Source organism: Enoplosus armatus, chromosome 3 (genome assembly GCF_043641665.1).
Source record: "Enoplosus armatus isolate fEnoArm2 chromosome 3, fEnoArm2.hap1, whole genome shotgun sequence".
Taxonomy (NCBI): domain Eukaryota; kingdom Metazoa; phylum Chordata; class Actinopteri; order Centrarchiformes; family Enoplosidae; genus Enoplosus; species Enoplosus armatus.
Genome location: NC_092182.1, coordinates 17,414,854 through 17,467,703, shown reverse-complemented (window position 1 = coordinate 17,467,703; position 52,850 = coordinate 17,414,854). Strand labels below are relative to the sequence as shown.

Below are 52,850 nucleotides of genomic sequence, written 5' to 3'. Positions count from 1 at the left end.
AATGCTGCAGGTCTTACCAGAGGTGTGGTTCATGTATGATGAATACTGTTTGAAACATTCTGAGTGAGAGGGAGAACTAGAGAAAACAATCAGACACACAAACCCAGAGATTTCAGTACATTGGCATTAACCCTGTGTTAGCTTTAGCATTAGCACCGTAGTGTGTGTAATGGCATCAGCATGCGCGGCTGTGCCTGCTGGGGTGGCACAGCCTGTGAATATAGAGTGGGCTCCCACAGCTCGGAAGATTAGCACCCGAGTGCATTCAAGTCCATGTGCGAGGGCCGATTTCCAGGAAGAATAGCCCTTTATTGGGCCCCAAGTTGAATCCCGCTGCTTCCCTTTGGCCCAATAGAAGGCTGCAGTAACTGACAGTCCTTTACAATCAGCCAACACTGGTGGAGGTTTCGAGGCTCTCATTCTTTTTTTTCACTCTTTCTCCAAAAGGATTGATTTTGAAATTACTCTTTCTCTGCCCAGTGTGTGTATGGGTTGGTATATTTGTGTGCATTTGTCCGTATATGTGGGTTTTGTGTGTGTGTGTGTGTGTGTGTGTGTGTGTGTGTGTGTGTGTGTGTTTTTGCACGCATACACACACACAGACACACGCACACGTGCACATGTTTGAATGCCAGTCTTGGCAATTGTCTTAATGGGATAAGGGGAGACTATGGTTCCTGTTGGGGGGATGGGACTGTGGGAATGACATGGGAAAACACACACACACACACACACACACACACACACACGTTGCATTCATGGCAATAACAGCTATGTTGTTGGATGATTCAAAGCAAAGGTGATATGTGGTGACTTGTTATCTCCCAAATACACCTCAGGGCTGTAAATACTCTGCACACTGGCCAAAAAAAAGATATGACACACCGTTCGGCAGGACTGAAACTTTTTTGTAAACAAAATACAACTGTAATCAAAAAAACGGTACTGACTCATGTGCTCAGAGTGCATTCATAGTTTTGAACTTTTAGATCTTTTTATTGAGGTTGATTATGTCACACAGAACAAAAAAAGACTGCAGGTCATTTAAGGAGAATGACAGAAGTGTCATTATAGATTACTGAAGGAGGGTTTGATGGGGGGTGTTGCAATGAAGAGCTCTGACCAGTAGGGGTCATCTGTGGCATAATATTCATAAAGTCCTTCATGCTAACAAGCCTGCTACAGTGTCTCAGTTTTTCCCAACCTTTTTGGCTTGTGACCAATAAAACAAATCAATATCTACTTGCATTGTGTCACAAGTGCACATACATTGTGAAAAGTTTTACTAGAGAGTGATTTTTGCTTTTCAGATTGATTCATTTGAAGGATTTTTAGAGACCCGAACAGAGGAAACTATCCAGTGTTAAGTATGTAAGTGAGAAAGTGTGTAGTGTGTATATTTTTTTCTTTCTTATACCTTTAATTATATTGTGACTCCCCTCAGATTTAACTTGGGACCCCTTGGGGGTCTCGAACCCCAGGTTGGGAACCACTATCTCATGTCAGACTTACATTGCAGGTGTTAAATCTGCTTCCCTTTGTTCTTTTTGATACATTTTTTTGCTATAATTCATGTCATGCTCCCCAAAAACAATGTTCAGTGGTGATGCAGTTATCTTGGAGGTTTACTCTTGACATTGGAAATACAAGTTTGACCAAAAAACTTCTCATCATAAGGTCCACTCGTTTTTTCCAAAGCTTGCTCAGTTGTCAAGGAGATGGTAGTACAACATGACCTATTGAATTTCTGTCACATGATAAGGTGGTTCAAAATGTGACAACTGTGGAGAACAGTACCAGTGAAACAGCAAGGACCCGGGACAAGAGACGTAATGAATGAAGAGGCGTAAAAAGACAAACACCAGACCAAAAATGATGAAAAGGTCAAAGGTCATCATCTAAAAAAAATCAAGGTGGCCATTCACAGCCGATGCCAGAGAATATCCTCGATTGGAGACAGGGGTTACAGTCTCCCTCAATGTACGACAACCTGTTAAACTTCTGTCACATGATAAGGTGGTTCAAAATGTGACAACTGTGGAGAACAGTACCAGTGAAACAGCAAGGACCTGGGACAAGAGACGTAATGAATGAAGAGGCGTAAAAAGACAAACACCAGACCAAAAATGATGAAAAGGTCAAAGGTCATCATCTAAAAAAAATCAAGGTGGCCATTCACAGCCGACGCCAGAGAATATCCTCGATTGGAGACAGGGGTTACAGTCTCCCTCAATGTACGACAACCTGTTAAACTTAGGTCACGTGATTACTACGCCATCGCCATGGCAACTAAGCTACTCCTTCTGCCGATGAAGGCCATGACAAGTTTCTGAAAGCTTTGTGCCTAAACTTAACCAAACCTTAACCATAGCAGTATAAGATCAGAGAACAGTTTTATTTTTTAAACCATGATTTGTAACAACTTTGGAGGCCACTGACAAACAATATCATCCTGCCAAAAGAGACGGACAGCATCAGATTTCACCAGTTAATTCACACTTCTGACCAGACTGGAAGGAAGTAATCAAATTAAAGTTGTTGTGTAGGCGTAATAAGATGCATAGCCTGGGAACACAAAGTTATACACCTCATACTCACACACACACACACACACACACGTTGGCTTGCATGCTCTCTTTCTGTCTCACGCCCAGAGACACGATCACTCTCTATTCTCTGGTGACAGCGGACGGACAGGTGTGTGATTACCGTCCCACCTCTAAACCTCACAGGTTTTATAGCCCCATTCCCCCCACTCATTGTGTCGATACTGAGATGTCAGCCAGCGATAAGTGAAATGACAAATTCAGAGGAAAATGTGGGGGTGTCACATTTCCCAGACTGATCAACATTTCATCTTGAAGTAAGGATGAGCTGAAGAGGGGGAGGTGGATGGATGACAGTGAGAGAGAGAAAGAGAGAGACCACCAGCAGCCATTATTTGTGTGATATCTCCAGTTTGTCTTCATTACCTATGGTCCACTGCACTCCACTCCAGGATGTACTGATAGCTCATGCATCAAAAGGCTGCAGGTGAGCACAGAGACAGAAAGAACTAAGAATAGCTGGATGTATAATTGCACATCAGGTTTAATATTATCAGTCTCCCGTGAGAAATCTGCAGGGTGAAGGGCTTGAATGAAATTATTACCTTGGTGCCCATCAAGCCAGTGGGAATGCCACTGACCAACTAACCAACATTGCCATATAAAGCCACGTTGCTAGCATGCACTTTGCACACGCACTTTCCAGCACACAAGTTTACCAGGTGCACAGCAGTCAAACATAACAACCATCAGAGCAGTGATGATAAGATTTGTCCCTTAATACAACTCAAATAGTGATGCATTTCAGCCCTCATCACAGCCTGAGACAGTCAAAGGAAGTAAGATTAGACTGTACTGTGGAAACTACTTGGCTTACAGGATGTTAACTGCCCCACGGCTGTTATGCCTTATCTGCAGGAAAAACATCATATGCAGCAATGGTGCCAAAAAGGAGACACCTCGAGACAAAACACCATTCTTTAGCCAGCAAAGATATTTAAGTAATTGAATGAAAAACTAAATTAATTCATACTGTTGTGTGTGTGTGTGTGTGTGTCTTTTTGTGTCCCTGAGAACCTAAATGTAAGCCAATTTTACTTTTGACCAGAACAAAAGAAATGCATTTAACCAACTACCGTCCTAACTTTTACTCATTGTATATATAGTTAACATATCCTAACACTACTACTTCTATTTTTCAGAGTGATTCAGAATAGATCTACAGTATATTATTATATTATTTCAGTCACGCGTGTCAGTTCAAATATACATATATACTGTATATAAAGGGGTGCTGTGGTTTAAAAACGTTTTGGAACCACCAGGTCTTGTATATCACTGTATGATGTAGGTTTAAGTACACAAACATATGTACACAGGTCAGAAGGTATCTTGTATGTATTTAGTATGTTGCTACATGAAGTTTGGAGACCCCAGTAAAGCTCTGCCCACCATCAACCCTGAGCACAGGTCCAATCAGCCACAAGTGAAAACATCTGTGGGGTGTGCAGTGCTTTTAACTTGTTTAATTGTTTTGCTTTGTTTACCCACTCTGCCACATCCACAAGGACATCTTGACTCAGCAAAATCAAATGAGCAAATGAACAGCTCCCTCTGAAGCACTTATTACAATTACTGGCTCACACTCTTGCATTTATTAATTACTGTTGAGTGTCATGTTCTCAGTGATGTGAGGTAAGACTTCATGTTGTTTACACTAATATAAAACTACATTCTCATTATATGAAAATATCTATGCCAAAAACTTTTGCAGGACATTTCCCATCAGAAAGAAATGTGATCCATCTATTTATTTGTATTAATTTAAATGAAATCAATAATTTACACTTTTTGTACCACTTAAATCACCTGTAGTGAAAACATAGTTTAATGCGTAGAGGACAGATTGTGTTTGAGTGCTGTGTTTTATCAAAGTGCATGCTGTTGCACTAGCACTAGTCTCTCATAGTATTAATATTCAGTATACCAATATCAGCCTTCTCAGCTCTATTGGCATGTACACAGTGTTGCTGGCAGGTCTCACTCACTACTGGGTGGCCTGGTTGGTGGCTACTCAATGCTTCCCTCTTGCCAAGCAGAGAAAGCTATTGGACAAGGAGAGCTGTAAGGTGGGGTCAGAGTGTGTGTGTGTGTGTGTGTGTGTGTGTGTGTGTTTGTGTCTGTGTGTGTGTGTGTGTGTGTGTGTGTGTGTGTCTGCGTATATGCAAGCCCACGCGTATGTTTGTGACTCAAGCTTAATTATCACACCCTCATACTATTATCTGATACTGTCACACTATTGTTGTGAATGTAAATACTACCTTTTGTTGGACACCAGACTAATTGTCACATGGGGATAAAAGAAACGCTGAATTCAAGTGGACTGAATAGATGCAGTGGATTGGCTGCAGCTAGTTTGTTGAACCTGAGTTTGGGATCTGTTGCGCTGGGCTCTTTGTCTTGCATTTCCCCTTGCTTCTTTTCTCTTCACTTTCCCTTGCACTTTCTTTTTGTCGTTGGTGAAAATTGTGCATCAATGCAGTCTAAAGCTTTCTCAGTGAAGTGACCCGTGTTTAAATGTTCTGGGGGCGTCTTGTTGAATTGCTCAAACAAATTGCTGTTGATATGAAGATGTGGGTTGGTGTCTCTATTGAGCTTGAGGTTTATACACTTGGCGAAGCATTAGCATTGCAAGACATTGAATGGCAGATCTGGCTGAAGTTATGACTTTGTCTTTTGTCAGTCAGTTTGGGTTCTTCCTTTGAGTTGGCTCTGTTCCAAACATGTGAAACACATCAAAAGCAGATTTTCAGATGAATTACTCTTCCATTCAAAAATCCTCTTATAGACTAAGGCTTAGCAAAAGTTCAATCAAGAAGACTTCATGGTTACTCTATTTTTTTTCAAGGTTGACTGTAATTGTATGCTGATGATACCCTGTTGTATGTTTGTTTAAATCTGAAAGTCTTAACAACTTCATCATGACATCTTACAACACCACCTTGCTGAAAGACTGAAAAGCTCTGATCTTCCCACAGTTGCACACGGGTGTGCACCGGTGAGAGTGATACCTGGAACAACCTTACACAGATTCCCTAAACTACAACGCTAACCCCCTCTGTCTACTGAGCACATATCAGCGTACACAACATTCAGATAGCAGCTTCTCATTTTTAGTTGGCAATGACCGTCATATTTGCCGGTTAAAATGACAAAAGTCCCCGGTGGCAGGTCATATCAGCTGACTTCTGTGAGTAGCTTGACGGCAGACCAAAAAACTCGGCTGTTGTCTGATTTAAGTGCTCTCTGCAAGCTGGTGAGATCCTTTGTGAGGGAAGAACCTATTTTAAGAACCTATAATATTTTACCATAATTGCAATTGAAATTCTATGCTCTTTTCAGACCTTTTCAGATTTTAACATTGTTGAGTATTGCACAGAAAGTTCAGACCTACAGTGGGTGACATCATCTCATTGAAGGCTTCAGCTCTTCACATCAATTGACATGTTGATTTCATTCATCTCTTTGGCTTAAACTGACATTTTAACTTCTTTCAACTTTTACATCTTTACACCTTAATCACGTACATTTTCTCTGAAAACTTTATCTTTTCTAGTTATCATCTAAAATATGTTCCCATGTTATTGACTGCACTCTGTAGAATACAGCTTGCAGTGTAGCTGATTTCCTCAATTATGTTAAACAGACATACACTAGACACAGAAGGACCTTTTTCACTAATGATGCACACATATTACAAGACCTGGTTCTGTCATGTCTAAATGTTGTCTTCAGAAGGAAAACAGTTGGCAAATGATGGATGTCCAAGTCAATGTGAAACTATACTCCATAAGCCCCAAGAAGTGGATTTGTGCATTTTCTGGTTTAAGTCTTTTCCAAAAATTGTGCAGTAGAAGTCAGTGTATTCTGTTATTGTCTGCTTTTGCAGTCCCTGCTAATGTGGAATAATGACCATCGAAAAACAATGCATAGTGCGGCTAAGATTGTTGTTAAAGTTTGTTGCAAAATAAGTGAAAAACTGTTTTCTTTTCTGTGAAAAGAGCAAATGCATGAACCTATCTGATGCACTTCTCAGTCCTGAGTGAAAAGATATTTGCTGTAGAGAGATTCAGAGACAAATTGAGCAGCATTCACAAAACAATAGAAAAAAAAACGCTGTTATATAACATCATATGAGAGGGCAAGAGAAATGGGGACAGCTTTATCCACTCTCCTCCTCTCACTGTCCTTCACTTTTCATTCTGCTTCTCTCCTTTCTATCTTTCTGGGTTTTTTTTTTTTTTTTTTTTACCACTTATCCTTTTATATTCCTTCCACCTCTACCTCTAACATACTACAGTTCTTCCAGTCCACCCATCTAATTTTTTTGATTATTTTCTCTCTCACTCACAGCACCTTGTAAAAAAACAGATGGTAAGTATCCTAGCAACAAGTCTTTTTTTTCCAGTGTCCTAACTGGACAGCAAAGTGACTCTGTTCTTCCCGACTCCCAACAACCAATGGAACAAGTTTGTGGTCCCTTAGGAGCAAGGTGGCCAATCGTTTTTAAGCATCTTGCTTGTTCTGGAGTCAGTAGGCCAGAAGGATAATGGTTGAAGAGAATGACCTGTAACCATCTTGTCAACAGACCATCCAGTGCTGGAGTGAAAGGTTTTCTATTTCTAACACGTCTCCTGGAGGCAATCTGTCTCACATCGTACTCCACACCTCGCTCTTGACCTTCCTAAAGTCTGAGAATGTAATCTCTCGCTGCATCAGACAGAGCCAAAAGTTATGTTTGTGTACTTATGTAACCACACTCATGCACTGCAGCTAAATGCTGCACTTTTTCGAGGAATACATTTGATACTTCTTACCAGGCATGCAAAGAGCAAAGGAGCAGGAAAACAGGAACATCAGCCTCTGAGGCAGCCCTATACCTGCAAGAAATGATTTAAGTTTTATCCTCATCAAGCATTCCCCCACTGATAATGTTGTACAGGGCAACATAAATAAAGGACTTGACTCTGTCTGAAAAGCACAGTGAGTGTTTGCCAGCCTCTTTGGGTGGCCATACTTTTCATGCAGGGCACTTCCTTTAAGCTTCTAATGACGAGTGACCCTTGCGTGAAGGGATTCATAGAGACTAGGTCAGGCTTTTAGAGTCAGGGGAGTTCCTAGTGCAACAAGTCTATCACGCCTGGAAACCAGGCAATCAACTTGTGGATGAACAAACTCTACAAACTCTACAAACTCCTCTTTTAAGCCCATAAGGAATAATTGTTCTTCAAGCAGCATGGGTTATTAAGACTTTATGACGGGCGGGTCATTTATCATTAGCTAGTGACAACGACAATCCAATGTTTTTAAATGAGGAAACCCATTCATATTGTATGTGCGGGTGCAGAGTGACTTCTGGAGGGGACAAAGAGGTGTGAGTTGGTATGCTGCGAGCAAAGCCCCAGGAGCAACTGCTTTGACAAAGGGAACCAGACTGTTGACATCAATTCATAAATCAAACAGGGTCACTGCCTCTCTGAAGACCGAGACTTGACTTCCCACAAGTCTTCAACCAACAAACACCTCAGGTGAAAGAGATAAAAGTATTTAGCCTTTAATTGTGTATAGAAGTTTTTTTAATGTAATTTCTGTGTCATGTTCATGCAGACTAGAGAATAAACTATATTGATTTATTTAACAAAAACGGGTATATAAACAAACATTTTCGATAAGGATTCTTTAACTGTAGCTATTAAAGGATTTTGCCCAGAGTATGTACAGAGCAGGACATTTTTTACAGTTGAAAAACAAAGTTGTCAGTCCTCACTGGTGGACAAACTAATTTACCTCAAAATGATCATAATTTTGTAATTTCTGTATTGCTGTTTCTTTATATGAATCAGCTGATGTATATCCTGATATCGATATATCTGTGATAAGCTAAAATTGGCTGATAATATCGACTGTGCTGCTATATCGAAGGACTCTCATGTAGACTTGATATATTGTTTTTCACATCATTCTTCTTCATATTATGATTAAGTGTGCATTGGGCTCTGAAAAGTCATTATTCATTTATGAGTCATTTATTATTCATTTTTTAAAACTGAGATTTAAATGTAAAGCCACTGGCTGTACATGAATGCTATCGTGACATTAACTCTGATTGAAGTGAAGGTGAACCTGTAAACACACAATTCCAGTATTTTTCAGGGTCTTTTCCTCATCATTGTGAAAATTCTGTCAATGGGTCATGCTAACTTTGCTAACTCGCCTTCTCTGTTGTAGAAATTCTGAATTAGCTGTTTTAGCTACATTCATAGAGCTCTACATGCCGACTTGCAACTTGCCAGCTAACCAAACTAGCTGCCTATTCATCTGCACACACCAGGTTTATTTACAAATGAGGCTGCTGTGTCCTTGTTGATTCAGTATGTGTTATTATGACCCATAGTCAGAAAGGACACAGTTATGAGAATAAGGCTTGCAAAATGGTATCATTAGTGTTGTATCTCTGACTGGTTGCTTTCTGAATTTATTTATTATTTATTATTGAATTAATTTGATGACTGGGACACACGATAGGTAAATGCCTTTCTACAATTAACATATTAATTTGAAAAATATTTTAATCTGAATAGTGATAGGCATGCCATCAGTAACGTGGAAAACGAAGCTCAAAGTTTAGGTACTCAAATGGATGGCAAATGATAAAAAATATGGGCTAAACAGCATTTCTCTATTATAAATGTATTATTATAAAAATACACCAATGCAATGGTACATTTTGTTGGTCCATTATGGCCCTTTTTGAAATAATGAATTTGAATAGCGTCTGTAATAAGGATGTCATAAACTACCTCATATTGTTATTGTCGGTCATTTTAGAAAAACTCCAAAGCTCATGCTTAAACTTACATCGACCTAACTTTGTTTCTCGTGTCTCCCCGTGTCACCCTGCTCTCCCTGCGCCGTGGTAACGCTGATGTGAGAGCTAGACTGGTTACCACATGGCTTCTATCCAAGTGGAGGCGCTTGACAGTGGACCGCTTGGAGAGTGGGAGCGCAGTCGCAGGTTATCCATCGCCTGGTGCAAGATCCACCGTCACTCTGCCACGTCTGGGACCTTCCTTTATATAGACAGAGAAACTTAACAAAACCACTTCACTCAACGCGGATCCAGACTGTTCTCCTTTTCCTCTTTTGCCCCCTCTCTCCTTTTTTTTTCCTCCCCCCTGATCAGGCTAAACCATCCTGTGTTTTGTAAAGCCAATTGTTAGTGCGCATCATCGCGGGAGCCAAAAGGAGGTTTGCCACTGATCCATAGGAGACTGGTGAGTAGAGCGACTGACTGTTACTTGTCTTTGATTTCTATTTGCATCTTCATTTCTGTTTCATGATATCCTCCCACCACTGCTTTTTGTTTGATTCTAACTTCTTGTGAGGCTGCTAACTTACTTACTGTAAGCAGATGATGATGGATGTGTAACTGTGTTTCAACAAGTTATGAAGTTATCTGTTTATGCTAAATGCTGCATTATAATGATGTTACGGTGATATCGAGCTTGATAAGAGTTAGCCAGCTTCACAGAAATTAGTTGTTTACTTGAAAGCTGAACTGTACTGTACTTGAAAGCTGTCACTGAAAGCTGTTTTTTATTTTTTATCTTCCCACTCACAAGCATCCTCCCTTCACGTTCAATGTTTTCTACTCTCTTCTGTTAGTGACGTTGTTTCCTTCAATTGAATTAATAGTTCATGAGATCTCACACTCAATCCCACACTGCTCCTTTTTTATTTAGCTGTATGGCTGATTAAAGGGCCACTCAGTTACATAATAAATGAAAATTAATTGGACTGCTTTCACTTGATTTGAACCTTCACAAATATAAGTGTGGACTATTAGATGGGCGTGGTTTTGCATTGATGGGACAGTCCCATTCAGATTCAGATCCCAGGAAAGACACAAATTCCTGAAAAAGTCACTGAATCCATTTAAAGTTTTGGTTATGAGGTCACCTTTTTAAAATCTTCGGTCCATGTGTTTTTCTCTCTCTCTCTCTCAGCGGGCTGCTGGAGCGTCATGACAGCTGAGAAGAGCGGGCCCGTTATAAACGGTAAACCAGAAGATGGCAGAGACCCGGAAGGGTCCAGCTCCAGCCTAGACAACGGGGTCTACAATGAGAGGGGCCACTGGAACAACAAGATCGAGTTCGTCCTGTCTGTGGCTGGAGAGATCATCGGGTTGGGCAACGTCTGGAGGTTTCCTTACCTCTGCTACAAGAATGGAGGAGGTAAGGAAGTTTCCTGTATGCCGGAGCTCGGAGTATGGACGTAAACCAAAGAGTGAAGGTGGTACAGTAGGAGAGGTTTTTGTGTTATGAAACTGGCGGACATAAGACCAGCTCCCTTGCAGGAAAGAGGAGGTAAGACAGGTAAGAATGGATAAGGCAAGGTTAGAAAACAAACAAAAATAAGCAGATATTATCTCCGATTAGACACATAAGTAGAATCAGATATGATTATTAGACACATTGCTGAGTAAAAGAAGTGAGACGAGTTCTCTTAGCGTCTACCGCACCAAGGGAGGAGGCACATTTTGTAGTTTTGAAGTATCAAAATATGATGTCCTTTATTATTTCATCCATTATGCACAATCATGTCAACGAAAGAGGTGGGTTTCCTCATTAGGCACCGTTAGACAGCACAGTATGAAAAGGTCATCTTACAGTACGAGTATGGCATCACAGTGAGTGCTTTCACCTGAATTTTGTGAATTGCTACCACACGTTTATGAAGTAGGAATGAAGAAGTTAGTTTTTTGTTTTGTGAGTTAAGGTACATTATGCTATCAGAGTTTTTATTCTAGTATTGATCCAGTGCTATTCATGTCCTGTATTTATTTTATTTTGTGTGTGCAAAGGTGCGTTCTTCGTCCCATACGTCATCTTCTTCGTGTGCTGCGGTATCCCCGTGTTTTTCCTGGAGACTGCCCTGGGTCAGTTCACCAGTGAGGGAGGCATCACCTGCTGGAGGAAAGTCTGCCCGCTATTTGAGGGTAAGAAAACAGTTACATTCATATTGGTTATCAGGGTGTGCTCAGGATTGTAATCATTAAATAGAAAAAGGGGAAACTATACAGAGACAAAGATGTAGGGCTGATGAAACTCGATTCTTGCACGTGCACGATAAATACCATTATTTAAATCGATGACTGCAGCTGTTGCAGGTTGCAGTCATCAATCTAGCCATTCACCTGCAGTTTTTTCCTTTTTCGTTTTCTTTATCTGTAACTCTTTGCCTTTTCAGGTATTGGCTATGCAACGCAGGTGATTGAAGCTCATCTAAACGTGTACTATGTAGTGATCCTTGCCTGGGCCATCTTCTACCTCTTCAACTGCTTCACCACTGAACTGCCGTGGGCCGGCTGTGGGCACTACTGGAATACAGGTGGGAGGAGGGAACCGTGGATAGGGGAGAAAATTATTCTTGCAAGCAGATATAAACATGCACATGTTTTTTTGTTTCTAGAGATAAGAAAATAGAAAATACCTCCTACAATTTAATGCCATATCTACACCTATACCTGTAGTAAGCTCTCAAAACTAATAACACATCATGCTGTGTTTCCACAGAGAACTGTGTTGACTACTATGGAGAAAACGCCACCAACATTACAAACCCCAACGCAACGTCTCCAGTCATTGAGTTCTGGGAGTGAGTACATTTTTTATTGCTACTTTATTTTCACATCATCGTTATGTTCTGTCGAGTTCATTAGTTTTAAATGAGACGTCACGCTCTGTTTGTGTGTGTAAAGTCCCATTGGAGAACATACTATGATGATGGCTTTCGTCTCTGTGGGTATAAAGAATTAATGGTATCACAGTTTGTATAAAACACCACCAGGAGACGCTTTATCAGTTCAGGCAGTCAGTCTACAACGTCTCGAGTCCTCCTTTAATATCATTATCTGTCGTAATGTTGGAAATCTGAGTTTCTGACAGCTCCAAACTGTTTCACTGACCCCCCACCTAACCTTTCCCCCAATAATTAGTCAGCCCTTTTCATATTTGTGTGTCAACAGGCCCTGGTAGGCCAGCTGTCTCCCAGCTAGAGCCATGTGTGTGGCAGCGGATCAGACCTTTTCAGTGTGCAATGCTGACCACACTTCCTGTCTCACTGCCAGTGGCTCTGTTTACACTGCTCGGCCCAATCAATTTTTTAAACTATATTATATTTTCGTAAAATAATTAAATTAAAATTGTGATATTTTTGTGTCTAAATTTGAGCCAGCAACATAAACCTAACCCTAGAGAAAGACATGCCCAAAGGAAATGGCCAAAGAGGCAACCACCATGCTGCTGGCAAAAATAGCAACTGACCAGGCTTTGTTTAATCTATGCCAAGACACACTGTCATGTTTTGTACTGTATGTACAGCATACACAAGCATCAGAGCAGTACGTTAAACAAGCTGCATTTCACCATCTGTATGGATCTTTGTGTTGGCGCTCCAAAATAATCTTCATCTTTACACTGACTCACTAACAAATGTGTCTTTTGTACATTTGTGATTTATTTTGTATGTATGTGCACTAATATTACCAGTACGTAACCAAAGGAGTGATTTTTAATGAACCAGAAAAGAAAGACTGAATACAAGATATTATAGCAGACATACAATAATGCTGCATGCAGGAAGTTTAGGAAGGGAAGGAGTCTTCCTCCTCACAAATGAGTAAATTAGACATGTTTGTTTGGTAAAACTAATGCAAATACTTTTTAAGTTGGTTTCACAGTATTTATGTGACCAGCCAGAAGATACCTGGCTTTTGATTGCTTAGCTCTAGTTTGAAACATACCGATTTCTTAAAAACTACTAGAGGTTCTACTAGGTCATTTACCTTGCACACCTTCTCTATCCTACTCACATGAACAATATGCACACAAGTCACACTGTATAAATATGCAGCACAGTCCACCCGTATAAAACCGATTTACGTACATTTGAGAACCCGCACGAGTATATTTACACACATTAGCGTTCACATCTTGCCCTTTTGGCTGACCAGGGAGGGACAGGGGGGCTGTGTTGGACCTAGCCTGTGGCCCGCCACCAAGAACATGTCACGATGATCAATGGCTGGTCGGGAGCTCCGGGGGTGAACTCGGTGGCAAAGATTTGGCAGCACCATGTAGCTCGGTGGCTCAGAATCTCGCTTCTCATCCTCCATCAATGCTGTTGCCTGGCTATTCTTCAACAAACAGGAAACACACTGGTGATTCACCACCCCCAACTAGCTATGATGTCATAATCGCTGGTAACATGCCCTGTAACTTGCACCTATACTGTTACACCTGTGGGCGTCTTAAACACAGGAAAGAACGTTTTAGTTGTAGACCTGTAGTAGGCCTATTACAGAAACGCACTACAAGCCCTCAAATGGATTCTATTGGCTTGATAACTCTCTGCTATTAGCCATTTCATAATCAAGATCACGATATACTTTATTTGTCCCCATAGGAAAATTTGTTTTGCACTCCGCAGTGCAGTTCCACAATAAATGAATGAATAAACAGCACAGAGCAACAACACAGACAATATGAGCCCACAGAACATCTGACACAAACCTCCGGTACCAAGCTGTATATATGGCTGCTGTCCGCCTACTGAGCTCCACAAACTCAGCAACTTAAGGACAGGCAGGGTGGCTTCTCTAATGCGAGAATTTAGTTCATCAAGTAGGTAGCGCCGCCAGCTAGTTCACATCTGTGGACCACGGTGCTGACAGCTGCTCGACCCCGGTTATCACCAAACAAGACGGTGAGTCTTGAATGAAGCAGTTTTCTTGACCATAACTCTTGTCAAGTCAAGTCAATTGTATTTATATAGCCCAATATTACAAATCACAAAATTGCCTCAGGGGGCTTTGTGCTCCCACGTTGTCGCCCCAAGGGTGAATTTTTGTCTTAATTACAGAAGAACCACATGGTCAGTGGTTGTTGTTTTGCTGAACTAAGCCCAGATTTGGCTCAAGGTGTTGTGGTTGTCTTGTCAGGTAGTGGGTCACCCTTGGATGTTATTTTGGCACAAACATTTTGACCACCTGGGACATAGAGGACTTTCAGGAGCTGAATGGTTCTGCATGACCTATTTGAAGTGGTTCATGGCAACAATGGAGCAAACCAGACTTCTTCCTGCCTGCTGATGTTGGACACCACAGTGCAGTTATCCCTCCAGCACATCCTTATTATGGAGGTTCACCCCCATCCCATCTGGGATGCATCATTGAAGGTGTTCTCCTTAAGCCAATCTGACATGATCCCTCAGCACATTGACCACATTGACATAAGACATAAGGAGGATGATGTGTTCTTCCACAGCTTTTTAAGTCCACTCACCGGAAAAGCAGAGGAGACTGAGAGGGGAATTGGAGTTGGAATCAGATCACAGATAGAAAGTGACTGTAAATCGTAGGTAGAGGCAGTGGAACCACAAGGTTGTTTCACATGCCATCCATCAATTGCAAGACTGCTTGCAAATGTATATTTATTACGTTGTAGTTCTGAATCACCGAGGATGGATAAGGTCATCCTGTACTGCTCGTTGGTCCCCTCAATGTCATGTTGCTCTTTGAAAGTGGATGTGTGGTTTGGTCCGGATGGCACTTTGTGATAAGATACACTCATCCTGAGCAGGTACGTGTGAACTTCAGAGTGCTGCTCTGCAGTGGAGAATCAACAAAAGACGATAAAGGCCTTCAGTGATCAAAGCCAATGTGCAATTGACTATCTAGTTTGTTCTCCCCAAGCACATTATATTTGTTGGGTTGTCATAATGGACCATTATTATACCAATATACCAACTAGCATGACAGTGACGTTTTTGAGTTGGAGAATGCATTAACTGATATTCCTAGGGACTATGGTTAACCAGCAAAAATGACATTACTATTTATGTTGAGCATCCTCAAGCAAATATTTATTTTTCGTCATCCTCCCCCTGTGTTATAACTTATTTAGCACTTATTTTACTCACTCTGAGTAAGAGCAACAACTCAATGCCCGAAGACTGATCTCGGAGAGTCTGCTTTTTATGTTCAACACTGCTTCACCATTTCCACAAAGTGTTTACAAAGGCGTCTTCTTATGTCACACAAGAGTATGAACAAAACCAAATTGTAAGTGATCATCTGTGTTCTCTTTGCCAAATCAGACGCAGAGTACTGAAGATATCAGATGGTATTGAGCACATTGGGGGGGTGCGCTGGGAGCTGGCCATGTGTCTGGCCCTGGCCTGGTTCATCTGCTACTTCTGCATCTGGAAGGGACCCAAGTCAACTGGCAAGGTGAGACAGCAATTTACAACTGTGTGTGTCTGTGTGGTTGAACAGTTTTTATTGCAAGGAAAAGAGCGAGCGTATGTATGTTAAATCTGTGTAAATTGTATGTGTAATGCTGATATCACACCATCAAACTCATGATGGATGAATTTGTGTATGAATGCAGGAATACGTGTTGTTTCTTACACACTGAAACAGCCAGATAGAGATAAAGCACTGTCCCTTCTTGTTCTCAAAACAACTCCCTCACAGGAAGTCACATGCATTCCCCTCTGCAGATACAGGACAAAAGTGGATGTCTGCACCACCTACTTCTACCTTTCCTCCCATCACCCTTTCCATTTTCATGTCCTCCTAAACGTTCTTCTAGCAGCCTCGATGAGGACAGTGAGGGCTCTGCACCTTGCTTTGGGCGCTCAGCAGCCCTTTAGAAACTCATCGCAGATTCAATTTGCCAGAATGAGTAGAGAGATAGAGATAGAGTGAGAAAAAGAGAGGGAAGAAAGAGAGTAAAGAGAAAAAAGGCAGAGGTGTGTGAGTAAAAATGAATGGGTTCACATTCTACATGACGGGGAAGGGGGGAACAACTAGGCGGCAATGCCTATATCTCCCTGAAGTGTCTTTTGTCTGGCTGTGAAGTAAAAGGGGAGAAGGCTTCTTCATGGCTGGGCTTTAGCAGCCGGTCCAAGATTGATTCCTGTATTCACTGGAGGAAAGGAGAGTGTTCATGAGGAGCATGCAGAGTATATCCTCAGCCTCCGCCTCTGCTGCCTCTCTCTCTCTCTCCCTATGAGAAATTAACCACAGCTCGCTTGTTGCGAGAGAGAGGTGCTTTCTTCTCCACAGACCCTACAGCCCATTCAGTTCCGACTCTGCTAAGCTGTTTGCTTTTGTTGGCTGTGTTTGCCAGCCATTCTCACATTTAAGCCCTCCCGTTAGATTTACGGCGAGGCAGGGGCAAGTTTGACCAGTAAATTTGCGGTGGCTTGAATGTTTACCCGTGGTGAGCTGGAAGGAGCATGTGGAGCATCAAAAGTTAATGGAGAGATTGAATATTGTCCTTTTCGTCTCCAGAGAGATGGAGAGAAAGAGGGAGAGAAGGGTTAGGTTGTGTGATCGTTTTATTTGACAAATTAAAGGAGGGATCTGCTGGGCCGGAGACAACTGTTCCCACACTTTCCCCTGTAGGCCATGCAAGGATTAGCAGAGCTTAGAGTGGACAGTCTCATTAAGTCTCATGGATCCTTACTGTTCAAATACTACCTTGGTTCGGATTTCATTTAAGTTTTGTTTCAGGTTTTTAAGGTGAAGGATTTTCAGGATATTCAGTAATGCAGAATGTCTTGGTTGAGGGTCAAATCAAGCTTCAACTGGCATTTCAGATTGTCCCCAATCCACTTGTCCCCACTCTGAACTTGTGAAAGGAGTTTCCATTCATGAAACTGATGCTTGCAGTTGTACAGTAATGTGACCAGGGATGTAGGGGTAATTGGAGTGTGCATCCGTTTATGAGTGTGTGCTTAGACCCGGTATGTGTGAATGGTCTACTTTATCTGTGTCTGTAGTATCTGCACACCCGTTTCAATGTTGTGAATGAAGTTGTGTGTGTGTGTGTGTGTGTGTGTGTGTGTGTGTGTGTGTGTGTAACTCATGCACTCCTGTTCGTTCAAAGAGGAGCACATTTTCCCACACTGCCAGCATCACTCCTCTGGGCTCCTGTTTAAGAGACGGGGCCAGAGGAGCCTTCTTTTCTTTTCAGTCTCCTGGCTTGGCTCTGTTCTGTCCTGTTCTGTCCTCAATTGGACTTTGACTGGATGCCAGCAAGCCAGGGGATGTATGTTGCCCGCCTCTGCCTTCCAAGAGGCCAGGGTCTTTGTCCAAGGGGTTTCTAAGAGTCTTGAGATGTCGAGCACAATTCTGCGAAACCTGAATAGTTCAATAAAAAAGGGAGTGTTGGTTTGATGGTTAGCAAGTGCTATCTACTGTACTGAAGGTATTTGTGTTTGCTGTTGTGGAGTTGACTCTGGTGCTGTGCATGATACCCTACCCGATGTATATACAATATATATCCTTACCCTTATATCCTTACATCCTTCCAGAGTGCTAATATAGTCCGGGTTCCAGGTTGGCACTGATGCCAGATGTTGTAAATGTAGTGCTTTAAGCTTGGACTATGATGCTAAATGCTGTATGACTGATGTTAAATGCAGTATGATAGATGCTGTGAGATGGACTGATAGACTGGACTGAAAACATAAAAGAAACTCGTGACAATTATGCTGTGACCTCCTCATCTACCTTGCAACCCCTCAGTCACTCTGTTTAGTTAAAACCAAAATTGAATATTGCTTTACTGTTACTCTATTGTGGCACATATGTGTTTGTGTTTGCAACAGCAAGAATGTCAATTGTAGTTCTATCCCTCATCTTTCTCACTTATTTTCCCACTCTTCTTTCTCTTCCTGTCTGGACATGTGTGGTGAGATTCTGCCCTCTCACCTTTAGGTCTAAGAAGTGGTCTGTCATTTTTGAGCTGTAAGGGTGGCACAAAACAACAACCTTTTCCCTCTTTAGGATTCTTTCAGTCCAGTTTATCGAATGTCTTCATGGAGCAGATGAGGAGGTGGCCATGTTGGTTAGAGCCCCACTTTGATATCACTTATATATCATATCAGGCTACGGCTGCACTCACTGTCAACAGTTTTTCTGTAATCTGTACATAAATTGATATTCCAAATCTGTGCATGTTTATACCTACAGGTTGTGTATGTGACGGCTACATTTCCTTATGTCATGTTGTTGGTCCTGCTGATCAGAGGAGTGACGCTGCCAGGAGCATACGACGGCATCAAGTTCTACCTCTACCCGGACATTTCACGTCTCTCTGACCCTCAGGTAGGCGAGGACCCACTGTATCCCTCTTCTACTGGTTAACAGGTAAAAAAGAATCTGTCTCCTTCAGAAATATTTGGTGGTTGTATGGTTGAACTTCTGTTATTTGTGTATTAGTATCCAACCTCATGCCCTTTTGAAAGTTACCAAAATGAAAATCATGGAGGTCAAAGGATACACACTGTGTCACTCATAGCAGTGTAAATGTCCCTGTCTTCTCAGTGTTCAGCAGACAATATTCTCCTGTTCATGAAACTCTTACTTACGTTACTTAAGTTTAAAATGTAAAACCTCAAACATCCACACACATTGCAGCTATAAAAAACAAAAGAGAAAAAAGGTTGTTATAATACTCAATGGCTGCAGGTGGCAAGGTTGCAGAAGCTATTACTGCCCTTGTCTGTAGATGGCGTACATCATGTCTACAAATGCAGCTCTCCACTGTGGCTGCTATCACTTTTCTTGCTGCTGGTGGCACAGGTCCAGTAACCCAGGTCCAGTGATACTGACAAGGACACTGTAGTAAAGACATGGTAAATACTGTACGTAATACATATATCTGTGAAACCTTAATTTACTCCCCTTTCTATGTTGTTCTCCTGTCCTCAATTTATGATTCTGGTATTTCCTAATGGCAGCTTAAGGCAGCATACTGTCACTGTTGATCGGTCTGATTGCCTAGATTGTGACTGTTTTTGTCAGCTTATCTAAGAAAGACAGAAGATAACATAGTAAAGCATGAGGGGTTAAAGAGACTAGACTCCTGGGAATTAATTTATACCCCTGCCTCACACCCACCTGTCTGGAGCTGGGTAGCTGCCAGGGGGACAGGTGGTGTTGTTATTACTGTAATGTGATGGGGAATCGGTCCTTTTTTTTTTTTTTTTTTTACACCTATCACTATTTATGCAATATATTGTACCAAAACACAAAACAGTATACACAAAACACCTGCTTGTTTGGCCATTTTATGCAGAGAAAGAAGCTGTTTGTTAAATGGTAAATGGTACCTCTCTTGGCACAAGACATTTGGTTGCATTTTTACGTCTCACTCTAGTGGCAGTGATACTACTGTGGCTTAATACGGAGCCATGATTGTCATAGCAGAGCTGACACTTCCTGCTGGTGATGAGATGATCAAGGGTCAGGTAAATAGTGAGCTTTCAGAACCCGGAGGGGTTGAAAGATCAGGATTTGAGGCGAATAGAGGTGGTGCATTAACATATAACTCACACACACACACTCACATAGAGCAGACTCCTTGACCTCGTCTGGAAAAGGCAGACAGCTCGGGTCGCTAGGCAACAGTGCACTAGAAAATGTCCGTGGATGGGATGTCATGACAACGTGAATGGAGATAGATGAAGAGTTTGAGTGAGAAAGAGAGAACAGATCTGAACACATGTCAAATGAGTATGAATGTGTATAATATGTGAAATGTGGTTACGTTTCAAGGAAGGTTTGTTGTCACGGTTAATTAAGAAAACAAATGCGAGTCCATTCACATTGCAAAACTTTCTGACAGTTCGAAATTGAACGTTCTGCTCTGCAATTATTAACATGCCCGGCTGACTCGCTTTCTACCAACAGTAGTAACCTATCGTTATGTCCAAGGCCAAGGAGCATATCATTACGTTTATGCAGGGGACATGCAGCTTTATACTGCAGACTTCTAAGAAAATATCATGTATGTAGCCTTCAAGTGCACATTTAAGACATTTTTTACAAGATTCTTGTTTTATAAATATTGAGTGGTAAAGTGGTGCTATTGCCTGTTTTAAAACCATGTCTCTTTTCATGCTTGCAAAATGGGTTGCTCTCTTTCAACTTGCACATTTGATGACATATCTCAGCATTTCGGGAAACTAGAGGCTCTAATTTGATCACTTCGTCCTGTTCAGTATCACATCCTGTCTGAACACCTGTCTTACACTCTTCATGGCAACAGCCGGTTCATGCAGTGAGACACGGTGAATGTGATAACGAGGAAATTTACTTTATTGCCTCAGAAATAACTAGAAATTCAGTCAGTCTGTAACTGCACAGACAGCCAAGCCAAGTTTCACACTGCTTCTTGGGCAAAGCAGCTCCTTGTGGTGAGGAAAGGTGTTAAGAACACACAGTATCTTGCCATAATCTTAGCTTGGACGATATACTGCAGTATATAAAAACTTTAACTCTTGATAAACTGGATGTTACCAGTTATTTCTCACATTTATATCTATACATTTCAATACAAAAAAAGTAAGCCTATAACATGGGGTTTGATTTATTTTTTTTAACAGGCTCTCCAGCTGTTGTCCGATGAGATGATTGTTGCATCTGTGAATGTAGTTAAGTTAAAGGAAGAGAAACAGTGATGCAGATGGACGGTGAATGAGTGAGAAATGGGTGGACAAACAAAGACACGAACAGAAGCACAGAGAGAGTGAAGGAGGGTGATAAAGAAGCGCTGCTGTTTGGCAGAGGAAGACATTACTTCTGACACCAATGTTAAATCAGCTTCCTCAGGGACAATCAGGGCTCTGTTCTGTTCACCAGGCTGTGTGACTGTGTCACCCGCTCTTTTTACACCCCTGATCTTCATCATGCCTCCCCTATTCTCTGCTGTCCTATACCTTTCTCTCTCTGGCTGTCGCCCTCTTTCTCAACCTCCACCATGCACTATGCATCGCCCCTCCTCTCTACACTTCTCACACTCCCATACTCCCTATCGGGCTATATTTGTGTCTTTTCCCCGGCCTCTCCAAGGCCAAAGCTATTGTCTCACTAGTCAAACCTACCTTCTAACTTTCATTGCCCTCTTAATTTCCACCATCAGAGTACGTTTTTACCCTTCATACCCAAAACAGCAAGGCCCAGGATGTTGTGTGGTACCCTGCAAGACAATAATATGTAATTAACCAACTCAATAGATTTGTTAAATGCTTACATGTAGTCCCTCCAGGGTTTGTTGTTTAGTTCAAAAGCTAAACCTGCAATAACTGATGTTTTATGAAATTATCACCTCATAAAGTTGATGTGTTGAATGTGTTAGCAAAGAGTTGCCTGTTTCCGCATCCAGCAGATATATATAACCTTTATTTAATCAGGTAATCTCATTGAGATCAAGATTATAGCAACATTAGCATTCATTTGGAGTTGTGTCAACCTTGTGAAAGTCCAGCATTCACTCCTCTGTTGTGCTATTTTCTCGCTCTTTAGCTGGTAAATGATCCACTTTGTTCACCAGCTAATTGCTAACTGTGTCTGTCAGCCAATTGGTGCTGAGCAGGTAGTGTACAGTGGGTTTGTAGAGCTTTTTTCAAATTTAAAAACGGCAGTCTGCTGTGTTCGAAAACAACACTTGAGAGTGGTGAGAGTGAATCAAAACAGTAAAGTTGTGGGTTGAAAAGCCTTTTTGTAAAGCTTCGTGTTCAGCGTAACTACAGGCATAATTCACTGTGGATTCGTCACTACAAGTAACTCTTTTCACATGTAAGTAGTCATGTGATCCATTGTTGATTTACCAATGTTATATAGCCGCTTTAAATTTCATCCACCTATTTGTTTCCCCTGTCAATATAGGTTTTGTGTAAAAAGGCCAATATCTTGCGCAGATAAATTAATCTAAGTCTGAATTTTAATTTGACCTCATTGCTTACAGAAAAAAATCTGGACCATGTGTGATGTTCCATCCATAACACTTCAATTCTCCATTAAAACTCAGTATGATGCTGAAAAGAATAAAAACATATCAAATCATACTAGAACTGAAGGTAAAGGTAAAGGTTAAGGGTTTTCCATAAACGACCAGTGTAATCATCACTTATAGAAGAAAATTCTGTACAGTGAAATCAATATTGTGCTGTACTAGCTAATACCCTATTTCTCATAAAATATTCGTAAGAAAACAATTATCTATAATATACTGCTATTTTAGTGCCTCCTGTCATGCAGTCTTTTCTCTCCATGTTCACTTCTTGCAAGGCCTTTCCTCTCTTTTTCAATAAGGAGAAGGAGTAGATGTAATTTTCTTAGGTAATCAAGCGTGCAAATTATTATTCAAACCAGAGGGGATCTTTATGTTGAACAAAACATTTGACAGAAGTTAATAGCATCCCCCATCGACTCCTTTTTGTAGTCCTGCACCATCTGGAACATTATGATTACTCAGATAAAATATATTTTTTCGTATGGCTCCAAGGTAAAGTGGCGAGTGAAATCTAATTGATTCATTTCAGCCAAATGTCTTAATCTTGCACTTCACGTATAAATATCTAACACCTATGGATGTCATGTGTAAAAAGCACAGGACAGGAGGAGCACCAAGAGTGGTACATTTACATTACAAGAACACTATCTTACAGCCAATGTCATCCAGCTTTCACACAGTAGAAACGTTTCCTGGAGCCACAGTCTCAACATAACCAAACACAAGCCGGCCAAATTAGGCACAACATCAACAAGTGATTCTCTCTGAGCCTGGGCCTTTAAGGTTTCCCTGCGCTGTGCGGCCATCAGCCGAGGGTGAACTAAAGGGAACATTAATGAACATTAGGAGAGAAAGGCCTGTTCTTCCACAGGAACAGTCCTGTGTTTGTGAGGTCACAGAAGTTACCGTGGTTACTCCCAGGAGGGAGCGAAGACCGTGCGTTTGTTAATTGTTTCTCGGTGGGGAAATGAGATTAGTGACTGAATGGTGATGTGAGAGAGCTTTCAAAGAGCCATGCTGCATTAAGTTTGAATTCGCTAGCACTCCATGCTATCCTGTGGGTCCTGTGCTGCACTACAAACTAGTTTCATGATGCACATTTTACTGCTGTCTCTGTGAAGAATCTTAGATGTGTAAATCCCCTTGTAGCCCATGAATCCAAATACTGTCACTCTTTACATGATAAAGAAGGTGATAAAGGTCTTGTGTACTTGGTACCAATGTGACACTTAATTGTTATTTGTAACGAAACACAAATCAGAAATCAGAAATCCGAAATACTTTATTGATCCCCGGGGGGAAATTACACAACCGACCGAAAGTAATTTCAGGGTGCAAAAAGTCAGAACTCTCTGTACCAGCATGTTTGTAGAGGGCGCAACATCAAGAAGTTAGTAGTCAATAAATACTAAGTTATGATAAAGGAATAAACGAGAAAAATAAGAAAAAATAAGAAAAAATAAGAAAATAGACTGGAGCGACAGCAACAGGCTGCATGCACGGTCAGGCCAAGCGCACGAATGCAGATGAGGCTGATGATAATGTCAGTAACCAGGGGATCAGTCAGGGGATCACCAAAGTTATTACAATTCACCCTGATGGGTACATGAATTTCTGTCCCAAATTTATGATGATCCATCCAATAGCTGACGAGACATTGCGCTCGTCAACTTTTGCTGCAAATGTCAACCTCATGGTGGCGCTAGAGGAAAAGTCAGGGGATCGCCAATTCAGGATTCATCCTCTTGAGACCATGAATGTCTGTACAGAATGTCGTGGCAATGCATCCAATAGTTGTTGACATATTTCAGTCTGGAAGTCAGTGGTGAACCCACTATAGAGGTATCTAGCAATGCAATGGCTCATTTAATTGGAATGTTTTTCTATCGAAGAAATAGTCCCTATGAAAATCAATATTGTGCTCTGTGGATTATAGTTTTAAGTTTTTAAATGTAATTTTAAGATCTTTAAATGCTTTGGCCTCAACAAACAAATTCCATTCACCCCACTTACTATGACACTCCATTGCAAATAGTGATTTAAGTTAGAGAGGTAAAAAATATGTTGATATGAATATGAATATTTAAGCAAACCCTATATTATACTGTAGCTGTTAATCCCCAGCAAACAGTATAAAGGAATGGAGTTAGTGAAGCGTAATATGAATATTTGGGCACTTTGTATCTACTTTTAGGATGTTAATCCATGATTCATGCAGCTCCACTGTGTGCCTCTCAGAGGGGAAAGAAAACTGTTGAGCTGAGACATAATTTCATTACAAAGTCAGTGAGATGATAAAAATCGGGTAGGTGAGGGGTAACAAAAGAAATGTGGGCTCTAGAGAAGATAAAAAGTCACCTCTTTACATATTATGGTAATCACTTGTAAATGGGAAAGCCTAAAGCTGTATGGAAATGGAAAAATTTGATAAAACTTCTTCAACTGCGAAAAAAAGTGATATGCTGAATGGGATATGGAAACGCTTTTGTGAATTAGTTCCGACGTAGCGAACATTTAACTCACATGACTGATCAACTGAACCGTTCCGCATTGATTTGTCTTCGTCTCCGGACAGTATGAAACATGGCCAATACTAGCTGACATGAAAGAACAATTAAAACTTGCCCAATAAAAACATGTTGGTTGTTTTTACTTTAATTTGTCACCCGATCAGTATATGTACTGTATGTTTATGCCCCCTTTTCCTTCAGGTATGGGTGGACGCAGGAACCCAGATCTTCTTCTCCTATGCCATCTGCTTGGGCTGTCTCACTGCTCTGGGAAGTTACAATTCCTACAACAATAACTGCTACAGGTAGGATAAGACTGTTGATACTAGTAGATGGATGAATGGATGATAATGAAAGCTTTTTGTATCACTGTATACTTGTCAATATAAAGAATAGAAGAACACAGGTAAAGCCCCACTGGTAATAGGTGACTGAGAGTGGATGGATTGACATTTTCTATATCATTACTAACATGTCTGGTAACATGTCTGCACATGAGACTGTATGAAAGTGTGTGTTGCCTCCAGTGTAATGTCCGGTGACAGCTCATACAGTAAGTGTGATCTCCTCCTCTATCTCTCTTCTTCGTCTTGCTCCTCAGGGACTGCATCATGCTGTGTTGTCTGAACAGCGGCACCAGCTTTGTAGCAGGTTTCGCTATCTTCTCCGTGCTTGGCTTCATGGCCTACGAACAAAATGTTCCCATCGAGGCTGTGGCGGAATCTGGTGAGAATAACATGTTTTGCAATCAAGATCTGAATTAGTACCAACTTCTAGAACTGTAACGAAGCCATACACTAAAGCAGATACTGTTGACTAGAGAAAGCCTCTTTTTGCCCACATCCATCACGTTGTGCTGGAAATGGATCAACATAACCAGTTATATAACTCCACACTCTTCACCTCGGCTCTTAGACCAACGCATGATATGATTTATTCAAGTCAGTATGAAATATTTAGTGAATGTGACAGAGCGAGAAATTTGAAATGTCTGTCTTGGTGCATGGTGAGGACAGAGCTTAATGTTTTAAATAATGTGTTTCTAAGGGTCTGTCACCAAATGTAGGTGTTAACCCTAACCCACAATGGCATGCCACTCCTTATTTTGAACCAATCAGTCTTATTTCACAACAGCATCTCATTTCATTCATGTCCCCTTAGACGCGACATTGTGCTACATCTATTTGCCTTTACTTCATATACATTTAAAGACTGTAAAACTGCACATAATTCATATCATAAGCTACTAAACCACTTCTAAAATAAAGATAAATTGAATAGTCCTGCTTATAACACAGTAATTTGCCAATGATAAAAAGTGTATAATAAATAATAATACAAAGAAATAATCAGGCCCTAATAATTAAGGACACCCTCATTAAGCAGGCAAGGAAAAACAAAAAAATAAATATTGTTATATAAGTATATTGCTTTACAGATGACTACAAATTACATCAGTCCACTAAGTCCCCTGCTTTTGTGCTCAGTGTCAAAGTATAGGCACTGTCCAACACATGGCTATAAGTCCTACCATCAACTGATTTCAACAAGACATTTCAAAAAAATGTAAGAGAAGCTTAAAGACTGAACTGTAACTGAAAAGCGAGAGCTTTAGTGACTATGTTATAATTACGTATAATATAAAACCTCCTGTTTGTGATTGTTTTTGTGATGCAGGTCCTGGTCTTGCATTCATTGCATACCCCAAGGCTGTTACTATGATGCCTCTGTCTCCACTTTGGGCCTGTCTCTTCTTCATGATGCTCATCTTCCTCGGTCTGGACAGTCAGGTGAGGACCACTGGTGTGAGAATACTGAGATTATAGAGAATGTTTCACTTTGTAAAGACATTTAAAGGTTGGACCTTTTGGTAAAGAAGTGTAAGTTAAAAAAAAATCATTGGAAACTGACTTGATGTTTTGGCTCAAATGACTTCAGCAAGAAAACAAGTATGATTATGTATTGACATGATCTTTGTGAGCCTGAAGTGGATCTAGCTCGTTATCACAATTTGAATGCTTACACAATATGATTTTTCTTTAATGTATCATAGTATAGTCTTATCATCTACTTTGTACTAAAGACTGTGATTACTGTGTAATCAGTCCATTTTATAGAAGTAATGTCTGTTTTATTTCACAGTTTGTGTGTGTGGAGAGTTTGGTGACGGCTGTGGTGGACATGTACCCAGAGACCTTCAGGAGAGGCTACCGCCGAGAACTGCTGATTCTGGGCATGTCTATAGTTTCCTTCTTCATAGGACTCATCATGTGTACAGAGGTAAGCTATAGTTAGATCAGAGTTAAAGGTAGCACATGCCAAGTTTTTAAATTGTGTATTTTCAAATGAATTGTCTACTAAAAACAGTGCTGCCAGAGTGACTTTAAAGAGTTCATAACCATCAGTTGATTACAGGAAGAAATGTTGACATGGGCAACCAGAGAAAGGAAGCAAAATAAAGTAGAAAGGGAGAAAACCTGCACCAAATGACAAAATGTGTTTTTTGGGAATACTGCTATAGCAAATGCGTTGTATTGCTATAGCACTGTGCTGCTACAATCGTACATGACGTGTTTTGAGCAATGAAGCAAGCAAGTCAAAAGATGTCAAAAGTAACAGTACAGAGGTAAAGTTGTATGTTTTACTTACATGTGCTGTTGAGTATGTGATGGCTTTGGTTACTTGACGGATAGAGATTTTTACATAGAAGACATAAAATATAATAAGCTCATAAAATGCACTACTGTAGTTTAATCTACTGAACAGTATGTGGAATACACTGCTTCTCTACTACTCCTTTCAGCTTTAGAGATTACCCACTTTTTACCTTCACACATGTTTATGTTTTTATTTCTATGTAGACATTTCATCATCGCCGTCATCATCATCATCATCACCATCAACAGTTTACAAGTCTAAGATGAAACTCAGCCAGGTACATTCTAGTTTAATGGTCAACAATCCATATAATAGAAAAAATGTGGACCAATTAGAATATAATTATTGAATCATCCAGAGTGTATCATGGGATCCACCGAACAGTGGAAGTCTGTTCCACTGGACACTTTCTTTTCAATCCCAAAGGTCTGTGGTCAAGTTACCCATCTGGAGCTGTATTCATGTCACCAGCTCCGCTGTGCTTTTAAGAACTTTCATATTTATGTTGTAATAATGGAAGAGAATCTGGTTCCTCACACTATCAAAAAAGTCTTTCACCCACTAAAAGCTTTTCATGGGTCCATATGCACTGCTCTCCATCCACCCCCACTGTAAACGTACTGCACTCTTCTCTAGTAGCCCATAATGGCCATGAAACAGGGGAAAACAATTGAATGATTTGACCTCTGTTTGTCATTGCCCATAGTCTTTCAGCACTACCTCTACTCTAGACACTTTATTACTTTCTGCAGCCAAAGAGCCATCATGAATAAAATGTCCCAAGAAGCCTAGAGTGGGATTAAATCACAGTTCAAAAGGTCCTCTGGGAGTGTAGTTCAATACCAGGCTGAAGTATGGGCATAAAGACATTTAGATGATATTCTTAGTTGTTTACGAGTGGTTTAGAGCTGTGATGTAACCCTACTCTCAGATTCATGTGAGATTTTATTCATGATGACCCTTTTAGTGAAAGCAGAGAGAGCAGATGAGTTGTCTTGAGTGGAGGTAGGGTAGGTAGAGTGGATTATAAAATGTGTGTCCATTGATTCTGTAACAATGGAAATACACTCATTTGCTTTCTCTGAGACTGACACCACTCTCATATTTGTATGTTCAAAGCTACAGCTAGCAGCCTGTTAGCTTAGCTTTAGAGATGCTGGAAGGTGACTTTTTTTTTTTTACCTTTTGGCAGAGCCAGGCTCGCTGATCTCCCCTGTTCCCAGTCTTTATGCTAAGCTAAGCTAACCAGCTGCTGGCTTCAGTTTCATATTGGTCTGACAGATATTAGAGTGGTGAGCGTATTTCCCAAAATGTTAAACTACTCCTTTAATATCAAGGAGTGGGTTCACAGTGATAGGCATGAACATCACATATAACGCAGTGGCCTACAATAAATAAAAAAGATAATGCTGTTGGTTGATGTTGCTCCTCTACAGTACATGACTTTAAAACTAGCATAGATGTTTTATTAATAGCACATTCGATGGTAGCAACTTAATACTGGGAACCCCTTGAGGCAATGAACTGGTCATTTTGGGACAAATCCTGAGGATAAGGTATAAAAAAACATCATTGCAAAGTTGCTGTTTACATTGGTTTACTATGTGTCACTGTGACATTGGTCCCTGACAGCCAAATCAAGCACACCTGATTCATTTCCTATTCGATGTGATCTGTCTGATGCTCATGTAGTGGCTGTGACAGAGAACTGACACCTGTCTCGTCCCATCAGGGAGGGATGTACGTCTTCCAGCTGTTTGACTCGTACGCTGCCAGCGGGATGTGTTTGCTGTTTGTGGCCATATTTGAGTCCATATGCATCGGCTGGGTGTATGGTAAGATAACGGTCTCGACCTGAAGCGTAACTAGAGATCTGAAAGAAATGTTTTTTCATTCCTCACCCTCGTCACCTCAGATAACCGTAGTCTCATGTCAACTGAACAACTGTCACACATTTCAGCACAGAAAAAAACAGGCCATTACACAAACATTGTATCATGCTTTTAAGGTCCTTGCTGCAATCATATTTCTTTTCTGCCCTCTGCTGGAGAGTGGGCCCAAACACACGCATGATTCACTTAGTGTTATACAAGGCACACAATGTTATTAAATATAATATATTATGGAAATATAGCAGTGTGACAAGTTGCTATTCAAACATAGTGTCCTTTTCCTGTCTGATATGCTGTCCTGCAATGGACATTTTATGCCCTAACTAAAGGGAAAGGATTTGTGTCTTTCATTTCTATTTCATCACATTTACACAATTGTCTGCCTAATTTAAGCAGACAATTTGACAACAAACCCAGTTACATTAATTAAGTAAAGTACATTTTACATGCAGAAATGCAGAATGATTTAGTCTCTCTTCAAAGAAAGTTTCAGACATCATTTTATCCACATCAAGTCAGCAGCTCATATACTGTCAAAATACATCAATCACGTCATTACTTTGATGTCACACGCGGAAACTCTGAGTGACGCTTGTTTGATTTCAGGTAGTGACAGATTCTACCTAAATATTGAGGACATGATTGGCTACAAACCTGTCTTCTTCATCAAGTGGTGCTGGATGATCCTGACCCCGGGCATCTGTGCTGTGAGTCTCACTGCAGACAACATATCATGTCGATGAGTACAATATTGATGAAGGACAGACACAGGATTTTTGATCTATCAGATGGATTCTGGGTTTCAAATTAAGCGCAGTATTTAGTTATGGAATAAAATTGCTGAATTTGTTTTTGGTTCATCTTGCAAGATCATTTCTCACTTTATGTGAACAACTAAGTTGTATCCTGTATCTGTTTCCATATAGCCAGTTACAAAAAAAACAGTGTGTTGCATATGCAGCTTTGGAGAAAGTATTAAGATGTAAAACATTTGTTCATGTAGGAATTGGTTTGGGTTGTTTTCACATGAATGATACATTTACTAAACCAGTGTTTACTACAGAAAAGGATTTCTTTCTCACAATGTAAACAACAACATTTACAAACAGAATGTCATTTGCGTCTCCTGCAGGGAATTTTCCTGTTCTTCCTGATTAAATACAAACCACTGAAGTACAACAACGTGTACACCTACCCTGACTGGGGCTATGGTATCGGCTGGTTCATGGCCATGTCCTCGATGGTCTGCATCCCTCTGGGGATTATCTGGATGATCTGGAAGACTCCTGGCACCTTCTCTGAGGTAGAAAATACACACATGGAGAAATCATTACCAGTTTTCATACCAGTAATTACTTTAAATGAATGAAACCATGTTGTTGATGAACAGCATCCTCCAAGTAAGCCCTGTAACTTTCAGTCTTGTTTCCCCCATCTAAACCAAACATTAATTTCACATTCATAACTTTTAGTTATGTTTGCACAGGATGAGCAGCAGCTTTCCCCAGTGTTACAGTTAAATGACACAGAGAACCTTTCCTTGTGTTTTCAACTAATCTAGCAGATTTCCCCAAATTGAACCCTGTGGCAAACGACTAAATGCTGTGTGGAGGAAATAAACCTTTCTGCATTAGGTACCATCCAGGTCAAGAAGCACCCCTGACTGATGATAGGTGTGCCTCCCAAGCAAAATATTAGGAATATAATACAAAGCCAATATCGCTTATAGTAGATCTTGTTCAAAACAACAATGGACAGTGTGACTGGATGTTGTAATAGAATTAATTGTGATAAGACTTTTATTAAGGTAAAGGCCGTAAAAGCAGAACAACACTAGTGACTGTTGGGAAAGATTATGCCTGTATCACCTGCGCCCCTTGTGATGACAAAGATGACTCAAAAGAATCCAGCTGTTGTATCTTTCCCATCTGACTTTCTTAGAGGGATTGTGACACAGTTGGATGATCTCCCATGATTGCTCGAGGGAGGATCAAATAAACAAATTGCAGGTTTCTAATGTGAGATGATCAGTAGTGGCCACTGGCAGACATGAGGAAGTAGAGGAATGTCTCAAATTAAACCCACATGGCATACAAATGGTATACTAGGGTAGTGTAGACACCTTAAATTACTGACAAAAAAGGATTACTTTAGTTTAGTTATACCTGTATGTTTTTAATAGCAATATATTGCGACAGCTTTAGATTTTTACATGCAGTATATTGATATCACAGTGGCTATTCGGTTGGTTAGCAAGTTAGCTGGCTAGTTAGCATGAAATTTGTCAGATATACCTGGAAGACGTACTTTGTTATTTGATATGATACAGTTAATACCAAGAACCAACCTCCAGGTCTGAAAATTGATGCCAATGCGGAAGTTGCTAAAACCTGCATTCTTTCTAATGGCGACTCTACTGGTTGCAAAAGAAGTCAGATTGTGTAGAAGTCTATGAGAATATGACCCTAATTCTCACTTGATTTATTACGTCAGTAAACATTTTTATGGTTTATGAGTTTATGGTCTCAATCTCTAGTTTTAGTCTTCTTCAATACAGCATGATGTTTATTTTGTAAATTATGGAGCCATTTAGAGTAAAATGGACAATAAAGCAGGGTATGCTTTAGGGCGTGGCTATCTTGTGATTGACAAGTTGTTACCACGGTGACGGTGGTCAGTCAGGATAGAGGCGTTCGGTTGTACTTAAAGACACTCTCTGCTGTCAGGTTGCTGGTGCAGGTAAGAGTGCATAGTGTCCTCGGGTTCTCAGATCCCCAGCTCCACCCTCTCGTCCAAATATGGTCACTTCTGGTTCCGAAAGACCAAGATGGTGACGGTCAAAATGTTATACTCGAGGCTCCACAAACCAATGGGTGACGTTACGGTGGTCAACTTCTTTTATACAGTCTAAGGTTAATACAGTATGTTGTGGACAGAGTGTCTCAATGCTCTTCTATTTACTTGGTCGTCCTGAAGAGCAAAGAATGACACATTTAGTCTAATATCTGCACAGATGAGGTAATGGTTAGTTGGTGTTACACTTCCGCAAAAAGCAGATTGACTGTGTGTGTCAACAAATTAACTGCTGGCACAGACATTTCAATGTTTTATAAATTTTTTGTTGATGCTTGTTTTCGTTCCCTCAAAGAGTATGATTATATGCATAAGCTGTATCTGCTCAATGCTGCTATTGGAAGCAGCATTGTGGTGGGAGAATGAGAGATAACCTTTTTTCTCTCTCGATGCTCTCTGCAGAGAATTAAGAAGTTGACAACTCCCAGCCCGGACCTGAAAATGAGAGGGAAACTTGGTGCCCTCAGTCCTTATGCTGCCAACGATGCAAAACTCAAGGTTGATGGGAAAATATCCACCATCTCAGAGAAGGAGACACATTTCTAACTGACCGCCTGACTGACCAACACAGCTGCCTGTCGTCTTCACAATAAGTCCAACAAATGAAATCAGCAAACAACAACAACAACAACATCAACATTATCCACCACAACACAAAACAGGAAATGAAACAAATGACTCGGAGTGTTATTTTTGTTTTGTAAAAAAAAAAAAGAAAAAAAGGAAAAGCTATCACATGATTATATAGTCTGCTTCTCTTTTGCACAAATTTTGATAACACATTTGTTGTTTTCAGTTAACATGGTGACTAAAGCAGCTGTTTCTTTCTTTTCTAACCATTAATATTTTAAAAATCTGTTTGCTGACATACAATATATGGTTATAAAAGTTGTCCTGGTACCTTGTCAGTACTGGTCACACTAGTGTCTGGGCCTTTAGAACAATACCAATGTGATGTGTTGTAAAAGGTTTACACTGTACATGTATTGGCAAAGTGTTGTGCCTCTCTATTAGGTACTAGGTACCCAAATGTGACTGTATAAGATGTAGCGGCTCTGGGACCAGTCTACATAGTTTTGTGTCTTAAGAGAGGATACCGCAGTATGTGTTAGTGCTGAGGCTTTAGGAGGGCATACCCTGAAAACTCCTGCAAATAAAACTTAGAGTTGTATATAAAGAGCTTTGCCATTGAAATCTGGGACTTCATCTGAACCAGCCGTGACAGTGAGGGCTGGGGAACGTTTTTAGGCCTTCAGTGATTCTTATTTAATTGAATTCAATGTTGTTGCTTGGCAACATGAGCAAAAAACTCCTAAAGATATTAGGTTATTGATCATCACATTGGGATATATTGGGTCCTTGAGGGCTTTGCGGATTTCCATGGCACTGCTTTTTCTAAATATATGTCTCGGTATTGAAGGGCAAATATATAGAATTCCAGAGTTGAAATACTCTGTAAAACCATTCCCCTCAGTTTTAGAAATCTTTAATTTTACATCTCTAGTTTTGAGTTCACACAAGTGACTCGCAGGCTGAGTCTAAAAACACACCTCTCCATCCTCTAGCTGCCCTCCTATAAGTCGTGGGTATCTGTCATTTCACAGTAATTATGCTGAGCCTAACACAGAGTGACAGACAGACGTGCTTCCACCCCTGCGTTTTTATTTCCCGCTCCGCCTGTAGAGGAGAAGATGGACGCCCATCAGATGAGCATTTCAAAACCCATCTGTCTTCTTATCCCCCCCCTCTTTTTATGATTTCCCCTGTCCCCTTCTCTCTTTTTTGCTGCTGTCCTTCCTTCTCATCTTCAACCTCTGCTTGTCCGCCTCTTTCAATTTTTTTTCCACTTCTGTCTTTGGCTTCTCTTCATCACGTGGAGGGCTTGAGCGATGACACGGGCCTTGTATGACGCTGTGATGCTGCTGAATGCTTTGTATCGAGTCACAGACCTATGCATTGGCGATGGTCTTGCTATTGATTAGTGTTTCTGTGACCTTTCGTCTGACATTGTAAAGCGTTAATCTCCATGAAAAAAATTGATCTTTTAATTTTGCTGTGCGAGCCACTGCAGGGGTAAAAGCACAGTCTGTTTCTGTCATCCATTTAATAGTAGCAAGAGTCAATGAGCTGGTCTCATTGTTCAGATCAATCTCAGTCCATTACAGCCTCTTCCAATCAGCACTCGCATGACTCCAAGTCATCCTTCCTCCCTTTCTTGGTTTGTCCGACTTTCTCGCTTCCCTTCCTTTCTTCCCTCTGTCCTTGTTTCCTGATAAAAATGCAATCAGAGGAATGCATCTGGGGGGGATGAAACTCAAATTTCTCTCTTTACAGTTTTTCAGGAGGAGGCAAAGAGAGCAGGGGAAGAAATGAGGAATTGATGAGCTGAGGAAGTGCGAGGTCGAGTAAGTAATGAGGGAAATCGAGGAAGTGATTAGTGACTGAAGCCCCTCCTGTCTAAGCTGTGACATCCTCTTAAACATGTGATTGGTCCCTTTGGTGTGGTTGCATTATGACATTATCACCTCCTCACTGATGTTTGTGCAAGCTAATAGTCGTGCGAATCTGAAATGATAGCCTGCTCTTTAACACTGATCATGTTGATGTATATTTTTTCATCTCTTTCTAGAAATCTGTGGTCTATTTCTTGAGATGAAAGATGTTTTAAAAGTATTGCTGTATTAAAAAGAATACATCCTTTGTTTTGACTTTTGATATGCCGCTCAAAAGATCTTGTTATAGAAATATAATGAAAGGTGTTTTACTGTTCTGTACTGTTCTACACACATTTTGGTATTCACAGGACACAGGAACTGTCTGCTTACTCATTTTTAAGAATAAATATTGTAAAGGAAAGAGAAATGTAGACTGTGGTCTTTTTTATTTAACTTCATTTCACAATTCAGCATTGCAGTTACCCTGAAAAAGGAAAAATCTACTCTTAGATACTGACATTTCCTTCTTCGAGTCCTTTGAAATGGTTTCAATGCCTCTATTTGAGACGACACTTTACAGATAAAATGATAGGATCAGATAAGATAAGATGGCATTTCACCAAGTCGATTAGATCATTGACAGACACAAAGAGTGATAGGAAATGGAGCAGAAAGATATATTTAAAAATCCAACAAATAATGTTTCGTAATAGAATTAATGATGGTTTGATTGATGATTTGTTTGAGGAACCTCCACATTACCGTTGTCTAAGAATCCCTTACCAGTGTTTCTGTAGGCCTGTGTGTGTGTGTGTGTGTGTGTGTAGTCAAGTGCATACTGTACATCCAACTGTGACATTTCAGAAATCAGCTTTACTTTCTTTGATTTGGAGGTGACATCTTGACTTGATCCGGTAGATGATGTGAAGTAAATCTTCTTTTGTTGTTATGTCACGTTTCTGCTGCACGAAAAACTTCTGAGAACACTTTCATGAGTTGAAAAAGTTCCTGGACTCTTCAGCCAAGTAAACCCATTCAGCGAGTAATGTGAAGGTTAAATGGCTGTCAGCCGGAAAACCAATCCCTCTCAAATGCTGTAAAATGACTTCTTGCTTTTCTCTTTTTTCTTTTTCTTTTCGGAGATAAGCTTTTATCTAAAACAGTACTGTTGGCTGACAGGCACATACTGTATACATTATGAAAGTATTTCCCAAGGCAGGGTTGTTTTATTTTCAGTTCTGATTGTTATAGGAAAGAAGAGCGCTGGCAGATCCATAGTCAACGTTAAATGGAAGTTTTCCTGGAAGCCACTGATCGACCACTACAGTTACCAGACAGAAATATAGGCAGATTAGGGAAAAGCCTTTCAATTAAATTTTAATATGGCATTGATACATTTCTTGCCCACTAGGGGCAAAAAAGAACAACCAAAAAGTACCAAAAAGATATATAGTAAGCATCTTATATTCAAATCAATGGCTAATAAAGTTGCAGCAAATGTGTTGAACAAGCAACATTTGCATTCATTCGTTCTGAGCTTTTTTTTGAGGGGTCTTATACTTGATATTTGAGGTATTTGCCTTTAATTATTAGCTAGTTGCTAACTTTGTCTGCTGTTTGATGTTGGGATATTGTATGGTCCATTTGATGAAACAGCTCAGAGACAACCATACAAGTCAAAGTAAACGTGCAGGCCATACAAATCTACACAATTAGCTTAAAGAGACTACCAAGAATGATCATTCTCAATGATTTTGGTACTATGAATGACCTTTTCACATTTCACAGTAATTTGTTTCAATGTTAATATCAAGAACGTTGATAAATGCAGGTTTAACTAGTGATGGTGTACAAAGAGACAAGCAAAAGTAAACAAATGTAAAAACAGACCACAGCCATTCAGCATGAAGAGAAACAATCATGTGCAGTAACTTGGCAGTGAGAGCAAGATAGGTGACAGAGAGGCAAACAAAATGAGACAAGATAGATAGATAGATAGATAGATAGATAGATAGATAGATAGATAGATAGATAGATAGCACAAACAGCAGCCTAACATAGACACAAATTTACAGAAGTGATGGAGAGACAGACCGATGCAGATACCATAAGACAGATGAGGAAACACAAGACAGCAGAAAGAGAGAAAAGAGAGAGAAGCAGCATTCTTCCCTGCGGTTATGGCGAAGGCATAACAGATTAGTTGACTCACGCACAGTGTTCTGGGGCAGCGCTTCAGGACAGAGCCAAGATAGAAACACAGCACACCATGGCCAAAAGTCAGCCTTGCCTAAAGATCATAGCAACCTAGATTTTTATGCTGATCTTTTGATAGGGAGCAAGAAAGGAAAATAAATCTGCAAGAATTTTACTTTACTGTAAACGCATAGATGACACCATTAATATCACACCAAATCCCGCTACCCTTTCATTCATCACACTGCTTTCTTACTGCCACTGACTTCTTGTATGTTTAATGTTATTTCAGTTTAGTTTCCTTGGCAAATAGACATTAATGTATTATTTCATGATATTTGTGCCAAGTCAAACTACAAGTCTCTGCTGGCATGATGGCTTTGTGAGTATGCATGTGTTGTTCTTGGCATCGGTCCGATGCAAACGATATCCTTCACCGCTGATAAGCACCCAGAGGCAGGACACAGGGGCAGCCAAATGATTATGAGAAGGAAGGAAATACTGTAATGGATAAAGTGCAAACTGAAAGGCAGAGAGCAAAGTGAGAAGACGGATGGGTCATGAGGCCAAATAAAAATAATTGAAGAGATAGGGATTGTATATGAGAATATCTTAATAATCACAGAAACTTGAAAATGTAGCCAATTTTTACGTCCAAAAGGAAGTGATTGAAAAATCCTTCAGAGACCTTCAGAGCCAATTCAGCAGTAAATATAAAGGGGTCAATCAATGAGTGACACCATTATAAGACTATTGTGAGACATTTTTGTGTTAAAGCTGAATCAAAAAAGGGAGGCAATGTGATTAAGAACAACCTAAAACGTGCAGTAATAAAGCAGGAGATCATAGATCATCCCGTATACTTCACACAGCTTTTATTAAACTCTGGCTCAGAGCCTAAAATCAGCCAGAGGTCGTGTTATTGGTTCTGTGCTTTTAAAAAGGAGTCTACTTCCACACTAAATTTAATCAGTTTTTGTTCCCTTTTGATCCCCTGCTGCTGTGACATGAGGCTGGAGTTATTCTTTTAATTTCAGCAGGGGGCAGCAAATTCCAAACTACCATGACAGAACAAGCTTCGACACCAGGTGAAAATAGCACAGTGCCTGTGTGTGTGTGTGTGTGTGTGTTTCTGTTACTTGTGCATGTGCTAATGTGGCTGCATATGTTTTTATGAGTGGGCATGTATTTCTGTGTGTGTGTGCAATGTATTGTCTGCTCACAGCAATATATTTGTGTGTTCAAGCAGCATGTGTGCTGTGTGCCTGGATCTCTGTGTCATTATTTCTAAATTAATGGTTTGCATGCTCACAGTGCCTGACATGGCATCATGTAATATCAGGTAAATTTCATCCTTGCACGCTTGATGCTGACAACCTTCTCTCAGTGTCATTGTGAGCATATATATGTCATCAGTGTGAGTGAATGCACTTGAGGCATTTCCATGTATCTCCATCATTGACAGTTGTAATAACGCTAAAAACAAGGGGATGGAAGATGGGATACATGGAAAGTGGATGGCCAACTGTAGGAAATATACGGGTGAACTAAAATGACAAAAATCAGAGGAAAGGTAAGGACAGGAAAAGGAAATGGAGAGGGGAGGGGCGTAAGTGAGTAATCTGGTGTGTGATGAAAGGAGGCAACATAGAGAAAATGGTTTCTATACCTGGTGGGGGAGAGAGAGTAGAGAGGCTGGACAGGAAACTCGGAGGTCAAGAAGGGTAACAATGTTCATTGTCCGTTGTATGAAATCTCCAGACACGGCTCGAAATACCAGCTGATGAGAATACCTGCTTTTCACTGTTGTTGTTTTCAGGCAAATGATATCGAGTGAATATATGATATCCATACGTTCATCATTCATTGCCTATAAAGGATAAGGTATTCCGTGTGTAAATAATGTATAATTTTTTAAAACCTTTAAAACGTACCACCAATTGTGTTATGTTTGGTGGATATCTCATTTTGGAAAAGAAATCATCAGAAAATGAAAAGGTACACAGTGGAACATGCGCGAGCACCAGAGGATGAAAGTGGGCCACGAGAGAATTAAAATCAGACCCCAAGTACTTGTGGAAAAACCTGACTTTGAAGAGATGATTATATTATGTTACCACAGCCTTTCTGTATGTTTGCAACATAAAACAGTCTGAATATAATTAATACATACCAGTAGATGAAAACAAGTAGGTCAAACTAGAATACCAGAAAGTGGTCCGAAACCAACATATCACAGGAAATGTCACAATAGATAACAATAAAAAATGAAAATACTTAAAAGCTCCACGGTGAAACATGTTTGCACGATTTTGGATTCTCCCAGACATTTGGTAGCCTACTATTAAGATTGTGTTCCTCTTGCTTTGTTCTCCTTCACAACCTCTTCGCTTGACCCTCAGTGGCGTATTTGAGTAAATGTACTTTGTTACTGTACTTCATTAAAAAGAAGAAATAGATTAGAAGGTTTCAACTTCTAATAGCAAGTGCTGTAGTGGATGTTGATTTGTCATAGATAATATAGATAATGGAAAGTAAACCTCAGGAACACGCTTCATTTCTTCAGAGAATCAGATGAAAGAAATGTTGAAAGAGAGATTCTATTGAGTTACAGAAGCGAAACGGAGGCTAGCCCGGATGTGACGCCATGACTTAAGCTCTCCTTATCAGCCTGGTCTCCCCTTGAAATTATATTCATATTGGTTCTATGGGACAGCATGTACATCCACCGTTAACGTTTGGTGACAATGCAGTAGGTAGTGTACCTTTTATGTAGTCAATGTGGGACGTGTTCTTCAGATTTTAGTTTGGACTCCTTTACTCCATATTATGTTTTCTGCTGTAGTGACCAAATGTTAATTGTAACTTACAATATCATACAGAAAACTATTTCATATGATACATAACACAACTGAGCAGACTTGTGGATCAGCCCATTAATTTCCTGTGACTTCTCATCACTACATTTTGATGAGATTTGAAAGGATGAAAACAAAACAAAATCGCTGTGCTTTGCTCTGATAATGTGGGAGCTGTTTCACAGTTTGGGCTTAATGAAGTGTAAAGAATAAAAGTGAACAAAAAAAAATCCTCCTTAAGAATCCAATCAAATCTGCTGATGTTTCACATTTCTTTAAGGAAGTACTGTTGGTTTTGAATATATATTCAGATTGTGTGTGTGTGTGTGCACAGTCAACATATTCTATATATGTTTGTGAGGAATTTTACAGTATATGTATGTGTGGTGGTAGGAAATGAAGGAGAGCAGGTGTCAGCAATCTCTCCATGCTCCCCTACTTATCCCCTATTCACCCAGGCCGTTTCTATGGTAACGAATGAATGGATTGCCACATGGATGATTGGTGCCAATCCACCAGTCATTGGCCTCATAATGGACACCCACTCAGGGGAATAATAGTAAATTAAGACTGAGCAAAGACTTGTATGTATGAAATACATCACTGAAACTTTCAACACTTGAGCTCATTTTTAAGAACAATATAAAAAAAAAACTAGAAATGGTTAACTTGAGTTATTAGCATATTACATATTCATTCTGAAACAAAGATTTTTAGTACTGATAGTGCAGACTTCAAGCTTCTGCTTGTGAATGACTTTCAGCACCACAGTGAAGTGGACAGCTCCACCTCAGGATAACCAGGGTTTACTATTAGCCCAGGATAAAATAACAGGTAAAAATCGTCCAGGATGATGAAACCCTGGATTAAAGTGAGCCTTAGTTAACATGTTCAAGGGTGAAAAAAATGCGTGATTTGATATTATCTTATACTATAGATATTATGTTAACTGCAGTTATCCCATGCCGTCTTGTCTAGTGTCCATTTCACACATCATCAATGAATGAAAAGTTGTGTTGTTGTGAGTTAAACTGTAAAAATTAGAAATAATTAATATCTTCATTAAAGAGTCAGTTTTCATTTTCTTCACTTGAGTTGAGATTAGTGTGTTTGGAGACTGAGCACACCTACCTGTTTTTTCCTTTCAACTGCCTCTTATGTTTCCCTCCAGTGTGAATAGGTTCACCTTGTATTCTTTTCTCTTTGCTGGGATTCAATACCACATTTCCAGATTCTTGTTTGGTGTACTTGTGCAGTGTCCTTCACCGCTAGACTTTCTTCTGCGCTGATGAACAAGTTCCTGTGCGACACTCTATGATGAGTGCTTTGCTGATCGATGGAAGTGTTTGTCGGCAGTGTCGAGTTTACATATGACTTGCTGACAGCTACCAGTTAACTGTGATTCAGGTCTGATAGAAGTGGCAGGCTCATCGCTGTGGACAGAAAAGGCTTCAGTTTATTAGAATTTGAAAGAAAAATACCACAAACAGTGATTCACAGGTCTACACAGAGTCTCTCGATGTTCTCTGGCCTGCTGCTACTTTAACTTTAAATTCAACTGACACATTTATAGATGAGTGAACATCTGCTTATATATATTGCCATTTACCTATCGATGGCCTCCTATCTGCAAAATGATCCAGGAAAAGTGGGGAAAAGCCTCCTATGTTCACTAATACCTAGTCGGTATTGTTAACACATAATATAGAAATATAGTCCCAAAACAGTGTAGTATGTATTGGGTATCCTTAACAAATAGCATTCTGCAAGAAAACAACAAGTTTTATTTGGTTTCTCAAAAAAGTGCATTTTTCAGATAGGAGGTTTTGCTCTTCGGCCATCGCTATATAAACTGGAGGCATCTAATATTAGCTTTTTGCTCTAGACATCAGGTATGCAGTATGTCTAGTGTCTGGCATATTCGCAGGACTTTCAATAATGCTTTCATCTGTGTTTTTTCAGCAGATACTTCCTTTTCTCATTGGAATTCCATGTGTCATGTTAGCTACAGCCGATTGTGTGTAAATGACACTTAAGAACGTGTTTTGCATACGTAAATGTTTTGACACTTTGTCACTGGAATGTCCAGGGAAGACGGCAAGGTAACATCAAGGACGCTGGTTCAACTTTATTTTGTAACTGGTTTTGAACCATTAAGTAGTTAGAGGGATGTTTGAACAACGGTCATACAACATTGCAATCTTGGCTGTTTGAATGCATTTTAAATTTGTGGGGGATGTTAAGTTGCTCCTGAAAGAAAGATGAATTTGTTTTTCAGAGATAGAGCTTTGCATGTAAGGACACAGATTTCCACATTTGTTTTTAGGACAGTGGATTGTAGTGGTCTACACAGCTTTGCAGGAGAAAATCATTGTCCTTAGTGTGACAGCTTGTCTCTGTTAGCATATGTGACAATTAGAGTGTGTTGACTCTGGACAGAGGCATGACTGATGACCATGTTAGGATGTCTATTAAAGACAGAAACATACAATCTCCACCATCCATCAACAGATCAATCCACCCCAAACTCTTAGCAAGTGATCCAGAAAGAAAGACACTAACTAAAGAGGGAATAAACTTTTACGATGGTGCAACAAGATGCCTTTAACATTGTGACTCTTCTGTCATAAAGTGGCTGGTTTGCACTTTGTCATGAGGAATACACAATTCAACCTGGGCCTTTTCCTCTGACTTCATTAAATGTTTGCTCTATATCCACAGTATCATGCTGATGCAGATGAAGCATTTGCAAAAACATGTCCATGAATCCAGTACCACTCTCAATGGCAATCAATGCTGCCAATTAGAGAGAGCTATACAAGGGTGTTAAACACTGTATTGATCTTTACCAACATGCTAAGTGTTCATCGTATGGATGCAGAGGTCAATAGCCGTTCAGAGTTATAGTTATGGAGTAAGTCAGCCTTTTGTCAGTTCCTAGTAACATATGAAAAGTCACAAGGAGACGAATGGATTACTAGTCCAAACCCCTTTCTGTTTTTCTATACGAAATTAACCTTAAATAAGCAAGATGCTAAGTGCTGAGCATCTGCTTATAAGATAACATAACACTAACACTGATACCATCCCCTAGAAAGACAAAAATATGTCCATCGCTTTTATAGACTGTTTCACTGAAGTCATGAAACATTAAACAGGTCTTGTGGCAGTAACAATGGACTTGCTCGCTAAGTTATGCCATTGAATCTGATTTCATTGGGATGCTGTCGGGACAACACTGAGGGTACTAAAAAAGGAACATTTTGACCTACTGGAACATGTAGGAATGTACTGACAGTTTTTAGATAAATTACAATTACAAAACAAATGATCTCAGTAAAGTGAGAGGAAAGAACACAAAGTGAAAAAGAGAATGATCAAGCTGAAGCTAGCACTTGGATTTTAGGTAGGTTTTAATCTTATCAGTGATTTAACAGCTCTGAGTCTGTGATCAAAGATGATCATGTATAATAGCCTGATGGCAAAGAAAGATCACACACACAGATAAAGGATAATTGGCGTAACACTTGTTTCTTTGAACATCATCATTCTGCCCTATTTCAGTCTTTAGGATATGGATGTATTCAAATCCATTTATTCCATTTATACCTTCAGAGCCCGGGCTCACTCTCGCAGAGCATCTTGGATTTATTCATTTTACAGAGGAAATTGAAATTGAATAATTAATGAGAAAAATCAACTGTTCTTAAGAAACAAAAAAGTCATTTTTATCATCTGTCTAGTTAATAACAGTGGTTACGTTTTGACTTGAAGTTCTGTTGAGATTGTTTCTATTATATATCACGCTGATTCTTCTACAGTTTTCATGAAGTCCCACACAGAATCGTATTTATCAGCACCCATCAGGCATCCAAAATTTAAAAAAAACAAACGCTAATGCTAACAATTACCATTCACGCCATCTTCATCATCATCATCAACAGAGGAAGGAGCAAAGATCTTCTCTGAATGATGGCACGTTGCAATGAGGCACATCGTAGCCCTTTGGCTAACAGATGTTGCACTGTGCCACTTTCTTACCATCAGGTCCAAAAGACAATCGCAGGATCTTTGTCAACACCAGTGAAATCTGTTCCCTTCTGCATCTGTATCTTTTGGCTGTCTTGGCGAAAAGACAGGCATTTCTCCATATCGGTGCTTCTAAATAGACATTTAGTATGAGGAGCAGATGTGTTGTGACATGGCTCTCAGGATGGTTGTCTGTTTGGCTAACTTGTGATGTAGACTGACAGTGACAAGTGAAAAGGTTCCAGCGGGTGTTTTGTGGCTGAGCCACCTGCTGAAGCAGAGCACACATGGGGGCCGAGCTAACCTTGCCTGAAGAACCTACAGGCTTATGAAGGGGTGCAGCCAGATTAAGTGTAATATATTGTGGCATATTACAACACGGAGCGCCTTAAATTAATCTGAAACTCCTGCATAAACAGCTTATATTTTGATTCTCTGCTTGTATCAAGTTATCTAATATGAATTAGTTAGAGAAGGTTTTATTTGAACAACAAAAGTTGGGATTCTGAAAGGAGTAAGCTGGGACAACAAACGTCGTGCTAACCATTGCTGTCGGTCTGGGGATGGTAGAGTCTATCTGTACTTCTGCACGTACACGTGACCTATGTCCACAGCTGCTTCCTATTTGCTTTTTAGTGCTATTATATTTTACATTTTATTCTATATCTACCATTTCATAAGTCTGCAGTCTGAATTCCTAGTGTAAAATGTGGATAGGTCATCAGTCTATCACAAGGCTGACACACATAGACAACCATTCACACTCACATTCAGAAAGGCCGCAGCCAGCTAGCTTTTTCTCAAAGTTTCAAATAAACTGTAATATATTAATATATTTCTTATATAATTTTTAGTATTCAATGTATAATTCTTAAACTGCAGATTAGGTAGAACCTGTACCACTGAAGTTTCTTTACTACTAACCTTTGAATAATCAAGTGTTATTGCAAAGGCTCATTAGTTGTGGTCATGCCAGTTGCTTGAGAATTAGTCTGAATTACACATTTCTTGATTGAGCACAGCTACAAGACATGTCTTCTCCTGGTCCAACTGTGAGAGGTAAGGGTGTCATGTTCCTGTTTACTGGTTCATTACCAGCCCCACATTACATGCCACTGCACAGTTTCTGCTCTGACCCTTTGCAATGAAGGGGATTTAATGACTTTGGTGCTCAGCAGCACAAAACAATTTTTTCTCCATTTCTTTTCATTTATTCTGCTGTATTTGTGGAAATGTGAATCTTTAGGACGATCGGTACAGAGCAATGGATGGTTAAGGAACGAGAGAAAAACAGGATAATATGGAGAAATTAAAGGAGGGAGCATTGCAAAAGACAAGGGACATGAAAGACAAAGTAAACCAAAAATGGTTTATGCAGGAACAAAGATAAACAGAGGGAAACAGAGGATAAGAGGAAGGGTTGGAGGGGAAGCAGCCAGTTCAGAATTAACAACAGCCAGGCGCTGCTGCTGGCTTAACTATTGCATGTCTTCATCACTGAAAGGTTACCATGAACAGTACTGACAGTTCTGCCTACTAGGCTCTGACTGGCATGCTTTACTCACAGCAGAGGGAGGAGGAGGAGAGAGGAAAAGGAAATAAAGAACAAGTAGGAGAAACGAAAACAAGGGGAACAGACAGAATACCCAAGAAAAGAGAAAGAAGCATAAGTGAGGAGTTGAAAAGATGGAGGGAGAGTGAAAGGGATAAGGAATGGGGAGTAAAAACAGAGAAGAGAGAGAAAAGGGTCAAAGGGAGTGAGGGTAGGGTAACATGGAGACCTTAAATGAGCACAGATGATTGCGTGATGATGAATCATTAGTCCTGGAGTAACAGCTCTCGTCACAGTGCCATTTATAAAGGGTAAGAAGAGGACAGTGGGCCCAGCTGATAACTGCACTAGACTATTACTGTACACAGGGACAGAAAAAAGTTTGTTTAACTTTTTAACTGAGGATAAATAAGTTTCCTAATCAGCTTGGCTTTTGCTAAATTAGCATGATTTTGATTTACGTACATCAGTAGTGTTACGACCTTGGTCGTATTTTGTTGGGTGTTGGATGTAGGATCTGTTGTCTTCATCAGTATGAATGAGATGTGTGTGTGTGTGTGTGTGTGTGTGTGTGTGTGTGTGTGTGTGTGTGTGTGTGTCTGTATCTGACCACACAGGCAATTGGTTAAGTAGTCAATGGAACCTGCTGGCCATAGGCTTCTTTCTCTCTTTCACACCTGCCCCCACTTTGGGTCTCAATCAGTGAGTTTGTAGATAATTTCTTGTTATTGGTTCCATTGTGCCCACTAAGGTAAAGGGAGCCTCCAGTTAAAAAAAACACCATGGACAAATGCCACACTGTAAAAGTGTCAAAAAGCTGAACGCAGGTGACAAAAAACAAATCTCCGGGTTCATTATGACATCTATAAAGACAACTCATTAATGAACAATTACAGACCCATATCAAACTTTCCAATGTAGAATCATCGAGAAGGATGTTGTTCAACATCTTAACACCTTCCTGGCCCTAAACAGTTGTTTTGATGTATTCCAGTCAGGATTTCGACCACAGCACAGAGACTACTCTTGTTTCGGTCTTGAATGACCTCCACAGACAATGGAGAAGTTTTAATATTGGTATCATTGGATCTTACTGCTGCATTCGACACTATCAACCACAACATATTACTAAACAGACTGTAAAACTGGATGTGACTTTCTGGCACAGTGCTAAATTCATTTGAATCCTGTTTGAAAGACAGGAACTATTTTGTGCCAATCGGTAGTTACACATCTGAGTGTACAAAAATGGCATGGAGTTCCCCAAGGCTTCAATCTCCGGCCTCTTCTGTTCAACATCTACATGCTCCCACAACCTCAGATTATGGAAAACAACAAAATCTTAATGCCATAATAATGCGGACAACACACATTTGGGAAAGATTGGAACTTTTAAAGAAACATTTCTGTTGATAGTGGCAAAAATGGTTTTCTGAAAATGCTTCTGTACTGATAATTAATCTTAAAAATGTCTTAAACTTACTGAATTTGTGAGACAGTATCCGTATGCAATAAAGCATTTTTCCTTTTCTTCCTTCTATGACTTAAAGCTAACCTGCAGCCTGGTCAACATACTACTGCTTGAGCTACAGTGCAATTTAATTTCTTCTTGTTTGTTGGCCTATAGCCTCCAGTGTAACATCGATGGTGCTATGAAAAGACACGATCAATTCATACGTTCCCCAGTTTGACAGTGGAGCAATTTCTCAATGCTAATTTCTAATAAGTGATTGACAGTGAATTGCTGCAGCTGGAACTTAGGATTGGAAATCATTTACTCTTTCTTTGAATTCATTTTAAAGTAATTATAGAATGATCAAAAATCAATTTTCATGCCTCAGTTTGTTATGTGATGTATACTGTGACTGAAAATGAATATTGAAGGATTGACATCGGCACTCTCAGATGGATTTTTCTAAGAGACAAAGGTTACTGTACCGCATTAACACAGTGGGTTCAAATGCAGGCACCTTTTTCATCTAAAATTGATAAAATAAAATAAAAAATGACTGGACTTCACTGCCATTGGGTTGCATTTTGTACGAGCTAAGAAGGTTGTAGATATCTTAATCACGTTGCCAATGTAGTTTTATGAGTCACTTATTTTCAAATACAATTCAGTTCCCTGTGGGGCTTCTGTGCAGATAAAACAATAGATGATACAACAATATATACATTCCACTCAAAACCACAAATGTCAACCTCGTGGTGGCACATCGTATGGAACCATGAGTAGATATTTCATGGCAATCCATCAAAAATTTGCTGAGAGATTTCAATCTGGGCCAAAGTGGTGGACTGACCAACCGACATTGCTATCTATAGCTGCCAATGGCTAAAAAGGATACACAGGTTCCTGCCGTTTTACATTTGTCACAAAAACTCAACAAAGTATGTTAACGTATGTTTAGATCTCTGTAATACCTTATTGATGAAACAGCACCTAGATAAAGCCGCCCCTCTTCACACAATCTCACCTCAATTTCTTTAAAGGGCGAGCCTTCCCAAAGGCACAACCGAACTAGCGCCACACAGTCGAGTACCCATTTGAGGAAATTTCTAGCTGCCTGGACATACAGTAGTAGAGGGTTATGGTCAGCAGCATTTGCATCTTGTAATTCTTGTGCACCATTGCATCTCAGCAAATGCGACAAATATGGAATAGCCTCAAGGAGAGCGATTACAACAATAGCTGTCTCTAACTCTGACGCAGTGTGTGAAGTCATTGTAGCATATGACTGTAAATATGAACGAAACCTTTTCAGAGATCAGAGATATTCATCCTCCTGCCCGGACAGGTTATCAGAATATTGTGGCCTGCAGTTCTTTTATGTCCAACAAATGTTGCCTTTATGTTACTACTTCACTCTTAAAACACACATGCATCATCTCAGCTTTTTTCGGTTTGGTCAGACATTAACTTTCATCAAAGCCATTTAGCTCAACTGTCAATAATGTTTCATAATGTAATTCCGTGGACTAAAAACATAAGTGAATAATTTGGCACTGCAATAAGAGCATGAAAATAGTGCCCCTTTTCTATTTTTTTGTAATTTGTTTTTTTTAGAATCATTCCTAAATCCAATCGTGACACCAAGAATCAAAATCAAATTGAATCATTACGAATCCCTCCCCTAGTGTAGCCTTCAAGCCTGGCAGGCTGAGAGAGAAATGTGAATCACATTTAGAAGAAGTTACATTATAGATGATAAAAAGTGAGCAGTTTCTAACCTTGAGTCGAGAAATGGAACAAAATATACCTCTTAAAGTCAGAAACGTGTCCACAACACAAATTTCTGATGTCAGACTGACATGAGGATGTAAATTAAATGCCACCCACCATTACCTTCAACAAAATATCCCTATTTCAGCTTTTTATTATTGCATGACTTTAAATCTATCAAGCACCCTGAAAGACTAATCTTTAAAAATGTGGTTTGACTCCTGAGGTAAAATTGGACATTTAACAAAGTTAAATATCACTTACAGTCAGCCTATACTGAATGAATCTATACCACAGTTTTTTTTACTTTGATCTCATGGGATACACATAAACGAACATGCCACGTACAACATCACATCACAGCACAAAAGAATAGAAGAAGTGACTTGCTGAAAAACGTGTGTGCAAAAAAATTAAGCAGGAAGAATATCCTGTCCACTATCTGATGTGTGCTGAGGAAATTTGAAAGGATGTGATGCTTGCACTGCATCTACGGGGTCTAAAATAGCTTTTCACCATATTGCACTCACAGGAGAGGAGAGGCACTTCATACATACAAGAACAAAACGGATAAGATCGCCTCGGGCATCGAATTAGGACCGAATTAGCCTCCTCTTCTCTCCCCCTCCTGTTATTTCCGTGCAGCCGCTCATGGCATAGTAAACCAAATAATCCACTCGTTATCACAAAGCACATCATTATACGTTAATAGCCTATCCATGTTGACACACCATTAGGCATAGGGAATTTGGGTAATTTGCTATACCACTGTTTGTAGATTCCTCTTCTTCTCAGGGGAAGTATGCAAAGCCAGTGAGAAAATGAGGAACTAGGAAGTGAACTATACACGTAATGCCATTTTTTAATGAAAGCATGCTGTTGAAGCATTGTTGAAAATGACTAATAACCTTCATTATTCTGATTTGACGATGATAGGTGAGGTTTGATATGACAGGACTCTACTAATGGAGCAAAACTGCACCATGTGAGTCACCACCTGACAAGAGGAAAAGTGGAAGAAAGGGAGAGAAACAAAGAGGAAAAACAGGGAGTTGGAGGAAAGAGAAAATGGGAAGGATCCAATGGAGGGAGAGGAAATAGAGAGGCCAAGTGGTGGAGAGGCAGAGCAAGAGGAGAAATGGATTAAGTGTAAAATGAACCTCTAGAGGAGGAGATGTTCCTCCAGCTTTGATGCTGCCATTCAGATCTGCTTCCTCAGACTTGGCAGACAGACATTTCCACACACTCCAGTTCACTGCACTGAGACCGGAGGCACCTTTGGCTCGCTTCTTTTCGAATTGCATAACTGAAGTTAAACTGATTTTTAGGTGGTAGGTGGAAAATAATTCTGAATTAAAATTTGAATCCAGCCAAAAAAAGTTTAGTCCCTTTGATGAGGAGAGTAAGGTGGTTTCAAATGATATTTCACTTTGGCATGACTTTCTTTTGACACGTACCCTATCTTTTAGAAGCAGTCAGTTACCACAATTAGCTTTTTCTCTTCTAATGTGGAATTACTTATTCCCCCTGCTCTACAATCTCTGTTGCTGGTAAAAAATAAAATCAGGCATGTTTCACAGATTTGTCCCTGAAAAGCTCTCCCCAGTCTAACTATACAACACAGTGTGAGTGATCTTCAGAATGCTTTACATATGAATACAATGATGCAGACGCTCTACTGTAGTTGTACTGTATGCATAATAACTGTATGGCTGCTGAGCACAACTGTCGGAGGCACTTCATCTTCAGGCTATCAATTCTCGCTCTCTCTCTCTCATGCAAACAAACTCGCACCATCTTGCCTTCATTTTTTTTCCAGATAATAGTTGGATTATGCACAGAAACTGTGGGCGGACAGAAATCTCCAACTGGCTGGATTCTTTTTAGTGTTTCATCCCTCAAAAGACAGGATTAATACCCGTTAAAAATCTTCTTAAAAAGTTTCTCATACAAGGAGGAGTTTTTAATTTGTTTGACATAATTAGCATGCACTGTAAGTTCATTTAGCCTACCAGACATGTGTTGCCATGCAAATCCAAAAATGGCAGGCTGACTGAAGCTCATCCCTTTAACAAGTGCTAAAGGTATTTTTGATTATGTGTAAGAAAAACATTTACAAACATGCTGTTTTGTTTCTCTCAATGAGAGAAAGGGAAGAGCACTTCTCAACATATTACAATATATCAGACAAGAATATTTTTCCTAAAATTAGAGCGGTTTCTTATCAGATTGCCAAATGCTTCAGGGACCTACTTTTCTTGATATTAATTTGATTTCACACTTCATTCAGAGAGAGGGACAGAGAGATATAAATAGAGGGAAACAGAGAGGGAGAAAAGAGATAAAAATAGGACAACAGAGAGCAAGAGAGAGGGACAGAAACATAAACAGAGGGGAAGAAAGGGGAGAGGAAAATGATAAAGAATGACAGTAGAAGAGAGACTGGGTGTAAAAGGTGGAAGTACAGGCCACCAAGAAGAAGTTCACTCACACTGAGATAGATCTCATGAATGAGATGCTGGGTCTTCAGTAAAGCAGCATCTCATCAGCTTGGGCAATGTTTCATAAAACAAATGATTATGACAACAAAGCAAGGAAAAAACAAAACACCTTTGTTTTGAAATGCATTTCCACGTTTCTTCAATATGCTTCATTGTCATGTACTTTGCATCTGATTATTTTGACATATCTTTCTTTGTACTAGTCACAAAAAAACAGGCTGATGTTTTTGCAGGAAATGTTTACGATTAAATTTCCCACATGAATTTCTGTACTGTACCAAATTTTATGGCAATCCATCCAATAGCTGTTGAGACATTTCACTCAAAACCAAACAGGTTTGAGGTCAACCTCATGGTGGCACTAGATTGAAAGTCAGAGGATCACCAAAGTCAATATGGTTCATCGTCTAGGCACCAAGAGGGCCTCAACAAAATGCCAGTCCGCTGACTAGATGGACATCAGTAGATTAACTGGCACGGTGGATCAGTGACATATTGATAGTCCTAAATGAAAAGTCAGAAAATCACCAAAGTCAATCAGACTCTCCACTGAAGAGACTAAAAATGTTATCAGATGAAAACATCAAATCAATGTGGAGTGATGAGGGGACTTTAAACTTCCCCAAATTAATACATGAAACAAACTGAAATGTCATATTTCCATCATGTTTCCTTCATTGTTTTCCACCGTTTGAGGTTTGACAGGTGCTCTTTTAATTATGTAATCTCATTGAGCCCTCTTCTTCTACAATGGTATAATGGCACTTGATTGGAGAATTAGCGCCACCTACTGTTTATCTAGATGAACCAAATTCCTAATTTTCACACAACAGTAGTGGTTGGAAAAGTGTGTTAACCTGGCTAATGTTACATAAATTAGTTATCTTTAAGTGTAAGACTAAATATCCTGTCAACGTCATGACAAACTCAAAATAGGTTTTATGATGAAAGTTTACCAGCCACATTAAAATTTATGTTTTGGGTAAAAAAATGTTTTGCCTTTAATGGATAGTTATGGAGGGAGGTGGGAGATAGAGAGGTGGTGACATGCAGCAAAGGGCTCTGGATAAGGTGCTCTACCAGGTGAGCCACCAGGGCGCCCCAGGTTTGTGCTCTTATTAGCCCACCTCTCTGTGCATATCTAAATACACTGTAAGCTACATGACGGCTTCAGCAATTCTCTAATTCCCTCCTGACATACGTTATCCTCCAGCAATGCAGATACACTTACACTATAAAGCATCTTCTTTATTGCAACATAATTAATCAACTTAACTGTTGGTTGTCACAAACAAATTACCAGCAACAGCTATACACACACAGACACAGAGAGACACAGAGAGAGAGAGACACACACACACACAGAGAGAGACACACACACAGAGAGACACACACGTACACACACAGAGAGACACACACGCACACACACAGAGAGACACACACAGACACACACACACACACACACACACACACACACACAGAGACACAGAGAGACACAGAGAGAGAGAGACACACACACACACACAGAGAGACACACACACACACACACAGAGAGAGACACACACACGCACACACACAGAGAGACACACACAGACACACACACACACACACACACAGACACACACACACACAGAGACACAGAGAGACACAGAGAGAGAGAGAGACA

The 52,850-nt window shown here is 40.0% G+C and overlaps 1 protein-coding gene across 1 annotated transcript; it reads left to right on the top strand.

The window, feature by feature from the left end:
* The first annotated feature begins 10,629 nt into the window (after positions 1–10,629).
* slc6a11b (solute carrier family 6 member 11b) lies at positions 10,630–32,936 on the top strand. The gene is made up of 14 exons (XM_070902130.1): positions 10,630–10,840; positions 11,470–11,604; positions 11,856–11,996; positions 12,182–12,263; positions 15,765–15,897; positions 18,652–18,786; positions 25,189–25,292; positions 25,589–25,713; positions 26,665–26,777; positions 27,130–27,267; positions 29,378–29,480; positions 30,144–30,244; positions 30,670–30,840; positions 32,793–32,936. Exons 1-14 carry the CDS (start codon positions 10,630–10,632, stop codon positions 32,934–32,936), a joined length of 1,836 nt encoding a protein of 611 aa, XP_070758231.1.
* Positions 32,937–52,850: the final 19,914 nt, after the last annotated feature.

Excerpts from the sequence above, each read along its gene's own strand:
- slc6a11b (XM_070902130.1), top strand. The coding sequence starts at position 10,630 with ATGACAGCTGAGAAGAGCGGGCCCGTTATAAACGGTAAACCAGAAGAT. Across the intron at positions 26,778-27,129 it reads TCCTCGGTCTGGACAGTCAG|TTTGTGTGTGTGGAGAGTTT; the intron begins GTGAGGACCACT and ends TTTATTTCACAG. Across the intron at positions 30,245-30,669 it reads TGACCCCGGGCATCTGTGCT|GGAATTTTCCTGTTCTTCCT; the intron begins GTGAGTCTCACT and ends CGTCTCCTGCAG.